Genomic DNA, 72,089 nt, shown 5'->3' on the forward strand with positions numbered 1-72,089 from the left:
GGTATGGTTTTATGGGGTACCACTTGCATCAAACTAACGTTATGCTCCATATATCCTCTGGCATGCTTGCAGGGACCCCTGACCAAACAAGAGCTCTAATAAAGTACAGGAGTGAAAACGAGCTGAAGTTCGAGCGGTCGAAAAGTGCCGTCAAACCTCTTTGGGAGTGAGGAAAAGTTTATATATTTTATTTTTTAGAGGATACCCATTAGCTGACAGCACTGCTGGCATCTAGTGGCCATTATTCTTGGTTGATTTCGCTTGACCACGTTGTTGGTTTTATTAGCTTGTCTATATAGGCCTACCATAAAAATGTTTATCATTTTGTCTAATACAGAAAACTCCTCGAAGAATTGGGGCTGGGCGGACAGCTCACATCCCAGCAGGCTGGCAAAAAATGGGAAAACCTCAAAAAGAAATACAGGGTAGGTAATGATATTTGTGTGTGTGTGTGTGTGTGTGTGTGTGTGTGTGTGTTCCCTATACATGTATGCTATTACACCTTTATAAAGTAAAGAAATAGTTAAAGTAACTACAATCACAATGTATTTCTTAAATACAGATACATTTATTTTAAATAAAAAATAAAATAAAACACTGGGCATGAAAACACCCTGGGTTTAAAATATTGTGAGGTTGCTTATTACAAAGCATTTTCACAACTTATTTTCTCTGGAAATTGTCTGTCTGTCTTTCAGGACATCAGAACTCCCAAAACGGGATCAGGGACAGATGGGGGCGAGGACACGGCGGCAACATGGCAATTTTACGGAGACATGCACGAGGTGCTTGGAGGCAGGCCCTATGTAGATCCACCCTTGGTGGTTGCCTCATTTTCACCCGTGGTAATTTTCTGATTAATTGAAAATGGTGGACCCTGTTGTAAACAAGTCTAATGCAGAGGTTGTGTAAAAGCAGAACATACTGTAATTCCTTTCCTTTTTAATACTTTCTTTCAGGAGATGGAAGAGCCCTCGGCATCCAGCACGTCCGATGCCTCAGCCACAACCCCTACCCCTGAAATGCCCCCCCCAAATACACCTGGTCCTGCTCACACATCACACATCCACAAGAAGCAGAAGACCAGCAGTGGCACTGGTACTGCCATAGTGGAGTTCCTGAGGCAGGAGAGTGCAAAGGAACAAAAGAGATTCGAGGAGAGTGAGGAGAAGACAGACCATTATTTGGGCCTATTTGAAAAAATGTTGGATAAGCTGTGAGCAAATGTGATGTGAATCACATCACATTTGCTCACAGCTTATCCAACATCATATGATGTGATGTATGTTTTATTTTGTTTTGTTATTTTGTTGTTTGCTGCTATTTGTTTACAAATTTAACTCAGGGCGTTTTTTCTTTATTTATTATAAGGTCTATTTTTTTAATACTGTACTTATGTACATGTTTTTTTTTAAATACTGTACAATGTACATGTTTTTTTTTAATACTGTACAATGTACATGTTTTTTTTTAATACTGTACAATGTACATGTTTTTTTTTAATACTGTACAATGTACATGTTTTTTTTTAAATACTGTACAATGTACATTTTTTTTAAATACTGTACAATGTACATGTTTTTTTTTAAATACTGTACAATGTACAATGTACATTGGGATGGGTTCCCGCCCAGAATGGGTTAATAACTTAATATATTCATTAAATGAATGTTTAAGAAACCAATTCTTGTGATTGTATAGTTACTTTAACTATTTATTTACTTTATACACTACCTGCCTTTATCCAACCTTTCTTGTACCTGCAAGTTAATTCAAACATATTTATTCCTGTTTTCAAAGGTGGTATACCTGTGTCTCTTGAACTGGAAACGCACACAACACATTCATGTTTCCTGTTCAAATGTGATGCTGATGCTGAACCAATCAAACAAAGCCATGGGAAAATGGAACAGGAAACAAACTTCTGGGACTACAGTAATGTACAGATCAGTGTATAGTTCCTAGAGAAGTTGTTGTCCAAGCATTGTTATTGATATTCATCAGGCCTCCTGTGCGATTGAAAAAAAATACTTTAGTCACTTTAGCCAAGCATGTCAGTTTATTTTTCAATTTCAATTTCCCATTAAAACACCTTGGGATAAAGTAGTAATAAACAAAAAAGGCCTCATTGGTAATGGAATAATCTAAATAATATATTATTTGGCTTTGGCTTTATTAAACTGAAATAATAAATGTGGTGACTGACCGAAAACATAATAATAATTATATATATTATATTATATATATATTATATTATATATATATATTATATATATACATATTATATATATTATATATATATTATATTATATATATATTATATTATATATATATTATATATATTATATTATATATATATATTATAATAAAATATAATGTATTAGACACCGTCTGCATGGGCTGTAACCAGAGCGGCTAGCCTGTCTCTTATGTCGTTCCCTGAGGTTTCACCATTGGCCAGGCCCTCAGGGGGAGCACGGGGTTCCAGAAGGTCTGCAGCCACATCGTCGTCTGGCTCCAGTGTGTCTCCATTGTCCATACAGACATTGTGCAGAAAGGCACAGGTGGCAATGACCATGGGTGAGAAGGTGGGCTTCACCTCCAGGGCCTTGAAAAGTGTCGACCTCCATCTGGTCTTCATCATTCCGAAAGCCCTTTCAATTATCCCACGCCCCCTTCGATGACAGGTGTTACATTTTCTGGCTGCGATAGCATCAATTGGTTCTCTGTAGGGTGTGATGAGACAGACAGGTGTTTGCAAACAGGGGTAGCCTCCATCACCTATAAGGATGTAGCCGGGGGGGGGGGGGTACTGTCTGGCCCTGAAAAACGTGCTGTTCTTCAAGATCCGGGTGTCATGAACTGCCCCCGGATAACCCACAAAGATGTCCAAGAACCTCCCCTCCGAATCACAAATGGCCTGCATGGTGATTGAATAAAAGTTCTTGTAATTGAGGTAGTCCAGGTGGTGCGTCTTGGGGGGTTTGATCCTCACATGGCTGCCGTCTATCGCACCAACTACATTATTGAAAGCAGGGGTTTTGGATAAGTGGGCAAATCCTTGGCCAACAGCATGGAGCTCATCTGCCTGAGGGAACCGGATGGCGAGGCTCTGGTGGCGACAAATGTGCTTGGCCACTCTGTGGATAATCCGATGACAGGTGGAGATGGGGATGCTGAATGTGTTACACACACACCGGTATGAGAGACCATGACCCAGCCAGTAGATGTAAACCAGGACTTCCATTTGATGACCCCAGCCATGGTCCTGGTCTCTCTGCAGTAGCCTCATGACAGCATTCATTGACCTTCTGGTGAGACGGAAGTCAGCTCTCAGCTCCCTCTCAACATCAAACCATACACGCAGGACAGGCACAGTGGTGTTTAACTGGCAGTAAACTGCACGTCGACCTCTCTGAAATTGAAAAAAAGCTTGTTTAGTTTGTCATTTATATGTTGTAGGCTACCAGGTGTAATGATAATACATTTAATACGGTTAAAACAGCATACTAACAATAAATAACAGAATAAACAGCAAAAAAATACTAATCTTATAACAAAAGCAGAAACCACTTTCAGAAGTGATTTGAAAGAATACACTGATTCTGCTTGCTAGCCTCAGCTACACAGGTAGAAGACAGGGGTGTAACATCAGGTTGAATATCTCTGAGCAAAAATAAATTGCCTACAGCAAAGGATTCCCACCTCCCCCAACCTAATAAAGGCAATAATGTGTAGGATAGCATTACTCAGTTCAGTTCAGTTTTAGTTTATTTTGGTCATAGAATGAACATTAAATGCATTAATTCCATTTGATCATAACTTTGCACTATAAAGAGTCGACAAATGGTTTATGTTAAGCCAGTTGCTTGTTTTGCCTATACTTTTTACACCAAGCAGACTTGAAAGGAAATAAATAATAATATATGCATCTAACACACACACACACACACACACACACACACACACACACACACACACACACACACACACACACACACACACACACACACACACACACAGGGGGGGGGGGGGCAGTAAACAAACGGGAAAACAAACAAACACACAATCAACGTGCGTATTTCACAAATGGCTATCAACGTTACATCAACCAACAGGTTACTAGTTAAACAAATACAAATCAATCGTTGGTTAACGTTAGTTCGAAACTGTAACGTTCTAAGTTACAACATTGCCAAGCTCGAGGGCTTATGAGCTTATTATTACATTGCTAGTGCTACGGGTCTACATACCTCTAACTGCGCCACCAATACTCCCACATTTCGGATGAACCTTCGTCTTCTTGCTCCCGCTTGTTTCTCCGCCCTCAGCCGCCAAAAAATAGTCATTGCCCACGCCAAGGACACAATAATAGCCGGAGAAGGCATTATACCTGTTGCGCTTGTTGCTAAATTTAACTTGCACTGTCTCACTCTCAGTGTCTGTCTGAGAATCACTCTTGTACAGTAGGTGACGGTATGCACTTTTATGTTGGTGCGATCCGCCATAAAACGCAGAGAAGAAGAAGAAACCGGTTGCTAAGTTACCCAATAAACACTGAAACGGGATGTTTACGTCCAAGGGTTTCCGTCGCACAATTGCGTCGCACAGCGATGACGTAGCAATCTATAAGGGACATTCTAATTCCTAGGGGGATGATTCATCTCCCTACCCCTTGACACTCATTATGTAGGGACAAGGGGAAGGGGCAAGGGCTGAGGGGTAGGGTTAAAAAAGGAATTGGGAAAGGGCCTAAGAGTCGACTCTGCCACTACACTGCTTCTTCCGTAAAGAAGCAAACATACATAATCAACTAACCTGTATTCCGTTAGTGAATAGTTTGAACGTTAATTACCTCTTCAACAAGACATTTCTTGACATGGAGGGTCAGGAACTGCAACGGCATAGACTGCCCACATGTCCTGCAGCTGGCCTTTGGCATCCTCACAAACTCCGGTGAGTCATGGGGAAGTGGGCTGCAATTATGGATGTGAATTATCAATTAACCGGTTAGTTAAGTGACGTTAGAAATCTGAGAATCTTAATTTCAATCAATGTCTGAACAAGGTAATAAAGTCCTTAACAAATATTTATTTGACCATTTGAGATACAGTGGCATGTTTGGATAAAGAAAATATGAAATATGCACTCTCAGTGTCTTGTCTGTCACATCACATGCAAGAGCAGTTTATGTGGCTACCAAGGTGGTGTTAAATTGAAGAATTTCTTAACGGAAATTAATCGATTAACTATCAACATCCCTACCTGCAATCCAGTTCATCCTGAATTGGGACAATGTAGAGGGTGTGTCGGCCATTGTTGGTCACATTCTTCAGAAAACTGCCAGTATAGCCCACATCCTCTCCAATCACCTGGACAAGCTTCCTCTGCCCATGACCACCTAAATACAAAAAATAAATATCACTGGTATTTATTTTGAGAAATGTATAAAACATTTGGTAGCAGGCATAGAACTACCATCATTAAATTATTTAAAATAATTGACACTTAAAGCACCTTTGTATTACAGAAGAAACACTGATATAACTACAGACTGAATTAATCGTAACATAAGTTACGATTGGTTGTAAGAAATACATGCATTAATATATTCAATGCAGTACAAGTCCAGTAGGATTACCTGTCGCCTTGTGGCAAAGCCATGCTCCATTCAGCTGTGCCAATTTGGAGAACTGAAACTCCAGTAGAGCAACAATCTAAAACAGGTTTAACATTAAAAACAGTGTTTAGGGTCATCCACAGTTCCACACAGAATGACAACTATAAATATAACGCAATGATCAGAGCAGCAACAATGAAAACACAACGCCATGTAAAGGTTGATAGATTTTGATTACTGCACATCATGGTTACCTCATCGTGGGTCGCATCCTCTGGTAATGTCACAGTTCTTTTCCCCAACCCTGACTCCAGGAGCTTAATTTCCTCCGAAGGATTTGGAGTGCGTTCAGCAGGGCCAGGGAGCATGAAAAACTGGAGCCTCAAGTGTCTTTTAACCACTGCAGGAACCATCTTGGAAAGCGCAGCACCTGGGCGCTTTTTAGCTCGGACACCTCCCTGCCTCAAATATACAAAAGAACTGTACAAAGGGAAAGCAGTGTAATCAATATTAAAATCCCAATAAGCTTTATTTTGAGTGTGTAAATAGGTGTAGAGGGAAAAAAGACCAAGTATTGGGGGTTTCAGTGGTGATACAATAATAGTGTAGGGCCTTGCTTAATCTCTCAACTATAAAAGAAAATCGTCAAGAGAGTGGTGCAACAGCACCCCCTATTGGTACTCTAAACAGAGGGACATAGCAGAAGCTCTTAGACACCAATGCTACACATTGCAGCAGTAGAGAATAGATAACAGTTTTAATGTTCAAAAGACATAATTTACCAAGTCAGCAGAGTAATGATTCACATAAAGAATAGACTCATATTTTACATATATTACAGCTATAATTATTTGCAGTAATATGTGGGGCAGGCAGCAAATACCTTTGCAGTGACTGACCAACAGTTGGCAGTGTTGGTGCAGTGTGCCTACTGCTGCCATAGGTGACGGTGGTGGCAGTCACAGCTGGGGCAGAGGGGCCTGGCCGGCCGGCACTGGCGGTCACAGCGGGTGCAGTGTGCCTACTGGGGCTGACATATGGTGGGGGGCCAGGTTGTCCTCGTCCCCTTCCCGAGTAGTAGCGCAGGAAATCCATGTCATTTAATTCCTCCTGCAAGAACAATTGTTGATGAGCATCTAACATGAATAGAACACAACAATGTCTGTTCCATAGCTCTAATTTTTATTTTATAGAATACATTGAATGAAAACTTGACTAACAGTTTGCAAAAAAAAAAGCACAGATACAGATATAAAAAAGTATCCTTCTGTGTGTGCGCGCACGCAATGAATGGGGTCTGAAACCAGAAAATGGCCGCCACTGCCATGCTAGTGAAGACAACTATCAGCTGTGATTACAGACCATGATGAATACAAAGGCTTTGAAACGAGCAGCTAATGTTTTGTCAAAGTTTATCCAATCTAGTGTCTGTAGTGAAATTACTGTAAATGTAAAACCCATTTATCGCATAGAGGCTTTACACCGAAACTGGTGACTTGTGAATTCTGTGACCCTCCTTGGCTGAGAACCGTCGCAGAGTTAAAGTAAACTAATATAGTTAAATTTCGAAGACAGGCACCGAGTAAATAGCTTTAGTTATTGGTTGGTGTACACAATATGGACATTGGCATTCACTAGTTCAGTTTGTTTGGAGACAATGTGCAGGCATGCTCCAGCAATGTGTTGTGTTATGCTCTAGTTTGCATTATACAGCGGGTATATACACTATATAGACTGAACGCATACATAAAAAAGTGATAAGAACATGATATTGCTCACCTCTGTCCTCCCAGCCATGTTGTTGTTTGAGAATAACTGTAGCAGGAACGCGGCGGTAAACTGCTAACAATAACAAACAAGCTGCAATGAAGAAGACGCGCCGAATCATCCCGCCGAATTATTGAGTTCCCCGCGCAGTTCTTCCGCGCATGCCAAATTTATGACGCGCGTGTGGCTGCCATTGGCTGAGCAGTCTGTCAATCAGTCATTGGCCGAATGGTCCCACCTCTATTTACATGATGTCACATCCTAATTCAGTTCAAACTGTAATAATGGTTAAATCACTGCTGTGAAAAAATCTCTATCTTTTCAAATGAGGGTCCACATTGACAAGCAAGTTTGGCAACCTATGCTATACAGTGTTTAGCATGGAACATAAATAATTCATTCAGGTCTACATATATGCAGCTTATAATGTGACAGTGGTCAGATGGTTTACTTCTCTGCATGCTTTGGGAATTAGAAGTTTTGGCATTGTGACTGTACAGACCCTGCATTCTGACAAACTTGTCTTTACTGTATATAGAAAAGCTTTTAATTTGCAGGTGTGACGGACTATATGTGAAATTGTGATCGTTTCTGTGTGGTAATAAACAATTTGCAACATATTGCTACTTATTTGACCAAAATGTGTAAAGAGAAAAAAGCATTTTTTTTGTTGTTAAGGTTAAGTTTGTTAAGGACAAGTTACTCAGGATAAGGTTGAGTTGAACATTTAACAGACAGTAAAAACATTTGTGTAATAAAGAAAGTAATGTGACTGAAAGACACTGCTAAATCGGACTGCTGCACATCGACCTTCACCTGCTCAAGTTCCAGGACCAAAAGACCATGAGGCAGTGTCCAGTTCAAGGAAGAAGAACAGCCATACACGTCATTAATCATCTATACAGATTTTACAATCAAATTCACTAAAGCAAAGTATATAGCACACCTGGTTTTCAAAATGTTTTGTTATTAAAGTAAACTTTTTAGTTAAGGACCAATAATAACATTGAAATGAAATCCAATAGCCTATTCCCTGGAATCTGCAAGTAAATATGTGCCCATTGTATCTTATTTCAAAGGGATTCACCTCTTAAAACATGTAATTTGGTTATGCTAGTGTACCCACCGACTTTGATCCATTTGAACACTGAATGGATTTATTGAACACTATTAAACAGCACGAGGTGCAGTCAATTTTTTTTAATATATATATATTTTCCATAAAGAAAGGTGCAGTCATATAGGCTAAAATGATGCAGTCACATTTGATTAAAAAATCCTTGGGATTTCTGCCCATTGTGGTCCACCAGTGATTAGTTTGGATCCCATGCTTTTATCAAAGGATTTTATTTAAAGATTTTTACATTTTTATCGTTTATAAGAATAAATAAAAAGACCAGTGAACGTACACAATAAGCAGCATTAACATGGTGTATTGGTTGCTAGCAATAGCATACTTAATTTAAGGCAATGTCCAAATAGTAAAGTATAAAAAACGGATAACATTATCAAGAATGAAAGATAGTAAAACAGTATTAATGTTAAATGTAACGTTCGAAATCAAACTATGTTGGCTTGTCACAGTCTGGAGAAATGCACTGCCTTTCTCCGCAAACGCAAACCAGGAAATCAAAACGGACATAACTCCGCCCCCTTCTGGTCTTCAGATACAAAGCAGAAAGTTACAGATACGGGTAGGACAGGAAAACAGAGGGAAGGAGAGTGCCAAAAGTCACGTGTTGACCGAAATGCTGTGACAGATCTGAACCTCTGAAACACTGTGGGTGAAACACTGAAACATATTTGTTTCAGAGATTTGAAAGGCCATTTTGGCCTATAAAAACATATTTTAAAGATTCAGAAAGTGTTTCAGTGATTCAAATATTTTTTTCAGGCTTTTGGAGCCTTTAGTTTAAGTTAGGAGTTTACAGTGGAAAACAAAGGGAAAACAGTGCCAAAAGGTAAATTCTGAAGCTATGCATGTGACAAACTTGATACTCTGAAAATGCCTGGGCGAAACACTGTAAAATGTTTTTCAGAGATTTGAAAATCCCTTTCGGCCTATCAAATTTTATTTCAGAGATTCAAATACTTTTTTAGAGATTCAAAACGAAAATTCAGTCTTGAAAAAAGAGTTTCAGACATGCAAATATTTTTTTCAAGCTTTTGAACCCTTTATTTTAAGTTTGAACTTTACAAGGTTTCAAACGTGGAAACAAAGGGAAAACAGTGCCAAAAAGTAAATTCTGAAGCTGTGCATGTGACAAACTTGATACTCTGAAAATGCCTGGGCGAAACCCTGTAACATATTTCTTCAGAGATTCAAAACGAATTTTCAGCCTTTCAAAAATACTTTCAGAGATTCAGAACGGATTTTTAGTGTTGCAAAACTATTTTCAGAGATTCAGAACTTGAATTTTAAGTTTGGACTTTACAAGGTTTCAAAGGTGGAAACAAAGGGAAAACAGTGCCAAAAAGTAAATTCTGAAGCTGTGCATGTGACAAACTTGATACTCTGAAAATGCCTGGGCGAAACCCTGTAACATATTTTTTCAGAGATTCAAAACGAATTTTCAGCCTTTCAAAAATACTTTCAGAGATTCAGAACGGATTTTTAGTGTTGCAAAACTATTTTCAGAGATTCAGAACAGATTTTTAGTGTTGCAAAACTATTTTCAGAGATACAGAACTTGGATTCAGATTCAAACTTTATGGCACTGATTTAATTCCATATGCCTGCACTCCCAGCAAGCTGTGTGTGTGTGTGTGTGTGTGTGTGTGTGTGCGCGTGTGCGTGTGTGTGTGTGTGTGTGTGTGTGTGTCACGCCTGTGACCTTTGTACGGCATTGAGGCCCTTTAAGGCTATAATCGACAGGGAATAACCAATTTTCCTAAAACAAAGGGGGCTCGATTAAGCAGTTCCAATAATATTACTAATCTAATTACAGTATTATGATCTGGGGGCGTGTGGTATGTCATATTGCAATTTTGGGCATGTTAAGAAGCGCTTTTGACACCCCGTGGAGTGCGCAAAACGGCCTTGAATTAGTCATGGGTGTGTTTAGGGCGTTTTCTCCTTCCAGCCAATTATGCCATTCCCTTTAAAAGTCAGCTGATCACCTGCGGTCTGTGCAATGCTATTATGATGGCGGACATGGAAGACATCCCAAACCGGCGGAGGGCTCTTCGATTCTCCGCCGAAGAAGTTTGCGTGCTCGTGCATGAGGTCAAACAACGTCAGGAGGCCATTTACGGGACTCCTTCCCTGCCTCCCCGCCTCGACCACATAAAGCAGGCGTGGGCTGAGGTGCAGGCGGCCGTCTGTTCGTCCTCCGGAGTCACCCGCAGTGTGGCACAAATAAAAAAAAGGTTTGCCGATCTCCGGAGGACGAGCAAACAGAAGGTATGTTGAGTACTTGAGTTGAATATTGACATTGACCAGAATGGCTTGGGGATTAATAGAGGTGGCTCTCCATGGCCTATTGCCTTATATTGAAATTGACAATAGATTATTCAATCCAAAGGTCGCCGCAAACCGACGGCAGCAGTCGGCCACGGGAGGAGGAACAGCTACGTTGGAGGTCCTCACACCAGCCGAGGACCTCGCCGCCTCTACCCTATGCACCGAAAGCATAGAGGGGTTCGGTGGGGTTGAGGTCGGCGGGGTATCTGGTAATTACATTTCCTTCCAATTCCACTTATTATTTGGGGTGGAACCGTGGAGAGCATTCTCCCAAATTAACACCACCTGGTTTATGATGGCCGAGTGTATAGGCGCATGCATGCCACGCAATAAAAATTTAAAAAGAATTGGTCAAGATAATAACCACATGGACTGCAATGTTTGTCAGCTTCAACAAGCTTGCAGCCAACTACCTGTCTAAATTCACGTGTAGTAAATTCTACACGTATATACGGTGGAAATGGCTATAGATATATTTTGAAATTAAATAATATCAAACGGGTTATTGGCTATAAGTCCAAAAAGAGTGGAAGGCATCAGTTTCTTTCGGGGTTTTTTAACAATTGGATTTCAGAAGATTCATGTGTTTTTTTCTTCGTGTGGTTATCTTATCCCAATTCCTTATTTTTTCGTTGGATTTCGCTGCCTTCAGTTTTAATTTGCATGGCCTATACACCAGGTGGTGTAATGTGGGAGAATACACATCTCGGTAACATAGCATGGCTAATAAATAGTATAATAATGGCCAATCTCACAATGAGAAATCACATGTGGATCCTATGCATAGCCTATAGCTAACAACATTTACCCATTGGAAAGGAATGAGACACCATCACACAAATCTCCAAACTTAAATGTATTGCAACGAATGCAGTCAAACAATGCAGCTAATTTCATTATTCAATATTAATTCCACAGATGGCTCCTCGGCCGCCTCCAACGTAGCTGCTGTATCCGACCAGGAGGAGGAGGAGGTTGGCGGGTCGGAGTCTGAGCCAGCAGCGGGGGAAGAGCGAGAGGAGGAGGAGGTGGATCCGGGGGAAGGACCGTCGGGGAGTGTGCCTACGACCGAGGCAGCGAGTCGTCACAGGCGGGGACCCCGTCAAGCTCTGTCCAGGGACGAGGATCTCCCGTTCCTGGACATGCAGCAGGCGGGGTTCCAAATGATTGAGAACACCCTGGGACGGCTCGCTGCCTCACATGAGCGGGCCACCGAAGCGCTCGTGCGCAGCGCTAATGCCATGGAGCGCTGCGCTGTAACGTGGTAGCGGCTCGCTCATGCGGCATCGTTAAGGCACCCTCCTCCGACGGCCCAAGCCCCTCCACCTCCTCCCGCACCTCCAGCTACACCATCTGCACCACCACCAGCACCACCGGCATCGGAACCTCGCTCTTCCCCCAGCAGCAACACCAGAGCGGCCCGTCGCCGTTATTCTCCGACTCCTGGTCCTTCCCGTGGCCGAGGTCCATGCCTGCGTGGGCCGAGGCGGAAAAAATGATTAATGTTGACCTCATGCACGAGCACCCTTTTCTTTTTTCATGTTTATATTATTTAAATTATTTATTTTTATACGTTTACAGCTAAAGCTGTCATTATTATTTGAAATAAATATTTCTAAATACAAGCTTACCCGTTTTCTGTGCGAGTGAAACTCAAGTTCAAATGTGTTCAAGGAAAGAACAGGTCATGGTTTAAGTTCAACTGCAGACAGGAAGACAAGGGAGACGTTAATTGTCGCGTTTATTCCGGGTGGTGGGCTCATTATAATATTAAGTGCCGACCCAGCTTATATATGTAACTACATGTTGTGTTGTATATGTATAGATGTTAGTGTTACTAAGGAAGTTCACTGCCTATAGATATACTCTGTGTTATATAAGAACAGAAATCCTCTTATCAACCAATTACAGTATCTCAGGGATGTAGATATTAATACAGTAAATTGGGGGGTAAAATGTGTTGTACTACCTACTGCTAGAAGGAATGTTTTGGACGCATACTAGTGGGACACAAGTCAATAAGTGATGACAATTGCATGAGGAAGGAAGTGTCAGATGTCGAAGAGGCGTGCTCTCACAGAGACAAGGCAAATACGCGTGACCCGTTTTATTCATTCGTAAGCAATGTGACAAAGCAGGATCATGGCGTTTGCGTGAGTCTTTATAATGTGTTAATAAGTACGGTAAATACTCTGTCATAGTGATACGCTTGTGCAGTCGTTAGATCTGTGAATTAATAGTATGTGTTTGTGTTTCTTTTGTGTGTTTCAGTTTATTACCTAATGCTACTAACGCGACTGAAGTCGCGACCTCTGAATCTTGTGCTATTGATTGAAGAACATTTAGTTGTGGAAGCTATTTGAACTATATCTAAACACGGGCCAGACAAAGCAAATAGGGCTTTTACTGTACACAAGTTTAGTAGAAGTATGTTTGTACGTGTGTGAGTGTGTTATGAGTTATTAGTAATAAAATGGCCGGAAAATAAGTGAATGTTTGAGAGCCTTATTACAACTTGGAGGAAGTGTGTGTTTGAGTAATATAACGGTGTGTGTTTAAATCACAATTACTATCCTGTTTGTTACACCCCCATGCGGAGGGTTGAATCAATAGTTGAACAAAGTTATGAAACAGCAAAGTTTAATTATATCCGTACATTAATAGTCTGGCAAAATGGAACAGCTTTCTGTGCATTTATTTTATTTCAGAATAAACACACCTCCGCATGTGAGTTGCAATTGCAATTGCAAATCGAGAGAAGGGTCTCGGAGCTGTTTCCCGGCGAGGGCCTTGATTGTACGAAAAAAGTGTGCATGATTTCAGCAAATGTCCACAGTAGGCCTACTTCAAACTACAAAGTGTTTCCAAACTTAAATGTCACTCTTATTCCCGAAATCACTTTTAATCTATTCCAAAAAAATGTTGCCAAATATAAAAACGAAAAATTACAAAATGAGTGAATAAAAAGTGCAATAAAGACCTGAAATGCTTGTTGAAGTTCCTCGATCAGCTCCTCTGCTCTGCAGGAATGAGTGTAGGCCTAAAGGGCCATATACGCACGGAATGCGTGCCAGTATGTGGAGGCTACATACTGTGAGCTGGCGTCTCCCGTCTGAAATAAATAAAAATTACGATAGGCTAAGAAAAATAATTATTAATAATAATAAGTTTGTAGTTTGCTTACCAGGCAACTAACGGCGACCGCGTCGCAACAGATCATCTGCCACCTGGTCCCTCGCTGCCTTTGCGTTTGCCCGCTGCACTATATTCTCAACCCCATCATTTGGAGCTGGTACATGCAGCTCTGCTTGCTCTCTCCGGTAATGTTCCAACCACCTCTCCTCATCAAAGCCTTCTAGCACCAGTCTATGACGCAGGCATATGTTGTGCAACACACAGCATACGGCAAAGAAAGATGCTACTTTCTGAGGGGTGTATTGCAAGACCCCACCTGACCTGTCCAAGCAGCCGAATCGGTTTTTGAGCACGCCAAATGTTCGCTCGATTACCACACGTGCCCGTGAGTGTTTTCTATTAAAAGAAAACTCACGCACCGTTGTTGGCCCCTGATATGGCACCATCAGCCAGGTTTTTTGAGGATAACCATTGTCGCCTAACAACCACCCGTCAGGAGGGGGGTCCCTCCCGAAGATTGTAGGTATGACAGAGTTATCCATGATGTAGGTGTCATGGCTTGATCCAGGAAATTTTGCACATACACTTGTGATGTTTTGAAGTGCATCGCAAACTACCTGGACATTGATGGAATGGGTTCCCTTACGGTTCACATAGGCTACACTGTTCACATCCGGAGCCCGAATCTGGATGTGCGTGCAATCTATGGCACCCAGAACTCCAGGGAACCCATACTTGTCCAGGAATTCCTGTTTCACCCTATGTTGGCTTTCAGGTGTTGTGGGAAACGTGATGAACTCACGGGCGTGTCGGAGGAGGCTTTTAGTGACCGCATGTATAGCCAGACTTACGGAAGGTTGTGACATTCCTCCAAGTGAGCTGAGGTGACTTTGGAATGAACCACCAGCATAGAAATATAGTGCAACACTGACTTTAACAGCAACTGGCAAAGCAAAGGGACTGGTGACATCGGGCTCGATGTCGTTGCTGACCAAATGGCAAATGTTGGTTACTGCCTGACGGGAGAGGCGCAGCTCAGCTCTGCATTGCGTCTCTGTGAGATAATAACAATATAGGCCTATTATTATTTTTATAATATATATATATATATATATATACACACACACACACACACACACACACACACACGTGCGCACACACAGCCTTCATGAAGTTGGATTACCAAATAACAAAGAAGAAAAAAGAAGAAGAAGGCTATGGCCTTATACCTGTCAATCCTAAATAATTCCTTTGTTGTCTGTAGACTCTCTCAGAACGGCGGCGGCGTCTCTCATACTCTCTGCCGAGTATATACTCCATTGTTCTCTCTCAGGCTGGACATGTGAGAGTGGTGGTATTTATACTGTGACCGTGATTGACTGACGTCAGGACGTGGAGTAGCGTGTGTGTTCATGTGTTCCCAAACTTCCCATGCACGTGCATTTGTGTACCAACTGCGCGCTCGTGTGAAATCAAACATTGCTCTTTGCGTTTATGAGGTGGTCAGACCCACGTCTAATCGTTATGCGCTGAGTGTTTTCAGGTCAAGGGGCTTAATAGCAAATTGCGCAAAGCGAAAATAATTAACATATGGACACTCCCACAATGCTAAAATATTCAGGAACGCGGTATGCCATAATGTGTGTGCGTTCAACACGGGCCGAGTGCGTTCAACACGGGCCGATATGCCTTTCATAATACGAATGTGCGCAGAGCGAGGCCAATTTATGTATCACCACCTGGTAAAACGCACCTTCAAAATCTAGGCCAGGGTGTCTATCCATGTCTGAAGCACGAGGAATCCAATGGAATTGGTTTCAACTCTCTACGAAACTTCTAAATATTTTAGATCTTTTTTTAGACACGTTTTTTGGACCCCACAAACAAATATATATATATATTTCTCCAAAAAATACTTAGTCTGACTCACTTTTTCACGCTGGATTTAATGGAATTGGTCCTGTTGAAAAAAAAGTTTTGTTATTTGTCTAGCCTCTCTAAGGCCTCTAAGTCAAAAACCATTGGATATTAGGGGCGCATCTTTTAGTATGTTATATAGCTTGTCAGGACGAACAATCTGATATGTGTTTCTCCACGCACGGTCATGTGGTTACCGTGTGGTTCAGAAAATTAGGGTTACACTTCGTGCCTTACATCCACGAGTAGGTATCGATGAGACGAACACACCAATATGTATCTCCCCACTCACGGACGTGTGGTTCTCAAAATTAGGGTTAGCATTTCACCATTCAGTAAGGTCACACACACACACACACACACACAGAGAGAGAGACAGAGAGAGAGAGACTCATGGGTCACCATGATCTGTGGTCACCGTCTTGACCCTTTTGTGTGGTTAGGGCTTTAGATCGCCATATATGGAGCTGACCTGTTATGACATTCCATGTGTTGATCCACCCCCACCTGACCTTCCTGTTCTCACATTCCATATGTTGATTTGACCTCATCAACCCCTGTACACTCAAGACACACTCCATATATGGCCAGTACAGAATTCATTCCATGTTGATCTGACCCCCCATTCCAAAGAGCCAGCACTCACTCGTCCAGCAGTCTGCTTTCACCCAGGCGGATGCGTGCTTCTCGCCCTCAGGGTGTCGTAGGCCTAAAAAGCTTTATAATCACTGTTATAATGAATCAGTGTGATTATCAGTCACTATAAGTGCCCATTGGGCATGCATATGATGCATTAAAATGTAGTACAACTATGGCATTCATAATACACTTAACAATACTGTGTGCACACCCCATTTACCATTCAACAGCTGAAGTCAGTGAAGTGTCATCTTAAATGACAAATTAAATAAATTAAATAGCTGGGTAAAGCAATATTGAAGGTTTGGATGGTGGGGGCATGTCATTGAGAGTTTGGGGAATGCATTCCACAGGCTTGGTGCAGCAAATATGTGACATGACCATAAGAAAACACCTCTGTGTTTCTTCCATATACAGTAACAGCCATAACAGATTTTACATTTTAGTTGGCCATAACCGTTTAGTTAGAAACCATGTCATCTGGACGGGTCCTTGAACTGCTACTGGGAGTTGGAATAACGTTAGCTCTGATCCATAGTGTTAGAAGGAGGAAAGTAGGCTTTCAACATCTTTTTTGTGTTAAAAACGAGGGGCTGCATATACTCTAAGAAGGGCTGCACAGCCTGCACTTCCGCGGGTGTGAGGGGAAAGGATCAAATTAAGTACCATAGAACTCCTCCTGTGTCCTAACTACGCTATGGACTAGGGCTACTGTTGACGCTAGCTTCCAGGCTAGACTTGGTGCAACATTTTCGCATCGAGCCGATACTGGAGGCTTGACGAGGTGCGGTGATATGCATATTCTTTATTGAATAATTGCACACAACTGTGCTGTAATCAACGCTATCATCGGATAGCCTTTTAAATCCTATTTCCAATCCCACGGGGACAAGCAAAGTGATCTCAGCGTCCGTCTGAAACTCGTCCAGTGACAACGTTCCGCATTTTAATAGTGCGATTAAAATGCGTTCATTTTTTTAACGCGATAATGTTTCTGTAGTTAATTAATCTCAATTAACACGTTAAAGTCCCGGCCCTATAGTTTATGGTTGTGGGGCTGCAAGGTTATTGGAAAGCTCCAATTGCATATTATTTGACCAGGTCCCTCACACCAGAAACACAAAAAGTCTTGGTTGAATATGCAATAGAAGAGCTTCAACTACTCAACGTTTGAGTATAGTCGCCAATACCCAGTACAAATTCTTATATCTAAGAAGTATCTAAGATTTTTAATGATTACCTACCAATAGCTCAATTATAATGGTTTCAGTGCATCCCTAGTAAAGACTTGCGGAGGAACTTTTTGTCACCCTAAAAAAATCCGTGCGTGCATATTAATGATCCGCCCGTTATCCAACCGCATTAATTAATTGATCCAAATTATGAATCCGCAACCACCCGAAATCCGCATCTTTCAAATTATTATTATTATTTTATGGTATTCCCCGTTAGTGTTTTATTAGTCGTGCGATTGCAGAGATGCCGCTGCGTTGATTTAGCCTACGGATTTGTATTTTGTCCATTCGTCTTTTTTTCTTTGGTGCTGCGCAGAGCTGCGGAGGCCGCTCTGGGCTGGCCTGCTCTAACACAACATGACTTTCTCTGCAGGATGATTCTATAAGCGCAGCTCTAGAAGACTCATTTCACTATATGAATTTAATAATTTTGCTTAGAACACAGTAGACTAGACTTATTATAGACTACTACAGCTATGAACTGTAACAGCACAGCAGCCTACAACTGAACGAGTGGGCGATCCTGTCATTACGAATTAATGAATAAAATATGTAAGCCTTGAGGATTTATCACACATAATCAAGAAGACATTTATATGGGATATTTAGCTACATGAGATTATTATACAAAGTACTCTGTACTCTGGTTTTGGTTTTAAATAAACACATGTTTATTTATTCAAAATAGACGTAGGCCAAGCCTATATAAAAACAGATTGAACACGTGTCTCACAGAAAATACGATGGGCCTAATAGGCCAACGATTGGCCTATTCTATTGGCACTCAGCAGCAACGAAATGTGCAATCAGTCACAGCAACTTCCCAGCGCAAGCGGACAATTGAACAAACTCCAGTTGCCATTCTGGCCAACATTAACAAAATAATAAACAAATTTGAGAATATAAAGTGCCAACTTTAGCAGCAACGAAATGTGCAATCAGTCACAGCAACTTCCCAGCGCAAAGTGTGCACAATTGAACAAACTCCAGTAGCCATTCTGGCCAACATTAACAAAATAATAAACAAAATGTAGCATATATATCAGAACACCACCGATACAAACCTCTACCCCCTCAATGTCACCTATAATAACCTATGTAGATTCATACTGAGATGCCCATATAGAACTCACCATTGCTCCATGTACGAGTCTTTAAACTGGCTATCACCTAAATCAAGAAGACACTCACATTGGCTACAATTTATTTTTAAATGTATGTTCTTTCCTTATCCACAGTACCTAAAACAATTTCTTGTCCCATACACACCACACTATAATTTAAGACACACGGACCATCCCTAATTTACAGTCCCCACAAGGATAAAAAAGGAAAGTGGGCGCCGTGCCTTCAAATGTAAAGCTCCATCTGATTGGAATGACCTACCAAGTCCACTCAGATCAATCACTTCCCTCAACGTATTTAAGGAATCAATTTTCATACACCTTCTAACGCCGTGCTCATGCTTCTAAATGAACGTACTCTTCTTGGCAGTTGCCCTTGTTTTCCATAAATATAACATACCGACCGATCTGTATGTACCTTCATGTGTTCCCTGCAGGCTTTTACACTTATCCAACATTTCCACTACTTCTGCGATAGGTTCTGGTGCATTCTTGTCAGAGAATGTATGCCTCAACACCGTGTTAAGTATGTGGGCAGAGCACGGGAGCCATGTGTAATTTTTAAGTGCAGCTTTAATGTTAGGGCCAGAGTCGCTGACAAAAACAACTCTGTTAGCTGGAATGTCATACGCAGTCAACTCAGTGATTATTTGCTACCGGACATGCTTGGCTGTTTTCTTTTTATTAGCATCGAACTCAACTGTAGTCAAAATCCGACTCTCGAGGCACCACTCCCCACGGTCGTTCTCACCCACGTAGTGACATATGTAAGACATGTGTATGCCCTCTGGTTGAACTCGTCTGTCCACATACTGTATCTGTGGTCACTGCAAGCCCTCCATCTCCCATCGCTTTCTGGATGACTTCAGCGAGTTTGTCTTTGCCGCGTGCAGCCTGTAGTTTAGCCCTGTCACTGACAGTTGTGGGGTGGGGTAATATTGCACTTGCGTCAACAGTACCATATTTAGCTCCGACGTTGACAAGCGATTGGGCCAGCTGCAAGAATCTTGAGCCGATTACCGTTTCAAATGGTCGAATGTCGAGACAATAAAGGCTCCACTTTGCTGTCACGACGAACATAGGACTTCAGGGTAGACTGTGGTTGTGCTGCAGGCTTATTGGCACACTGATGATGAACCATGTTAGACGTGCCCGTCTTGTGACTATCATGCACATAGAAGATCTCACAACTGTTGCACACGACATATCCAGTGCTCGAGTCATCATCAGCAACTACACTGAACTTCTCCCACGCTGCACTTTTACTCCCCACCTTCTTTTTTGTTTTAAATTTTTAAGTTTCTCTCGCACTTGGGCAAGTTTTGCTGTCTTGTTTGCCTCCATTGTTTTGAAAGAAATGACCCGCTCCCAGCGCACTGCACACGTGTGAGTCTAGGAGGAGGTGACTAATTTGTGCCAGATGAAAAATCACGTTCAACTTCAAATCAATGTATAACAATAAAACACTCGCAGAGACACAGTCACAGACACAAACACACATATTTTATTTTATGGATGTTTTATGAATTGTATGGATATTATATGGATATTCTATGGATATATTAAGATAACATTAGATGTCATCCATTTATTTCACCCGCAGTTTATCCAATTTTAATTAATAATATATTCCATTGACCCTAAACCGACCCTAAACTGTGGTTAACCGTGGCATCCGCGGCTAAATACGCCATCCGCTTGTCTCTAATCCCTAGAGTCTCTATGACATGGACAAGTTTGTGAGATGCTCAGCTGTTCTCTTGTTTATCTGATTCTCTACCATCTTCTGCATCACGTTCAGATGCTCTGTCCTCCTGTCTGCATCACGATCATAAGATTGTTTGTATCGAGTTCATAAGATGCTCTGTCCTGTAAGATGTTCTGTCCTGTCTTTCCTGTTGCATCGAGTTCTGAGATGCCGTACTCTTCTGCATAAAGTTCATAAAATGTATGAAACTTATAAATGTATTATTCATATGACACTATCTTTCTTCAATGTGTTTGCTGTAAATGTGTCTGTTCCAATTATCGTGTTCAGATTGGCTCTTTTTAAACCTTTCATAATGTACATAGCAAAAACTATAACTGTATTCACATGCAATTCTAGGTGTGTAGGGCCATGGAGGGGTCTTTGCCAGCAAGGGCCAATGATGAGGAGATGGTGATGCTGGCCCAGTATAAAAACAAGGGGGTCACCTACAAGGCTCTGTATGAGTCCACTGACAAGGAGTGTCGATCGTAAGTTTGAGGACCACCTTCAAATAAGACTTAATGCTCTATTGTGTTTTTATCCTCTGTGATGTTGTGCCTGCGCGCGCGTACACACACACACACACACACACACACACACACACGCACACACACACACTTACTTGCTTCTTGCTTATGGCAGTCCATCGTAGTCGATGATGACTTCATATCTCCCGGGGGTAAGGGGGGGGTTTCAGCGCCTGGCGCGCTCATGCGCCCACATGTGGCGGTTGAGACCAATAGCTGATCCGCACACTTTTCCACACGTGGGGCAGGGGTGTGTTGAGCCTGGGTGGATAGTCCCTGCAGCGCGCTCATGCCGCTGCCTGCGCTTCTCTGCGCGTCTCAGGGATGTCTTCTCCTCCCAGCGGGAGACACCTAAGTTGCAGGAGGAGCGCCAAGCGTCCCGGTCTTCTGCTATCCTTTCCAGGTTTGAGGGTGGAATGTTGCAGCTCTTTAGTAGCATCTTTATGTGGTCCTTGTAGCGCTTCTGTTGGCCTCCTGCAGACCTCTGGCCGGATTGAAGCTGACTGTAAAGGACCTGTCGAGGAAGACGAGCTGCAGGCATGCGTATCACATGGCCTAACCAGCGGAGCTGTCTGTGTGACAGAAACACCTCCATGCTGGATGAGTTGGTGCGCTCATATATTTCTGCGTAGGTCATGTGGTGCTCCCATGTGATACCCAGGATCCTTCGCAGACAGCGGATGTGGAAAGCCTCCAGAGATCTTATATGCCGTCTGTATGGTGTCCAGGCTTCAGAGCCATACAGTAGTGTGGACACACATACTGCCTGGTACACTGCTGCCTTGGTTGAGGCCTTCAGGTTCTTGTTGGTGAAGACCCGTGATCTTAGGCGACCAAACGCGGTGGAGGCTAAATTGATGCGCGATTGAATGTCTGCGTCAACGTTGCAACTGTCTGAGAGGATACTGCCACGGTACTTGAAGTGTGGTACCGTTTCCAGAGGGGTATTAATATCAGTAGGGATAACAGAAAGGTAAGTTTGGTAATCCATCTGGTTAGTCATCTGTAGCTGCACAGCTTTTACTCCTCTGGGAAATTGATGTGGCTGATTTAATGTGGCTGATTCCACCATGTCATTTAGTCATCTCTTCATTCTAGCTTTCGTGCTCTAATAATGAATGCACTATTATGGGCTATGATGCTTGGACTGTTGCATTTCTGCCTACTAAAGTATGCAATCAAACTGTGGCAGTGGATCCCAAACACTGGGTCGGAACCCATTTGTGTGCTGGGGGCACACTCTCATGGGTTCCTTTATATAATTTATATATTACAATGATTTTTATCACAGTAATTTTATGAATAAATAAAAAAAGATCAAAGACACTCCCTAAATTACAAATCAAATGTTTAAGAATGAGTGAAAATAGCTGATGTACAAGTTTCGCGCCGCATCGTGAGCTTGCAGATCTGCTGTTTTCACTAGTTTGGGTCCTGGGCAAACACAATGTTTCTCTTTTGGGTCACGGGCTAAAGTTTTTGGAAACCACTGACTTAGAGTAGTTCCCTGCACTGTACTACATGTAGCTGTGTTGCATTTGTCTAAGAGGCACCGTCTTTATAGCACATCCAACCAAAACTAATAGTAAATTGTTTTCACCCTCATTCACCACTCATATCACTCTCTGTCCCCATGCTGGGCCATTTCTCATTTCACTAACATAGTACCTAGAGGCTAAATGCAAATCAACACATTGTTACGGTGTAATAAGGTATAACATGCTTTCTTGCTGTGCTCATGGAGATTGAGCTCCACATTAAAGAGTGTCTGAGTGTGTCAGTGAGTGACTGAGTCTGTCCTTTAAAGAAGCCAGGGCATCCTCATCTGCCACTCCTCGGGGGCCAGGAGAGCCTGTTCCTGATTCCGCTGTTCCCTCTGGCGCAGAGGTAAGAGTAGTACTACATTTATTTTTCACTGTGCAACGCTTTATGTTGTTTAGAGTAGTTCCTCCATGGTTGTTTTCAAACACAGTCTGTTCTTCCAAGAGTTCTCTCCCGAACGTAAAACTCCCTCCAAAGCAAAGTAGATGAACGAAACTTAATCCATCCCCGTAGCGAACGTAATCCAGTTGAAGGTAGGCTACTCCAAAAGAAGAGGAAGAACAAAACCTCGGATCCTCGCGGGATGTCAAAATAAATAAATAAAAGCAGAACAATCTCACCAGTTGCTGAAGAAGGTCTCGAGCCTCCTCGAACCGTGAGCGCAATCGTTTGTGTAGCTATAGCTTTGTTTAACGAGGTATTAAAGAGAAAACGTATACAGGTCCCTCGTAGACTCCCTGTTTGTTTGTCTCTCCCGGTCAGGTCTCTCCTGGTTTACCTGTCAGGCCGGTAACCGACGCCTACTTTATGGGCGTCAATCCAACTCCAGACCTATGTCACTCAAATGATATCAAATCATAAACATAGTCTTTAAAACCCCCCAAATAATAACAAAATCACAACATAGACAGCACAGAATATATAGGATAGCATTGCCTTGAATATGTTTTGTACTTGAACAGGTTCTGGTCATGCGAGCTGAAGTGCGCCGCCTGCAAGGCGCAACTCTGCTCCGCTGGGCTGTACCAGACTGTCTGGAGGGTCTTGGACACGAACGGCTGGTACTCCTTGGGCACGGAGTACCTTGAGTGCCCTGCCTCCCTGCATGCACACGGTTCCCTGCGTGGCATGAGACGAAGGCCAGGGTCACCTCCATCTTCGGGGAGAAACTGAAGATGGACTCCACCAAGAAGGCAAGATTTCGTTATAACAGCACTTATTATCACTCACGTTAAGCCTGACACCCTAGCAAAAATAGCAAATCTACAAGCTCAAAATCCGTTGTGTTGAGAGCTTGTAGATCGGCAGTGAGCCACCACGGTCAACAAAGCATGTGTTGACTTATTCTGTGTAATGGAAGTTGACGTCACAGGCCAGTCCTTTTTTAATGTCTGTTTTGTTATATTTTTCTTTTTAGATGACAAAGAAACCTGCGGGCGCTGCTGCAGACACGACTGCCTGGCTGACCAACGTGGGCAATGAGCATGGGCAGGTGCTCATGTCAGTGCTCACGGAGAAGGAGGGTGAGGGTCTCCAGCCAATGGCAGCCGGTCTGATGCGGTGGTACAGAGGCACACTGCAAATAACAGGCTGATTAAATTAAGAAAAAAAAGAATCAATTCTAGCCTTATTGTCTCATATCAAGCAAATAAATCTGCCAATGGGGTAAGCATTTCTTCCTTGCTTAGAATTCTTAAAACTAGCAACAAAGTTCTACCCCCTGAAACAGCATATCGAGTCTCAAAACTAGACAAAAATGCCTGTTTCTAAAGCTAGGGTTAGCTTAATATAAGCAATGAAGACTATGTTATTTAGGAAAGACGTTCTCTTAATAGGATTTTTTTCCTTAATCCAAAAAGAATAATAAGCCCCAAAAATCTTATAGTAAGAAGCAATTTCTTAAAATAGCACAATGAAAAGTCTTAAATGAAGACACCAGAAGCACTTTTCCAGCATTTATTTTATGCAAACCCTGGGTCATGGGGGGGGGGGGGGGGAGACACTTCACAGCTGGGATAGAGCTCAATAGCGGTTATCGAGTATACACCAACCTCTACATAGCTTGGTAAGCCAAAGATAACCAACACACCAACCTCTACATCAGGGTTCCCCAATAGGCGGCCCGCGGGCCATTTGCGGCCCACAGAGCGCCCCCTTGTGGCCCATGAAAGAATTTCAAAAAAAAAAAAATGTTTTTTTTTTAAAAGTGTCCCAGATATAAATGGCATTAAATGGGGGTCAGTAGCCTATGCATGTCAAACTGGGCATCCTTTTCAAATGGGGTCTTGCCCTGAAAATGAATTTTCAGGGCAAGACCTCGACCTCGCGCGTGCAGACTCGGCCCCCAGCCTGGTACGCTAGTCAAAATATGGCCCTTGAGGAAAATTAATTGGGGAACCCTGCTCTACATAGCTCTTGGTAAGCCAAAGATAACTAACACACCAACCTCTACATAGCTTGGTAAGCCAAAGATAACCAACACACCAACCTCTACATAGCTTGGTAAGCCAAAGATAACCAACACACCAACCTCTACATAGCTTGGTAAGCCAAAGATAACTAACACACCAACCTCTACATAGCTTGGTAAGCCAAAGATAACCAACACACCAACCTCTATAGCTTGGTAAGCCAAAGATAACCAACACACCAACCTCTACATAGCTTGGTAAGCCAAAGATAACCAACACACCAACCTCTACATAGCTTGGTAAGCCAAAGATAACCAACACACCAACATCTACATAGCTTGGTAGGCCAAAGATAACCAACACCTTAGAGTATATATGAATAGAGAAGACATCCGAGTTCTCCTTCCATCCACTTGCATTAAGTTGCTCAAAAGCGCATGAGGCGATTTCACTCCTCCTTCCGGGTAGGAACAGATTGCATTCTGGGATGGATTGGCCCCAAACACATGTGAACGCGCTGCCGTTGACTATCATTGCACGCGTTCACGTGCGTTCCAGGTGCGTTCACGTATGAAACAGCGTTCACGTGTCATCGTGAACGTGCACAATGATCGTCAACGGCAGCGCGTTCATGTGTTTGGGGCCAGGCTGCAATACCTTCATTCGGCCACTATGTCCATTTCGCCTCAGGGTTTCCTCTGGGTGCCTTCTCTATTCATATATACTCTAAGATTAGGGAATTCCTGTCTCACACGGATCACCACACAGGATAGGAGGACAACTCTCACTGCATTGCCCACGTAACTCCAACACCAACAGACAAAGTTGCTGTATCCCAGGTGCCTGTAATGTAACCGCTCGACCTGTATTTGGAGAGGAATGTTTTTACTTTTAGTGATTCATAATATACTAGTAATACATTTCAATTACCTACTATGATACAAAATGAGTTTGTTTATTATGATTATACTCCAAACATGTATTATGTTGACAGTACAGCATTCAGGTCATGCGGGTGACCTGCTATAGTCAAGTCATGGATCTGCAACCTTTTTGACACGTTTTTATTTCCTGATAGTGTTCATGTATCAACATGAAGTGACATCACATTCAATGCCGTATTGTACTGTATGTAATATTTCCAACTGATTTTGATTGTCTAAAGGCAATACATGACCTTTGTGTTTCATTTATTTTGATCATTTATACATATTTTCTTTCACTTCAGGGTGTATGATATTTAGAATCAAAGCACTAACCCACATATCTCCCAGACAGAAGCCAGGGTGTACTTTGGTTATAAATGTGAGTGGACTAAATGTCTAAACGTTTTGTACAGTATAGCGTTTTTGTATATAAAAACTCTTATCACACTTATGCTGTTCTTATCTCCCGAGGGCTGAGTCATTCCCCCTTTAAACATTGACGTGTGTGTGTGTGTGTGTGTGTGTGTGTGTGTGCGTGTGCGTGCGCGTGCGCGTGTGTGTTTGCGTGCACGCATGTTGTGTGTGTGTGTGTGTGTCAGGTCAAAGTACCACATGGATGTATACGTTCGTCATAATGTACACCACCTCCAGTATGATTATTATTTACACATTAGTAACACCAGTACTCAACATTCATGTATAAAATATAAAAGTCTGAAATACAATAAAAAAATAGTAAAAACCACAAATTGTATATTAATGAAATCAACTATAACTGAAATAAAATTAAAAAAATACAAATAAATAAATAAATGGGTAAATAAAAATGAAAGGGGGGGGGGGGGGCAATGACTACGTAGAAAATACTACGGTTGGTATATATATATATATTTTTAATATATTTTGTATCCCACGATTTTGTAACCCATTTTTCACCCCTGTGTCAATCATCTAATGTGATCCTGGGCTCTACACACCCTCCGCCAACCTGGGGAGAGCAACGGACTTGAACTCATGCTTCCTTCATGCTTGAGTGTCCAAGTTGCTCCTTTACACCTGACAGGGGGGAGTTTCCCTGGTTGGACGTAGCACGTGGAAGGAACACGTTATTCCAACCAGTTCCTTTCCCCTCCATCAGGCAGTTTAGAGACCAGGATTACTGCATGTTTTTGTGAGGGTACCTACCCTAGGGGACACGGGGAGAACATGCAAACTCCACACAGAAAGGCCCTTTCGCCAACCCCGCCTTCGGGTATGGGCACTGATGACGCGGAGGAGGAAACACGCCGCCAGCGCCCACAGCTCCCCGAGCGGGAATCGAAACCAGGACCTTCTAGCTGTGAGGCGACAGCACTACCAACTGTGCCACCGTGCCCCTAAACTGGTATATTTCTGAGTGGAGCCCCTGATTGTATATTTAAGTTCTTCGAGTTTGAGATGTGACGTCACACCTCCAGTATGACAGAACTACAAGTGTGTAGATTCACAGTCAGCTGAAGCGTCTGGACTCCAGTATGACGGTATTAGTCACACCTCCAGTATGACAGAACTCTAAGTGTGTAGATTCACAGTCAGCTGAAGCGTCTGGACTCCAGTATGACGGTATTAGTCACACCTCCAGTATGACAGAACTCTAAGTGTGTAGATTCACAGTCAACTGAAGCGTCTGGACTCTATTTTGTTTTGTCACGTCGGATCCATTAAAGCATAAAGATTATTGCAGGGTAAGTGATTTTAAACCATTCACTGTAGCAATAATCTCTCTAGTCTGGTGTTAAAGGGATAGGGATAGAGAGGGATTTATTTATATTGCTTCGGAGTCACCTGCATGCATTGTGCAGTGACATGCGTGCATGTGCGTGCATGTTGGTGCAAAGCTGTCCGTGCGCGTCCTATGTTATACAGGGTGAACAAGTTAGTATGTTAATGAGTATCTATGTGTTGGTCCTGAGACAAAGGGAAAATGGGGCTATAGGCAGTAATCTGCCCAACAACAGTATAACAGGCCTTTATTCCCATATGTAGACATTTATGCCTCGTATCATACACATAAGACATCATGTATATAAAATCCCCTATAGTTCCCAGATTGACAGCCACCATATATGCCGGAGACACTGTTACTCTTACCCATGGAGTGCTGAGTGACATGCCTATTGTATCATGAAAACGCATGCCATGAGTTTGTGAATGTAACTGTAGTGGCAGACCGTATCAAACTAACTTTTCGCCACTCGGCTGGTCACATGGAAACCGTTTGTGTTTCAAATAACCAACTGTCCAGACTTCAAACTGTTGTTGGGTGTGTTTCCCATTCATTGCACCTGCCCTTATCAACGTGCAGATTGCTATACAACACCCTCCTCCACCCCTCTTATCACAATGTGATAAGAATGAAGGATAAGATATGACTTACTCTCTCTCTCCTTGGGCTGTCTCTGTCTCTCTCTCTCTCTCTCTAGTTCTATCCATCCCTCTGTCTGTCTCTCTCCCTCTGTCCCTGATTTTGATTGATTGATTGATTGATTGATTGATTGATGGACCCTTACAGGACTAACTCTGAGAGGGTACAAATGGAGCCAAATGGACCCTTACAAGAAATTGAGAGTGAAATTAAAACGTTTGAGAACCACCAATATTGTAATTGTGTATACAGTAGCAGACGTATAATATAATATATAATATAACCAGCTCTGACAGTGTGATAAAATTTGAAAAAAAAAAACGCTTCCAAATACGATGGAACCGATTCCGGTTCTTCAATCTCGGAACCGGGTCTGAAAAAGAACCGGTTTCCGGGACCCTCCTGTTGAAGACCCATGGTGGTTTGACATTTTTCGACCGCGGTCGAGATCATAGATTTCACAATGCCACGGCAGACAGCCCGGTCCTTCATTGCCATCCCCAGTTCCTGCTGATTCCTGTTGATTTCGTCGACTTAGGTCACATTCATACCAGAGAGCTTTGCTGCGATTAAAACGAATTCTGCTGCGCATTTTCAGAAAGTGCACTTCGTTTGGCAGGTGTGAAGGCTCATTCGAATCCTAATGCGTATCAAAGAACCGCATTATACTCCGAGCAAAAACGGGGGTTTCGCTTCGCTTCCAATCGCACTAGATTACGATTTGGTGCAGGTGTGAATGCAATCCGCAGTAAATAAAGAAAATGAAGCAAACAATGTGGCGGGTGAGGAGCTGAACACAGTTGGAGACGGAGAAGGCATATTTTACGCAGCGCAAAGATGTCCCGTTACCGTGGATAGTAGACGTGGTCGAATGAGGAGACTGAAGCCCTGATCGAAATGAGGACGATCGAGTACATTAATCAATTGCTTAAGAAAACACATACTGCAGTGCAGTGTAATAGTATTATAGCCTACAGAATACTCTGTCTGTCTGTCTGTGCGTGCCGTAAACATGGAGTGCTGTCACTGTGTGGGGACTAGTGGGGACTGGAACTTTCATCTCAATAAACGTGTCTGTTATATCAGTGCGCTCAGCACTGTGCCTGCATGCCCATCAGTGCGCTCAGCACTATGCCTGCATGCCCAAAAGAACAGTGTGTGGCTGCGTGCGTATAGTGAGAGAGAGAGAGAGAGAGAGAGAGAGAGAGAGAGGGGTCCAGTCCCAGACGGCACGACACATGCACGTTATGAGTATAATTTTATCACCATAGATTTCACTGTGTTGTAGGCTAGGTTTATGAATGGAACACATTGATAAAGGTCCCCCCTGCTGCGTTTCCAATTGCTGCTACGGATGACAGTGTGAAGGCAAACCGCAGCAAATTAAATATGCAAGAATCCCAAAATCTCCGCCCATACGCATGAGTCTACCGAAGTATTAGGTGAGAATGTGACCTAAAACTAAGACGAAAAATGTTCGTCGACTACCTTTTTTCTCTGACAAAAACTAAATGGAAACTACATGAAAACTAAGCCATGATGACTAAAACTCAGTCTAAATATATTGACGATTTTGTCAACAAATAAAAACTAGACTAAAATGTTAGGAAGGGACTAGTGGAAAAGAGATCCAATATAAGTCATTTTACACTTGGTTGCATGCTGAAAATGGCAGATCTACAAGATCGGCTATTATCAGCAAGTGTAAAAACAGTCATTATGACGGCATCAAGGCCCGCCAAAACACATCTTAGTCGACTAAATCACCTGTACATTTAGTCGACTAAAATCTAATGATATTTAGTCGACTAAAACTACACTAACACTAAAACATTTCGGGTGACTAAAATGTGACTAAAACGAAATAAAAGCCATTCAAGAGACTATGACTAATACTAAAATAGAAATTTGCTGCCAAAAACAACACTGCTACTGATGCATGTGTCCCTAGCGATGACAGAAGAAGGGAAGATATAACCTCATGATCAGCTCTGTAGCAGTGGCCGACAAACTGTGTTCTTCTGGATCGGACTATAGTGAAGAAACACAGGGAAGGTTGCCGTATATTAGAGAAATCGATGGGTGGCTCTTCCAAGAGAGAGATTGACATCATCGGAGTGACATAAGATGGGTTTGTCTAAGGCTCTCCTTCTTCTGCTCCCCCAGACAGAACATGGTGAAATACAAAGTGACAGTGTCCACTGCTGGCACCACTATGGCGTTCACCACCAACACTGTTTTCATCAAGCTGGTGGGAAGGGAGGGTGAGAGCAAACGCACCAAGCTCACTAGCATCATTGGAGCAGTCATTGGAGCTGTCGACTTCTTCCAAGGCACTGTAAGTCTGACGTCTGTCTGAATTAAAGGGGGGGGGAGGGGGGGGAGTAGTTCAGCCATTTTTGATAAATCTATCTATAAATAAATGCACTCTGTCTCTCCGTACGAATGTCTGTACGTGTGTACGGCTGTAATGCACGCAACTCGAGAACCGTTCGACCCTCCACCCCACAGACTTTACATTCGGCACACGCCGTTCCACACCCCCACAGGGAGTGTAGTGCCCGGTGTCGAGTCGGTCGGACCCACGGTTGTCCAGAACCGCCACAAAAGGCCTCTGCCCAGGCTCTGGACAGGGCCCCTGCCCAGGGTCCATATATGAGCTGGCCTTTTCTGACATCACAACACTCCATATTTGGCGATGCCTGACATATAGGAATAAAAGGACACAGAGAGACAGATACAGAAATCTCCATATATGGGCATAAGAGGGACACAGACAGATGGGTGGAACGTGTACTCTGACACGGGTACAACGGGTATCGCATAGCCGGGTGGGGCATGGATCTCCAACTTCCATCGTTACCGACTCAGCCGGTCAAGTATTTCTCAATCCACCTTCTCAGTGGATTGTCCCGTAAGCCTTGGTGAGCTGGTGCTGATAGAGCTGGAGAAGAAGGCCCTCCTCATGTCGGTCGACTGGTTCCCCACTAAGATTGAAATCGAGTCTCCAGAAGGAGACATTTACCACTTCCCCATCTACCGCTTGATCGCCAATGGACAGACACACCTGTTCAAAGAGGCGAAAGGTTAGTGGGGGTTTACTTACTTACTTACTTAGGCTACTTACTTACTTAGTTAAGACGTCTGGAATTCAAAATGTACTTCAAAACTTCAATGTATGTAAAAAAAATATATAGATTTTGAAAATAGTTGATCTTTGTTATTTTGTAATAATAACCCAAATCTACAACTGGTAACTAGTAACTAAAGTTTTCAAATACATGTATTGGAGTCGAAGTACAATATTTGACTCTGAGATGTAGTGCACTAGAAGTACAAGTATTGGAAATACACTTTCCACCACTGCCTCTAAATTCCATTTGGAATATAGGCCATTGAGGAGTCATTTCCACCCTCGCCTGCATGGGCCATCCACTCCAGCTGTTTCCGCGTCAGTCCCTTTTGTTTAACATCTGGCTCCGTGCTCCTCCTCCTCCGTGTGGCAGCGGTGGCCGAACGGATTGAGGAGCGGTCTTGATACCGGAAGGTCGCCAGTTCGAATCAGCGGTCTGACACGTTAAAAATGACCACCGCTGAAGTGCCCTTGGACAAGGCATTGAACCACTACCATGAAATGTTCTATGAAATAAGCAGGGCCTGGCTGTAAACAAGTATCTGATGCTTAGTCCAGTTACCCTGGGTAAACATAGTACCTTTCCTTTCCTTTTCCTCCAGGTGTTTTTTTGGGTCTCTCTCTGCTCCGTTTTGCCTTGTGGGTTCTGATCCGTTAGTACTGGGGTTCAAATAAAGTCCAATAAAAGGCTGTAGACGTAAACTCAATGGGACCTTAAGAAATGGCATCTTTAATGATTACAAAATGGGACCACGTGATACAGTATGAATAGACAGCAAACGAATAAAAGCAGATACGACCTGTTATTTTGCGAGTCCATCGATTCGCTCCATATCAGTCCGTTGGCCGGGCGGGGCCGCCCCTTGAAGCGCATGGCCAGCGCTGTCGTTGCCTGTCCTGGAGACTGGAGAGCTCTGAACGTGTCTTTACTTTTTCAGACACTATATATAAATCGTTCTGTCTCTCTGTGACCTTGATAAGCACAAAGTAATGGTTGTTGCTCCCAACGCGGTACACCAAAGGTCTACTTTTTACCATCAGTGCCATGTTAGTGCCTGTTTGGATATTGCCGTGTAGCTTTTTCGTAATGTGTGCCCAACCCAGCTCCATTTTCTCCTCATCAGCTGTACCTCTACTGGTTCTTGTTTGGTGCGTGGGGGCTGTAAAAATGATTTGGCTTCAACGTGAACTGTCTTGTCACGGGTGTATTCCTGACGAAGACCCGCAAGGGTCGAAACGTTCTACCAAATAAAAATTGCCTGGGTGCAGAGAAACAGTGTGCGGTCATCCCTTCCTTTTCATGTTTGCTCCCACCACCACCCCAGCACCACCGGTGAGCTCTGTTATTTCTGTTCCCCAGGATACGTTTAAAAAAAACTTTATTTGGGAGTGATGGATAATTTAGCCTCTTATGTAGGCCTACAATAATGAGTCAGACTGACTAAGGGCTTTAGAAGCTGTTAGTGACACCCTACCAGGGGTGTCAAACTGGTGAGCGGCCCGCCTGCCTTTTTTTTTTTGTATTAGCTCAAATTTAGGCTAATAAGTAAGGCTGCATGATATATCGAACATGTACCTTCATCAAAGTGGAGAATATAAGTATAAATCAAGTTGAGCAAAGACACTCTTCTCTGCCCCTCTCTCACAGACACAGTTAACGATCGCTTGTTAAGTGCCTGCCAGACAGACAATCAGATGAAATGAAGGCAGGTGTAGAGTAGAGTGTAGACTAGTGAACTGAACATGTTCTCTTTATATCAAGTACTTCATACCAGCCCCTTATGAAACTACTTCTCCCCAAATCCAAATGGATTTCATTTTCCATCCTGAATGGCAGTAACTAGCATACAATGAGAACTGAGAAGATCTCCACAAAGGTTTACTCATCAAAACTGATTATAAAACTGTAACCATCAAAGCATGCACAATATATAATGGTTATGTGACCATGGCATGTGCATAATATAAAATCTAATAATATAAAAGTTTTATCTGATATTGATTAATATGGGGGGTGGGTTCAATTAATCGAGTATTAATCGGCAGAGCTGTCGACTATTGTCAACATATTCTCCAATTTCCACTGAGATTATGGGGTGAATGAATGTGGCCAGACCCATCTTCTCTTTCTGTCATAGTGACACTGGCTACGTTTACATGAGCAGTTAAATCCCCTTTTCATTCCGAATAGAAGTTCAATCCTATTAAACGTTGTTATGTAAACACCTACAAAAACTTACATCCGAATGAAAACGCTCGATGCGATCTAAAAACCATTCCGATGTCACTGGCCGGATTACTCCGATGTTCAATGCGATTGAAAGAAAATTGGACTCATGTATACACTGCTTCGGATGTAAATTAATTCTGGTCTTTCTGAGCATGCTCATTTCCATTGCGCTCCAACTCCAAGGCGCTCATAAGCCTCATATCCAAGGCGCGCCGAGGAGTTTGCACATAGAGCGCGTTATTTCGTGCATTTTGTGTGTGTGTGTGTGTGTGTGTGCGTGTGTGTGTGTGTGTGTTCAACGGTCTCTCTCTCACACTCTCTCTCTCTCTCTCTCTCTCTCTCTCTCTCAAAAATAACGAGCGACCCGATACAATAATAATCAGTGTGTTGCGTGCCCTGGCCGTGCTGTAGATAATAAAGTAGGCTACACATAAAAACGAGATGATCACCTTCCCAGCGGAGAAGGGGAGCCGCAGCAGGTGGGGAAAAAAAGACGGTAAACATAGTATGTCCGTCCTTATCCAAGCAGCAGCCTCAAAACTACTGCGGAATGAAATGATGGGATTTCAAAGTGTCGTCTTTCGTCTGAAAGTCACAATGAATGAACTGCCTATATTTTATGTTTCCAACAGATGGCGTAGTTTCACGTGAATTAACATGTATCATGTCTTCTATCACTTCTCCATATAAACACTCATTCGGAATGACCATTTCCCATGTAAACTCGTGGCAAAAAACATTACATCGGATGTATTTTATTCGGAAGTATTTATTCGGAATGATCACCCTTCATGTAAACGTAGCCATTGTCCTGCATCAGATCATGTCCAAATCAGGTTCTCCAATCTAGCCTCTTCAGTTTTTTGAAGATTTTTTGAGTGGTGCAACCACTCCCTTACGGAGCTATGTGTGTGGCTGGCTGGGTCTGAGCACTATGTGTGTGGCTTGCTGGCTGGCTGGGTCTGAGCACTATGTGTGTGGCTGGCTGGCTGGGTCTGAGCACTATGTGTGTGGGTTACTGGCTGGCTGGCTGGGTCTGAGCATACATACATACATACATACATACATACATACTGTACATACATACATACATACATACAAACGCTTGCCTTTTTTTAAACCCTACCCATTTTAACCAAATACATACATACATACATACATACAATACAATACAATACAATATATGAAGGTATTGCGGGCAGGGATTTTTACCAAAAAGCCCCCCCTTTTAAAATACATACACACATACATACCTACATACATACATTTCAGAAGTTTTAGCAGTTTTTAAGGACCCACTTTTAGGCCAGTGCACCAGAGCAAACTCTTGCCTTTTTTTAAACCCTACCCATTTTAACCAAATACATACATACATAGATAGATAGATAGATAGATAGATAGATAGATAGATAGATAGATAGATAGATAGATAGATAGATAGATAGATAGATAGATAGATAGATAGATAGATAGATAGATATCCAATCCAATCCACTTTATTTATATAGCACGTTTTAAAACTCAGAGTTTACAAAGTGCTGTAGGCCTACAGGAGAAACTAGAAAAAGTGCCCTTCTGGGCACAGGTCTCCACCAGGATGAGCAGATGTGAAGAATTCCAGGCAAAGGTTTTTCCTTGGCCTGGCATACAAAGTTATCCACAGATCCGTGCAGTTAGAGATGAAAACAGTTTTCGGCCAGTTATAGCGCCACCTTGAGGCTGAGTTGAAATTGTTCATGTGGCATTTCGTCCTCGGCCTAGTGGGAATGTGGGTGCACAATTTCATGGAAATCACGCGATGTGTTCATGATTTGCAGCATTTTGTTTGAAACTGAGCACTCCTGTGAACTTTGGAAGCCAATCTTAACCAATCAGGATGGAGTCTGAGAAATCTGAAAGACTGGTTTCGTTGAATGGCTCTAGAGAGACTGTGTACCAATTTGCGTGATGTTTGGACGAAATCTGTAGGTGTACTGTGCAAAAACTTGTTTTGCACAAAGCGGCCTCCTGGTGGCGCTATAACAGGCCGTTCTGGAAAGTTTGGGGCAGAGGTTCATCGTTGGCATCCAGGGAGGGTGTGTGCAAAATTTGGCATCGACCGGGTTAACGGTGGCCGAGATTAGCTGCTCACGGACACACGGACGGACACACGGACGGACGGACGGACGGACGGACGGACGGAGTGCAAAACATACTCTCCCCCCATGCCTTCGGCCTGGTGGAGACAAAAACTAGAAAAAGTGCCCTTCTGGGCACAGGTCTCCACCAGGATGAGCAGATGTGAAGAATTCCAGGCAAAGGTTTTTCCTTGGCCTCTAGGGAGTTGGCATACAAAGTTATCCACAGATCTGTGCAGTTAGAGATGAAAACAGTTTTCGGCCAGTTATAGCGCCACCTTGAGGCTGAGTTGAAATTGTTCATGTGGCATTTCGTCCTCGGCCTAGTGGGAATGTGGGTGCACAATTTCACGGAAATCACGCGATGTGTTCATGATCTTTGGAAGCCAATCTTAACCAATCAGGATGGAGTCTGAGAAATCTGAAAGACTGGTTTCGTTGAATGGCTCTAGAGAGACTGTGTACCAATTTGCGTGATGTTTGGACGAAATCTGTAGGTGTACTGTGCAAAAACTTGTTTTGCACAAAGCGGCCTCCTGGTGGCGCTATAACAGGCCGTTCTGGAAAGTTTGGGGCAGAGGTTCATCGTTGGCATCCAGGGAGTGTGTGTGCAAAATTTGGCATCGACCGGGTTAACGGTGGCCGAGATTAGCTGCTCACGGACACACGGACGGACACACGGACGGACGGACACACGGACGGACGGACAGACACACACACGGACGGACGGACGGACGGACGGACGGACGGACGGAGTGCAAAACATACTCTCCCCCCATGCCTTCGGCCTGGTGGAGACAAAAATAAAATAAAAACAAGTGCACTAAAGCTACCACACAGAAAAACAACAGCGACAAAACAAAGTACAAACAGTGACAACAACTGAGACACATTACAGAAAACAACAGAAAAACAACAGCATCACAGTGAGACAAAACATATACAAGGACCAAAGGAACTCCAGCAGGGTTAAAAAGCCAAGGTAAAGAGGTGGGTCTTTAGGCGGGATTTAAAGGTCTCGATGGAGGGGGCCAATTTGACGTGGGAGAGTGCGTTCCATAGTTTAGGGGCTACAACAGAAAAGGCTCGGTCGCCTCTGAACTTTAAGCGGGTCTTCTTTGTGACCCTGAGGTTTAGCTGGCCCTCAGACCGCAGTGATCTAGAAGGAGTATAAACCTCAATAAGGTCAGACAAATAAAGAGGAGCCAGACCATTTATAGATTTAAAGACAAATAAAATAATTTTAAAATCCACTCTGAAGCGGACAGGGAGCCAATGAAGGGAGGCCAAGACACGTGTGATATGCTCACGTCTGCGAGTACCTGTGAGTAGACGAGCGGCTGAGTTTTGGACTAGCTGGAGTCGAGCAAGATAGATAGATAGATAGATAGATAGATAGATAGATAGATAGATAGATAGATAGATAGATAGATAGATAGATATTATAGCAGTGACTGACTGAGACGTCGAGCGTGCGTCCGCAACTGGTTGAGTTCGACACTCTAGACTTTATATGACTAGAGTCATATAAACTCTCTGAGAACGACCTGGGGTGTCATTCCTTGTGAGGTGAAACACAGGTTAAATATGGTTTTCTTACTTTTCTCTGTTGGCCAAGAGACAGTTAGTGGCCATAAACATCCCTCAGTTGTGTTTCTTACTGTTTGTGATCATTGACCTGGCCCGAAAATGTGTTAAATTACCCAATCCATTTGTTAGCTGTGGTCTTAAGCTCCAGGCCACAGCTAAAACGACATAACATAGGTAGATCTTAATCAGGAGGTAAAAGTAACATATATTAAACATACATTTCTATAGGTAGGCTAGTAGGCCTACTTTAATTATTAACGGACCATTTCATAAGTTTCAGTTTAAATATAAATACATTGACAAGTTCTTCTTTAATTTTCTGTTACTTAGTTCCATATTTCGTTTGTTTAAGATGGAACTATAAAGATATTTGAATCTAGAACATTGAATAGTTACTTTCATTTTCTTTGCCTATACCCTATTTTGAATTAGTCTTAAAGCAAGATTCAGTTAACATGCACCTTATTTCTTAATTATTATTGTATTGTAAACTGAGTACCTTTTTATCAATAAAACTTTGATACAACATAAGACTGGAAAAAACTCTCCGCCTGGATTCCTTGCAAGCAAGACAGAACCGTTGATTCAGATATGACAGATACCCCCTGCAGGTCTAAATGGGTTGAGGTTCTAAACCTACATATTATCAACACTGAATATCAGATTTTAATCTCTTCTTATCTTTTTTTTAATTTTTCTTTCAGCTTTGAGACACTTTGAGGATGAACATCCTTTGTCCAAATTATGCAGAGAAAAAGAACTGGAGAAGAGAGCAAAGGACTATCCGTGAGTCTGATCTGTAGCATACTAGTTCTATCAACGTTGGGTCTGCGTCGGAATGCCACTCTGTTCCCGTGCAGCAGGTGCTCCGAGGGTTTGATTAGGCCTCGGTCTGTTATAGAGCGGAGTGGTCATTATCAACAAATAACAGACCACCGAATGCTGCGATTGACCAATCAGAATCAAGCATTCAACCAAGCCATGTAATAAAAAGACATATCAGACATTTTTTTTCCCAGCAGTTGTGGGGAAAAGTACTCAAATGTTAAGTAAGAGTATCAATAGGCCTACTGCAATGTATGCAATGCTATACTCCCTTACAAGTAAAAGTCCGGAATTCAAAATGTACTTGGTTAAAAGTACGAAAGTATTGGCATCAAAATGTACTTGAAGTAACAAAAGTAGTCATTGTGCAGAATGTCTCATTTCAAGTTTTCAAATGTATAACAATCTTTTGAAAATTGCAGATCTACAAGCTCACAATGCGACGCATTCTAAGCTTGTAGATCGGTTATTTTCAAGTGGCTGAAATGTTTAAAGGACTGAAGTGGTTAATGTATGTTTTGAAATAATAATAAAAATCTACAACTAGTAACTAAAGTGTTAAAATAAATGTATTGGAGTAAAGTAAAAGTAGAAGTAAAAGTGCTGGAAATTGGAAGTACTAGTAGAGTCCACATTATCTCAAAATTGAACTGAAGTAGCACTTAATTAAATCTACATAGTTACTTTCCATCACTGTCAAATATGGGTCCATATGGCCTGGCTACACACGTCAAACTCAAACTGGGGTGTCCTGGAAATTAAGAACAGGACACAGGAAAAAAATGGTTTGTCTGCATGGTGTACGTCTCTAAATGTTTTGATGAATTGAACATGGTGTTGTAAACAAGTGTAATGCTTAATTGGGTCGTCCACTCACAGTTAACAGTCTTTGTATTGAGTTTGTGCTTGAAATGTACTGTAATTCTGCAAACTGTTAATAAATATTTCAATCAATCAATCACATTACCCAAGTTCAAAATACTACACACTAAACCCAAGCGTTTAGGTTATAAACAGTATTAAACACTTATTTGTAACACTTTTTAAACGTGTCACAGTGTTTGGATTATAAACAGAAGAACATGTTTAATCGCCTGTAACACTTTTTAAACACATAAACGTGTTTAGTTTTTACAATCAAAGTCAGTCATAGGTGTTTAGAATTTGAACACTAGGGGGTCGATTATGCAAGTGGAACAATATTACATATAATATTACAGTTTTAAGAGGTGGGGGCGTGTGGAATGTCATAATAGCAATTATGGGCATGGTAAGAAGCGCTTTCGACACCCCGTGGAGTGCGCAAAACGGCCTTGAATTAGTCATGGGAGTGTTTAAGGAGTGTTTGAGACGTACCCAATCAACATGTCCGTACTATTCTCTTTACCAGTCAGCTGATGTCACATACGGAATGCGCCCTTTCGGGATCGTGGTATTACATTTCTTCAGGCTGGCACCATAGAAGACATGACATGCCTTTGTCACATTTGGGTTAATTATTCCTATTGCACTGCATGCTATCACCTTTATGCCTCAAAAGAACAGACCCACCTATACCTTTCAGATCGGAATGGAACTGCGAGTAGATAGCAGCATATTGGCAAATTGGCAATCCATGCGTAATGTTCCCAGAATCGTCTAACCCCCGAACATGCAAGTTCGTTTGATATTGTTTAATTCGATAACGATAGAACCATGTACCATACAGCGAATGAAAGCAAGATTCCTAAGGAATATGGAGATTTTTACATTTAATAAAACTGTTGAGAAATGAGAGAACCATGTGTGTTTATAGGCTAATATCAACGTTTTTTTATGAAAGACAAAAGGGCTGTGAACTTAATTGGAAGAGCTCAATCACCATCCCGACACGGAAGAAATATAGCCTAGTGCATGCATGTATATGCACTGTTGCACTTGCACACAGTAGCCTACACACGCTCTTTATTTGTTTCTATTGAAAAACACCAGTAAAATAACGTTTATTATATTTTATTTCATTCAAGTCACGACGAAGGAATGAGTTGAATGCGTGCTGCGTAATGCTGTGGCCCCGATGGTATGGTCTTCGCTGATTTCGCTCGTAGCATTTTATTGAAGAAGACTTGAATCGGGTGTGATACAGCGTATGAAAGCAAACTTCCCAAGGATTATGGAGATGTTTTTATTTTTTTGAAAGGTTGAGAAATGTAAGAATTATGGCCGTTTCTAATCTCAACATTTTACCAAAGAAAGCCTCTCTTTGACGCAGCAGAGAGCTCTGTTGCCATGTCCCATAGAAACAACTAAATAGGTATATAAAAATAATCCCAAAAGAAGCGCATATAACAGGGGTCTGTAACCTATTTTAAATGAAGTGCCATGTTTTTATTTTCTAGATAGTGAGTCTGCCATATCCAGATTAATTTTAATGACACCACATTAAAATAAAAAAACATATTTTGATTGTCCACAAATATAAAGTTCTTCCTTCTTTTTAAATATTTTCTTGCACATTGTTATAATTATATATCCCCCTGCAGTCAGAGTTCATAGTTTTAATGAATGAATGTGATGCATTGTGAGCTGGTAGATCTGCTATTTTCAAAAGTAATCTTGGAAAAAAGTGACAATTGTGGAATATTTTTGAAACATTGTATTGAAACATTTTAAAACACAAATCTGTCATGGGGGTCACTGGCCCAAAATATTTTTGGATTAGCCGTCCTTAGTTGGGCAAATGCATTCCTCTGGGGGTCCTTGACATGGGAATGTGCTGTGTGAGGATCACTGGTTTAAACAACATTAGGAGAAAAGCCCAAATAATCACTTTAGAAACAAGAAAAGCAACCAAACTACCAATATTTACAAGCAACTTTACAGAAAAAGAAGCCGCTTATAATAAACAGACATGGCAACACTCTAGCAGCCTCCCAGAGCCGCTCAAGTGTACAATCAAACAGTGCTTTTTGCGTTTATGAGGTGGTCAGACCCACGTCTAATCGTTATGCGCTGAGTTTTTTAGGTCAAGGGGCTTAATAGCAAATTGCGCAAAGCGAAAATAATTAACATATGGACACTCCCACAATGCTAAAATATTCAGGAACGCCGTATGCCATAATGTGTGTGCGTTCAACACGGGCCGAGTGCGTTCAACACGGGCCGATATGCCTTTCATAATACGAATGTGCACAGAGCGAGGGCAATTTATGTATTACCCCATTGTAAAACGCATCTTCAAAATCTGGGCCTAGGTGTTCTCGTGAGGTGAACTCGTGTTCTACTGTATTTTATGACCATTAATAAACATTTGGCATTTTATTATTACACACTGGCGTTTATGTTTTAAACGTGTCACATGTTCCAGGGATTTACAGTGTAAGTTGGTTTGGTCACATTACCCAAGTTCAAAATACTAAGTGAAGTTGGTTTGCCGGTTTGGTCATTACCCAAGTTCTTCCAAGCCAATTGACTGCTTTCTATTCTTCCTCCATAGGTGGGATATAGCTGAAGAAGGCATTCCTCACTGCATGAAGGCTGGTAATCCTCTGGACCTGCCGTACGAAGTCCGTTTCACCGTCACCAAGAGCACAGAGTTTCTCTTCACATTATCTACAGGGTGAACCAGTTACTATTGTATGAGGGGCCATGAGGCCATTGTTAAAGGATAATTCCATACTAAAAGGCTTTCTTACCTTTCTTTGTAGTTGTTACGTCCCCACCAAAGAGGTCCAGGTGCTATTTTGTGCAAAAGCTCCTTATTGGCTATTTCCCCTACCATAAGCCCTAAATGAATTGCATTGAATTGAATGGGAATTGAATGGGGCTATGGGGTGTTGTGCTAATTCGCTTATTTCCATCGCTCAAAATTATAATTTCTTTGTATATATACTCTCTTCATAATGTAAATAATATCCCAAGCGGCACACTTTACTACTTCTTTCGATGGAAAAACCTGGACCTCTTTGGTGGGGACGTAACAACTACAAAGAAAGGTAAGAAAGATAAGAAATCATTCTAGCATGGAATTCTCCTTTAATGCTGCATTGCAATAATAATTTGATGTGAATATTTTTTAATGTTAACCCATTCCGTGCTATCCTCGAGATATCTTGTGGAAAGTTATTAATTCCATCTGAGCCATCCACGAGATACACAAGATTTGATTACAAATTATTTTAAACATTTTACCCTTTTTTTTGGGCCTCCATTACTTACATGCATGTGCACACGCACAGACAGGGTTATTAGTGGTATTTATGCTCAGAATGGCATACAATGCCCTGTTTACTAACTCCATGCCACATGACGCCTGTCCCGTATAAGATTAATCCCAGCCGCGCTAATCATGCTGCTGCTCTGGGGGGGGCGATAGAATGTCCGTTCCCATGGTCTACACTACAGATCCAGACTACATCACTTCCGGCTCGGGCAGAAGTGACCCTTTATCTCTGCTTATTTAGCAGAGAGGATTTCACCATGATCTTGCCTATGGCTGGGCAGTAATGTTTAAAGGGATATTTCACTTTGTACTTTTTGTACTGTATGGGGTCATTTTAAAATCTAAATGTAATGGCTAATGGTGCATTTTTTTATCCAAAGCACACCCATTGTAACTTCAAACTCCATTTTAATCATGTTCATCAAAAATACCCTCATCTGGAAACTATTAAATTCTCTCTATATATACATATTTTAATTTCATTCAAACTGTAAAAAAATAAATCCAGCTTACTATGGACACGTATGCTTGTACTTCAAGCATACACTTTGTAGATGATGTTTTATAGTTTGCTTTTTAATATTTAACTTTTAAAACCTAAGTGATAAAACTTTGAAACCTCCCAATTCCTCCATACTTTCACACAGAAACTCGATTCACAATACATAAATACAAATCCACGTTACTGGTGGAAATGCACACAAGAGATTTTTACTTTGAAATGAATTGTAATTTTTGAGGTACCAGTATTTAATTCAATATGCTAATTGACAGTCCTCTCCTCTATGTTAAACTGTCTTGTGTTCGTCTCACTGATTCACTCCCCAGTCTGGTAGAGCTGAACCTGAAATGTCTGGCAAACTCCAAGGACACGTGGAAGACCATTAACGACTTTGCTATGTCAAAAGCACTGACATTTCAGGTTGGAAATTCCAGTGGTTCTCAAAGTGTGGTCTATTAACCGTCTGGCCGCCAGGATTAATTAATCTATCTATCGCGCATTGCCAAGGTTTTATCGTTCGCAAACCCTTATTTTGAAGAGCCAAACCGGATGTTACAATGACAAAATGCTGTGTGTGTGGAGCTTCAGGGCTCTATACTAGTATATAGTATAGTATAGTATATATACTATAGTACTGTAATATATAGTATATATTCTATTGTGTGTGTGGTCTGTGGTGCTTCAGGGCTCTATACTAATAGTGTCTTTTCTGTTTTATAGTTCTCTGAAAATAGCAGATCGACAAGAGCTTGAATTGCCCATCTGCTATGTTAATTATTATTATTATTAATAATTATTATTATTATCTGCTATGTTCTGCGAAAGCTTTCCTTACAATAGATATTCTATAGAGCAACACCACTTTAACCCTATACACGCATCAGCTATTTGAAAATAGATCATCTATTCTATAGTCAATCAGCTATCAGAAAATTTGAAACAAAATGTGAAAGATTCTGAATATCTTTGAAACATTTTAACAGCACTCATTTTGTTTGGGGGTCCCCTGAAATGGGGTCGGCGACTCGCCGACCAAATACAGGGGGTCCTTGACATGAAAAAGGTTGAGCACCACTGACATAGAAACATAGGTTTTTAAGAAAACTGTTTTTTTTGTTGTTTAGAAGCCTTTTTTGTAATCGACCTCAGTCCAAAATGGGGTTCTGGCTATTCAGGGTCTGGTGACGTACACTGTCCGGCGGGGTAGGACTCGTTTGAAAATCTACTGCCAATCAGCGCCGTTTCAACTCGGTGACGTCAAAACAAAAGCGCTGGACACTGCAGTAACTTGTGACCGTGTCTATCTGGCTATTAACACATTGATTGCTAACTTTTGAAATTCTACTCAGGATTGCTTCTGCTAAGCGATTAACATTGGACTTTTTAACTTTTTAGGGGCCCACAGCGAGGGGCCTCTTATAGCACATCGCACATTGCATAAATCAAAAGGAAGCCAAACTAGTCCACTTCAATTTAAAAAAAAAAATATGATTCTACCATCTTCCATTCTGGAGATATTGACCTTTTTCTAAAACCTGCTTTTCACTGCACGCTGCTCTTTTGAAAAAACAGCAGAGATATGGAAGGTTGAAGTTGACAGACATTGACAGACAGATATAAAAATGAACACAAATAATATCATATACATACTACACACTGAATGAAAGCCCTGAATGTCTACTTTTAGGAGGAAAACAAATACACATGGTCCCATGTATAGTTTGTCAGTAATTGGCTGTTGAATGCAGCTTGCGCCCACCAGAGAGGATTTCAGAAAATGCATGGACCTGAAGAACCATTATTCACAAAATAAGGCCTATAGCGACATGTACATACTATATACCGTATGAAACAGAAGACTCTCTGCTTTCATAAGAAAAATACTTCTACTGTAATAATAATAAAAATCACACCCCTGTGAAGTGAGCAGTGCAATGTTGCACAACATTGCACTGCTCACTTCACATGGGTGTGATTTTTATTATTATTACAGTAGAAGTATTTTTCTTATGAAAGCAGAGAGTCTTCTGTTTCATACGGTATATAGTATGTACATGTCGCTATAGGCCTTATTTTGTGAATAATGGTTCTTCAGGTCCATGCATTTTCTGAAATCCTCAGAGTATTTTAGACAAGACAAGGAACTGACAACTAAATATTCACAAAATAAGGCCTATACATACTATATACCGTATGAAACAGAAGACTCTCTGCTTTCATAAGAAAAATACTTCTACTGTAATAATAATGAAAATCACACCCCTGTGAAGTGAGCAGTGCAATGTTGCACTGCTCACTTCACAACATTGCACTGCTCACTTCACATGGGTGTGATTTTTATTATTATTACAGTATTAGTTTTTTTCTTATGAAAGCAGAGAGTCTTCTGTTTCATACGGTATATAGTATGTACATGTCGCTATATGCCTTATTTTGTGAATAATAGTTATATAGGTCCATGCTTTCTCTAATCAGACCAGTGTGTGTCCAGTGGAAACCTCGTATGAATCTGATCTCAGGTCAGAATGGGCTAAAGTTCTCTCTGAAAAAGAGAATTTTATAAATGAAATGGATTCAATAGTCTAGTATTGACAAACAGTATATGGGATATGTGTATTTTATTTGTTTTCCTCCTAAAATTAGACATTTAGGGCTTTCATTCAGTGTGTAGTATGTATATGATAATTTATTTATGTTTATATCTGCCTGTCATGATAACGTCATGATGATGATGATTCTATGCACATATGTGATCATTGTCTCAGTAAACAAAATCAACAGATCGTTTGATAGCATAACAGTGACCTGAGAGGTTGACATGTCTGGACATGAACCACAGGAGCGACTCAACTCGCAGTGGGGGGGGGGGGGTTCCACGACATGTCTGGACATGAACCACAGGAGCGATAAGCGTAGCCCGGCTGGCTGTGATTTCGACAAAATGACAGACAACACGATGGCTTCCGCAGCTTAGGATTGTATTAGTTATCCATTACAAACGGGTCGATTACGTCCCAGACGCCTTATCACTGCAATTGGCTGGCGAAGGCGCTATGGCGATTATGGTGATCAACTGCCGAGAATCTTTTTTCCGAGAATGAGAGTAGCATTGCAAACTGCAAAACGATCGATCGCAACTCGCAGTGTGGGGGGGGGGTTCCACGGTGTGATATCTGCTAGCCTAGTATACTGCTTCTTTGTCCAAACATGGCTGACGCGACGGCGAAAAAAAGACAGTTGGTCAGATGTATACTGCTTCTCCTATGGCGGTCCTTCGAGAATACGTCATTCGTTTCGCGTGTCTGTGTGCGTGAAATGGCGATCGACCGTTGGAGATTATTCTTGGTTTATATACGGGTTTATATTTCCGAGAATGAGGCGGCAGACCGGTGAGTTGTCGTTGGAAAGAATTAGAGAGGGCTGTGTCGAGTGGATCTGTGTGAATGAGTGGGGGGGGGGGGGAAGAAACTGTAATGCGATGGAGAGATGCCTCGGGAGAAACCATGTAGAAACAGGAGGGGAAGGGTAATCGAGTGTATTCACAAATTTCACACACACTAGAAAATGGGTAGCTCCATTTTAGATCCCCTGATCTGCGTTGGTCTATGCCGTGTGCAGGACGGCGATGCCGCCTCCCCAGTACGTCGTAATGGATACGGCATGCCTGGAATGTGGTTAGACCAGGCCTCTTTTCAGGAGGTGGGGGGCTTTAAACTCCCGGATCTCATGAGCGGATCTTTCTGGAGATGATCGGTGTTACATTATGTGTTGTCCGGGCGTCAGAGAAGTTGATGTACAGTATACAGTAAAAACACCAATAAAACGCTTTAGAGCGTGATGCGCAGACGGCGCTCGAGATTAATAAAACGCTTTAGAGCGTTTTGCGCAATCGATGAGTTAATGCGCCACCTCACATAATGTGTATGTGTATGTGTGTGTGTGTGTGTGTGTGTGTGTGTGTGTGTGTGTGTGTGTGTGTGTATGTCTGCGTGTGTGTATGGTTGTAATGCACGTAACTCGAGAATCCTTCGCCCCACCGTCAAATTCAACACACGCGTTCCACACCCCCACAGGGAGTGCAGTGCCCGGTATCGAGTCGGTCGGAACCACGGTTCTCCAGAACCACCACAAAGGGCTCTGGTCAGGCTCTGCCAGTGGGCCTAATGAGCCCAGGTCCCCTCACCTCTGCCTCAGCCAATTGATTGCCATGGCAACCCCACAACTGCCAATTGATTACTTAACCAGTCCACTTGTGCAGTCTTCAGGCACAGGCAGACAGACAGATACAGAGATCTCCATATACAGTATGGGCACAAATACAGAGATCTCCATATACAGTATGGGCACAAAAGGGACACAGACTAAAATGGGTGCTATGACAAGTTGACAACGGGCATTATTAGGTTTCCAAGTTGCATCGTTCTCAAGCTTGGCCGACGGGCACGTACAGGTCTAGTTAAGTATAATCTTAGATGTGCTGTCATGGACATTTTCTGTCCTGGAAATCTACATTTGCGCACGGGCATTGACCATTAGCTTAATATGCAAGGGCGTCTCAAAGCCCTTTTTTCACTTTGTAGTTTGTACACTATTAGTGTTGTTGTTGTGAAACTATGACCGTGGGTTGCCTGGTTCGACAGAAACAAGCAACTCATGGGTCAGTGTTTCTGGCTTGCCAAAACAAGCAACTGGGTCAGCATTTTTACATAGAAACAAGCTACGAAAACAAGGCCAAGCCCTTTGCACATAATATAGTGTCTATTTGAAAATGACAGATCAACAACCTCACGACGTGCCGGCACGCACTTGCCTGCACGTACAGTATGTGTAGCATACTAGTATGTGAGTGGCTTCACATACAGGGATGTGTCATATAGTCATATAGGGATATCCCTTTGGGTGGTTAAGATGTTTGCTTTCCACTCGGGAGACCCGCGGGTACGAATTTCCAGGCATTACATGTGTTACTGTGGCTATTGTTAACCAACGGGTATGGACTAGTAAGAACTCATTTTAAATTCTGCCAATCTCTCTATTTTTGCCCCCTCAGCTCCTGATTCCTCACACCCGCTTCACTCTGCAGATCAACAACCTGGCCCGAGGATTCCTGATTTCTAAGAAGGGATTTTTCAATAATGTAGGAAACGCTGATTAACAGCTTTCAATCTCTTTCACTCTTAAGTTTGACTGCCGAACTCGACTTTCCCGTACTATTGATAAAGACCTCTTTCCCTGCTTTTGGTTTATTTGTTTTATTGGCCAATTTTGATAACTTTTAAGACATACAAGGTTTTATGTTTGGATCACATGACCGGAACAAAACCACTAACTGGGTTTTCGCCGCATGCTCTGCTGCGACGGCACGATCTCTTGACACTGATCATCCTCAGTATCGACTCTTTAACCTCATGCCATCTGGACAAAGCCATTGAAAAAGGTCCGTTTTAGTAGGAGTTTTGTTAAACAAACTGCCGTGCCCATAGGATGGTTCTGTATACTGTGGGATCCTCATGTTTCTGTATGGTCTTGGTGTTATGTGTTGTTTTTTATGTGGGTGTTTGAACAGACTGTGAAGACGAATATCCTTTGGGACAATAGAGATCTTTTTAAATTATTATTATTATTATCAACAATGTAAAACTTAATTTTAGTTTTTCTCCAAACACAGTTCGAGAACCACTGATATACGTAGAAACAAGGATTTAGAAGACAGTATTTTTGTAGAGTCGGCCTGCAGGTCTTAATGGGTTAAACCCTACAATACTTTGCTGACATGGGTCCCGTACTTGGTCCCATCCTTTTCCCCCCTCCTATCTCTACATAAAATCCTATTAGCTGAAAACAGCCTACATACTGTATCTACAAGCATGTTTGCAGCCCCATCTACAGCCTATTGTGGTAAATAGTCGTCGCGGAAGGTCACCGGCCACCGGTTAAATGAGTCAGTCGGAGCAGGAGTTGTAAAGTTGTAACATTGAATATATTTATTACTTGAGTATAAAAAAGAGGGGGAGGGGAAAAATGGGAACAGGATAACACAGGTTGAGTACAGAACAGGATGATCACCAGTACTGAATTGTCCCTTTGTTCCAAAAGGCAATATATACCATCATAATACATTGAGTCTATCACACGCACGAGCCCATGCCATAAGTTTGGGAAGAGAGCCAATGGTAAAGCAGCACCTAATGCCATGATGTCATCTCTAAACTTTCGAGAAGTTTCTTGACCAATTACGGCCCTCCAAGAATTGTATATGTGCTTATCACTGTGTGTGTAAGCGTGCGTTCTATAAACATTAGGGATGGGTGGTGTGCGTGTAGGCGCGTGCTTGTTCGGTCATATACACTCTGACCATTTAGGGCAGAAAACAGCTGGACTGGCTTGCATTACATTTCTGCACATTCTGTTCTAGTCTCCATCTCAGACCTCTCATTCCAAATAACCAAACAATTATCAACACTTTGTAAATAGGTGTAAGTCTGAGAACTTGTGATGTGTGTGGATGTAAATATATGTGGATATTTGGGTGTCTGTCCAAAATGTGTGTGCGTGCGTGAGTATGTGTGTGTGTGTGTGAGTATGTGTTTGAATGTGTGTGTGTGTGAGTATGTGTTTGAATGTGTGTGTGTGTGTGCGTGTGTGTTTGAATGTGTGTGTGTGTGAGTATGTGTTTGAATGTGTGTGTGTGTGTGTGTGTGTGTGCATGTGTGAGTATGTGTGTGTGTGTGAGTATGTGTTTGAATGTGTGTGTGTGTGTGTGCTTGAATGATCTCATCGGTCGGTGTGCTCTATATGGACCCATTCTCGTTGAAAATCGACCCCTGATGGATAACCCCTGTTTCCTGTCTTGGGGCCTCTTACATTTCTGCCCAACAGTATTCATCCTTAAACCTCCATATCAAGACCTAGGCTGTGCTGTATGTAACAGCAAGACAATACCCCTTATATCTGGACGTGAAATGCATGACAGAACACAACATTGTAAGTGTGTGTGTGTGTGCGTGTGTGTGTGTGTGTGTGTGTGTGTGTGTGTGTGTGTGTGTGTGTGTGTGTGTGTGTGTGTGTGTGTGTATACCGTACAAATTACACTACACTATCAAGTTGCACCATTTAGATCTACCATGAAGTTGTTGGGAAGTTGTCTTTTACTAAATGCTCTGTATTTTTGCTGAATGCTTTCCTATTTCTCCATGTGATTCTCTTCCAGTATGCAGCTTCAGGTGGAAAGGCTATGAAGCTCTCTGTGTCCTCCTGATGACATCAAGGAGCGTGGCATGGACTCTGTACCAGGATACTACTACAGGGACGATGCACTCCAACTGTGGGCCATCATTTACAGGTATATAGGGATATCTGATGATTCTGCTTTACTAATGGCACATTATCGCATACATATCAAGCCACTCTGTTCCCAAACTTTTTCATGTCAAGGACCCCCAAATTGACACTAATTTAGCTCGCGGACCCCCATTTGAAGAGATATGCCATGCAGGGACATTCTCAACCCGTTTAATTTCAAGGACCCCCAGTTACTTTTATTACATTATGAGCTGCTATGTGTCCGTTAATAATGTTACACATTATTACATTATTACTATATTATAGTACTATTATTATAGAAAAATATGTTATTACATTATGCGCTCACTTTCTTATATGAGCTGAGTATCACATTATGAGTTTCTATTACAATTATAGAAAAATCTGTTATTACATTATGCGCTCACTTTCTTATATGAGCTGAATATCACATTATGAGTTTCTATTACATTTAAATGATTACATTATGAGTTTTTATTACATTTAAATGGTTACATTATGAGCCAAGCCGTAATTGCATTATGAGTTGCTACACATGCATTAGTCTATGGACCCCCATTGAATGGCATTTATATCTCTGGGACCCCCAATTTATATTGTAAAATGAATGTTAATGTTAATCTGAGAGCTAAACTATAATTTAGCTGGGGACCCCCTGGAACTCCCTTAAGGACCCCTGGGGGTCCCTGGACCCCACTTTGGGAAACACGTGTTCTATAGAGTGTTTGACAGGAGTCTCCATGTCTCTGTTTAGTAAACACAAAATGCATTCTCAACTACATTTTATTTTTTATAGCACATTTGATTTAACATGACCAGGTTACAAAGAAAACACTGAGCAAACAATGCTCACACACATTAGCAGACAAGTACAAACAAGCAAACATTTGCCCCAGTGAGTTAAAAACAAAAGGCGACCTCAGCTGACACTGAAGGCCAACGGAAATAAGTAGGTCTTTGGCAACTATTAAAAAGTAACTATCGACAACTGGGCAGCTCTGATGTGTACGGGCAAATTATTCCAGAGCCTGCATGGGGCCTACCGTATATATCAGTGTTTTGTGTTGTGTAAGGCTTCGTACACACATAAAGAACAACTGTTCTGTGCTCTGCCTGTGTTTCATGGCCGCCCGATGCCTTTCCAATGCTTTGATTGCCCCCCTCTACCCCAATCTAACACAAATGTTTGGTCAGGCTTCGTACACACATAAAGAACAAATGTTCTGTGCTTCTATTGGAAAAGCATTGAGGCGGCCATGAAACACAGGCAAAGCACAGAACAGTTGTTCTTTATGTGTGTACGAAGCCTCAAACCACGGGACTTCCATTGGAAAAGCATTGGGGCGGCCATGAAACACGGACAGCACAGAGCATGTTCGTCTGATATGTGTGTACAGGGTCTTTTAGTCAAAGATATTAAAAGACTGATGCTGAGGTCATCGTGCTGTGCTGTGCTGCGCTGTCTGTGCAGGTTTGTTGAGGGAATCCTCGGCTACTACTACCACACTGATGCTGAGGTCCAAAAAGACAGTGAGCTGCAGAAGTGGATCAAGGACATATTTTTCCACAGGTTCCTTGCCGAAGCAAGCACAGGTACGCTTAGGGGCTGAGCACGCAAAGCATTGTCTGAGCTGAACACCCGTCTGCCATGCATTGCCGTGGTTAAGACGCGGTGCAGCGCTCCTCTATCCCAGCACCAGAGCATATTGCACTTCAACACTCTCGTGCTTTTTGTCCATATAGGAGTGCCTCAAAGTCTAAGCTCAGTGGGTGAGTTGGTAAAGTTTGTCACCATGGTGATATTCACTGGCTCCGCTCAACACTCTGCCGCCAACTCTGGACAGGTGTGTCTTATTAGATTCCCCTGTCATAGAACCACTGACTGACTGACACATACATGATGAATGGTAGAGGTAGAGCAGGTCGTCCAATGATCCATGGGTCGGCGGTTCGAATCCCGGCTCCTCCTGTCTACATGTCGAAGTGTCCTTGGGCAAGACACTGAACCCCAAATTGCTCCCGATGTGCTGGTTGGTACCTTGCATGGCTTCTGCCGCAATCGGTGTATGAATGGGTGAATGTAATGCACAATCTATGTAAAGCGCCTTGGATAAAGGCGCTATATAAATGTACCGTATACGTATACATACATACATACATACATACATACATACCTGTGTAGTATTATCTTAATCTATTTCTATTCTTGTAGTTTGACTATGGTGGTTGGATGCCCAACACTCCCATCACGTTGCGATGTCCTCCTCCCACCACCAAGGGGAGCTCAAGTCAGAGCAGCATGTTAGAAGCCCTTCCTGACGTCGCCGCCATGGCCAACGGCCTGTCCACCATGTGGCTGCTCAGCAAACAGTCCTCTGACTTCGTAAGTGTCCCTTCCTCTATTAAAGGCCACAGTATAGAGCGCCACAGTCCCGCCCCCTTTCAGAACGACAAGTGGCCCAGGAAATGATTCTCCATTCATTTACTCCATAGGCTTTTCAAAAAGTATTTATATAAAGACGGTTACGCCGCGGACAAAGCCAACTCGGATCGTAACAAATCATGACAACAAACACAATATTTTGGGCCGATCAAATAATTAGAAAGAAGAATTGGCGACAACACTATTTGTTTTGTTTTTCTTCTTATAATAATAATAATAATACAACTTTATTTGTATAGCACCTTTCATGACATGAAATGCAGCTCAAAGTGCTTTACAGAACAATGGAGAATAAAAGAAAAGCAAGGCAACGACATTAAAAAACAAGCAGTAATGCAGTACAGTGAGGACATGAAAAAATAAAAAATAAAAGATCAATTAAAGGCAATGTTGTAGAAGTGGGTCTTGAGCTGAGCTTTAAAATTGTCTACAGAGGCTGCCTGCCGACGGCCCGTAGAAGCAAAAAGCTGCTTCCCCGTATTTTTTTGTTGCCATTTTTTTGGGCAAAGCGAGCAGGCCGGCGGTGGAAGACCTTATGAATGATTTGATCGGTAGACGAGGGCTGTGCTCTCAATGAGCCAAACAGTGTAATTACCTACAACAGAGAGCCAACTACCGGCTCTCTGTTACATGTATCTGGTCTCGCCTAGCCAGACAACTATTCCACAATCTCTGAATGCTACACCTCCCGAAATCTGAGTAAGGAAGCTGCCATTTCAGTTCACGGAAATATATTTAACATTTAACATTTTAATTCCATTTCTGCTAAGCAACAAGCTATATACGCTTATTTTATTTCTATTTATATTAATAGGATAAATTTGCGCGACTCTAAAGACGAAACGGAAGTGGGGAGGAGGCTCCACTTCCGCTTTATCGCTGACTCACGATAGAGATTCCGTTGCTCCAGACTGTATGACGGAAGCATTTGTACATAAAAAATAGGAGCCAAAATTATCAGGCCAATAATGCAAGGATAGTGAACATGAAATGACACAATGCAAGGGAACACTCTCAGACTCGGTAAATAATAATAATAAAACTTTGTTTATATGTGACCAGTGCCAACAAAACATGCCTCATGTCGCCTTTTCCATTTTTCAGATTTTTACAGATTATTAAAGTACAGAATGTAAGCTTTCATATGATGTATCATTCAATGAAATTGGACAATAATTGAAGGAGATATAACCATTTTAAAATGACTGGGGCCTTTCACCCAAAGCTGAGAAAAGCCCTTTTCAATATTCACAACATTTTATCACCTTAGAGCTGGACAGAAGTGGGTGTGACAATGGGAGGGACAAGAGACAATAGGACGTTTTAGCTGTCAACAGTGCAACACTAGAAACACTGACAAGTTTAAGCCAGTAGAACAAACAATGTAATTTGTAAGGTGCCCCAATAAACCCTTTTGAAAGTACTAAGTATTAAATACTAAGTATAAGTATTCAAGTATTAAATATTAAGTTAAGTGTTCAATTTAACTTATACACTACCTGGTTGTAAATAGCTGCAGTACACCATTTTATGCAGGTCTACTTTAAGCAATCAAAGTCAGACAATTGACCCAGTATTTTAAATAAATAAAATCGACGCATCAGGCTATGATGTTGTGCGCTTGTAGATTTGCTATTTTAATAAACAGATCTGTCCACATGCAGTCACAATGCCTGGTGTCTATTTAGTGTGCAAGGCTTACATCCGGTCTAAAGCCCACCCACTGTCTGCGCTGATTTATATACACAATACATACACGATCCGTATCCTCCCCTCACCGGATGTTGAATTAACAGTACTAACGGCCGTATTTGAAAAGACGTATCCAATCTTTTACACAATAAACCGATTTCCGACATTTCCTTTTCACTTGATACCGTTTCGTAGAGAGGGCCTACACAAACGTTCTATATACCAAATGAAAGCCTGCATTTCATAGTTTACATAGTATATAACCTTTTTTTAAATGAGCAAGAAATGAGCGAGTTGTGATTAAAAGAAAAGACGTGTGATCTCTTTGCTCTTTAACACACACACAGACGGCTAGCTAACTAGGCTAGCTAGCTTCTAGCCTGTTGTTTGTTGGTGAAAGACTCCAAGCTGGGAAGTGTATTTCAGCGAGTAGCTATACGTGGTTTTGTTTATTTTCTGTAAAGTCTAACCCAAATGCATCTCCATACTACTATAGCATGTGTTCTGTTCTGTGTTTACAAACACAAGCACGCTAATGGGCGGTGATCAGAGCGTGAAACCTGAGGACAAAGAGATTCCAGGACCAATTGTAAACAACATGCAAATCTCGGAACTGCGCTCTTCTGCCCCAGAAACTTGTTAAAAAACAAGCCCACTTTGACGTATAAATGTATACATTTCATTTGCCCAAATGAACAATCTGTTTGAATGAAAACCTTCTTCAACATTCAAACTGTATAAATATGAAAAAAAAAGAAAATCACATAAAAAAAAAAAACGAGTTTATTTATTGATTTAAGGCATGTTCATTCTGGCGACATGAGGCATGTTTTGTTGGCACTGGTCACATATAGCACCTTTCAAATTGCATTACAAAGTGCTTTACAACAACAACAAACATAAAATATACAGCAAAGACATTTCAATAAAAAAGCAGGAAAATATATATACTAAAATGTTAGATTTGGCAGTGAAGGCTAATCTATAAAAGTGGGTTTTTAAAAGTGATTTAAAAGAGGACACTGATTCAGCACGCTTGAAGTCCTTTGGACTTTAGCCGGCAAATTTGAGGGTTGAGAAAGTCTTTGGATGAGGATCTCAGGGAGCGGGTTGGGACATAGGGGGAGATTAGATCGGTGATGTAGGGTGGAGTGAGACCGGACCTGGCTTTGAATATGGTGAGAAGGAGTTGAAAATTGATTCTGAAGGAGATTGGGAGCCAGTGCAGAATACCTCAGGGACCAACAGCGATCCCCCGATGTTTTTGGCCGTGCAACCCCTGTTAACTCCTGACCTAGCTGACACCACCCCCAACGCTAAGTCTCGTCATATTTGGCCGAACATTATACATTTTTAATATGATAGCTGCATGTCTCTCAGTGTCACTGCACTGAGAGACATGCAGCTGCTGTATACTCCCACAGCTGCTCTATATTAGGGCATTCACTTCTAGTCATTTTTACTAGTTGACTAGTTGCCTATAGTTTACTAGTCGACTAGTTGTTTAACTACCTATTATGTAAAAAAGAAAAACTGTGTACATTGGTTACTATAACTATAATCTACCTGATATTGAGGCCTACAAAATCTGGGGGAAAAATACAGTTTTTTCTTCTTATCAAATAGTCAACTAGTACCAACAAGGTCGACTAGTGTATTTACTAGTGGACTAGTACCAACAAGGTTGACTAGTGTATTTACTAGTGGACTAGTACCAACAAGGTCGACTAGTGTATTTACTAGTGGACTAGTACCAACAAGGTCGACTAGTGTATTTACTAGTGGACTAGTACCAACAAGGTCGAATAGTGTATTTACTAGTGGACTAGTACCAACAAGGTCGACTAGTGTATTTACTAGTCGACGAGTACCAACAAGGTTGACTAGTGTATTTACTAGTGGACTAGTACCAACAAGGTCGACTAGTGTATTTACTAGTCGACTAGTACCAACAAGGTCGACTAGTGTATTTACTAGTGGACTAGTACCAACAAGGTCGACTAGTGTATTTACTAGTGGACTAGTACCAACAAGGTCGACTAGTGTATTTACTAGTGGACTAGTACCAACAAGGTCGACTAGTGTATTTACTAGTGGACTAGTACCAACAAGGTCGACTAGTGTATTTACTAGACGACTAGTACAAACAAGGTCGACTAGTGTATTTACTAGTGGACTAGTACCAACAAGGTCGACTAGTGTATTTACTAGTGGACTAGTACCAACAAGGTCGACTAGTGTATTTACTAGTGGACTAGTACCAACAAGGTCGACTAGTGTATTTACTAGTGGACTAGTACCAACAAGGTCGACTAGTGTATTTACTAGTGGACTAGTACCAACAAGGTCGACTAGTGTATTTACTAGTGGACTAGTACCAACAAGGTCGACTAGTGTATTTACTAGTGGACTAGTACCAACAAGGTCGACTAGTGTGTTTACTAGTGGACTAGTACCAACAAGGTCGACTAGTGTATTTACTAGTGGACTAGTACCAACAAGGTCGACTAGTGCATTTACTAGTGGACTAGTACCAACAAGGTCGACTAGTGTATTTACTAGTCGACTAGTACAAACAAGGTCGACTAGTGGATTTACTTAATGCCCTACTCTATACATCTCCTTACAACAGTGTATTACCAGATTTTGCGTTTGTGCTAAATAACACCATTACCCTTTCATGTCACGCACCAATTAGAGGGCGTTCACACACCACAAGGCGTGGACAGTTTGCGAACCCCTGATCTACAGAAAGCATGAATTAAGGCTCAAATCTTCATTTAGGCCACTGGGTTCTAACTTCTAACATGTTACGATTATGTATCCACAGTGCTTCTCTGCAAAGCAATTCATTTATTATGTCACCCCCCCTGTGGTGAGGTTGGGATTTATTTTTAGACAGACTGCAATTGTGTTCATATGTATACCTATAGTATTATAATTATGTTTCTATTTTCTCAGCATCCTCTTGGCCATTACAAAGAAGAGCATTTCCGTGAGGACATTCCATGCAAGTTCATCCTCGATTTCAAAGCAGAGCTTGCAGAGTTCGGTGCAGCTGTCAACGCCAGAAACCGGACTCTGGAAGTCCCGTACACATACATGGACCCACAGCTGGTGGAGAATAGTGTTGCCGTTTGACACCAGTGTGTTTGACTTTATTCTCAGGAAGTCGGTTCACTATTGAATAACTCACTGACAACTTGAGGTTATAATAGTTTGGGATATTTCATTATAGTTTAGTTTCAGTTCGTTTTGACTTTTTCGTTTCTTCTAATTCTAGATTGTATTAGTTTTTAAAGTGGGTTTGCTAGTTTTATTTTTGTAACAAAGCTTATATTAGATTTGTTTAGTTTGTATTGGTTGTAGTGTTAGTTTTAGTAGGCCTATTGTGTATTAAAAACTGTCCCTGGCTGTCCTCCGTGTCACTCATGTATAAATAAAAAATATATTTGTCAAAAACCTTCTGCAGGACATTATGCTTCATGTGAACATACTCAAGATTAAAACATTTCATTCCTCATTTTTTTCAGAATTTTCAACCAAACACAGCAAAACTCATATGGTGCGACTGTTTCTCAAACAAAGTAGGAAAAACTAAGGAACTAAAATATTCCATAAATATAATATAGTCCAAGCATAATGTTTTCAGTAATTTCTGATCAAAAAGATTTTGTCCCCCAAACCAAAATCATATTGTGTGACACCATTTTGGGAAATTTCAACAGGCAATTGTTTGGACACCCATTGGGATAGAGAGGTACTTCTTCAGTAAAGGGCAGTCCATACTCTCTCCGACCACCAAACTTTTCGTCGGAAAGCTCCGGTACAACTACAACATGACGTCACTCGCAACTTCTGAAAGCTGCACTCCCAGATGTTGTGACTCTCCGAACTCTACTTCGGAGAAAAAGTTAAAGTCTGATCTTTCCGACGAAAAGTTCGGTGGTCGGAGAGAGTATGGACTGCCCTTAAGGCTGTTCATGAAATACGATCTTGTTGGAACAATGACCAATGCGACTCTTCCAAGTGTCTGTGGGTGGGACTGTGACACCTTTTTCATTAAAAAAGCTAATTCAGTCATTGCCATGTTACTCAATGTTAAAGCAATTTTCCTTTTGCTGTTTTTCCTGAGTAATTGTTTAATCAATATGTAAAGTTCAGTACTCACTAATAAGTAGGTTAAAACACAGTTTGCTTTGAAAAATGAAGATATGATCATACGGTGTGGCACTAAATCATTTGGTGTGACGTTCCAAATAGAAAAATCATACCTTTATTAATGATGAAACCATTAATGTTTATGGATTACATAGCAAATAGTATAAGGAAGAGTCATAAATATTTGTGTAATTTTAGAGAAAGTTTATTTTTCTATGCAGTTGACACTTGACAGCTAACCTAGTGGGGGGAGTGGTTAGTGAATGGGGGGGGAGTGTTTATGCAAGTATCTATGGGTCACACCCATTCCAGGCCTCAGAGATGCTAAATACTTTGAAATCTTAGAATGGCAAATTCAGTACCTTGGTGTTTACAGTTCAACAAGTTTCAAATGGTCATATCTTCTTCATTTCCCCCCCAATTTCAATGAGCAATACATCATATGAAAGGTTACAGTGTGCAGTTTCATAATATGTAACTGAAAAATTACCATGGCCCCCTTGTATATTAAATCACTGGCACTGGTCACATATCTAAAAACAAAATATGTTTCCATAAAGATGAGAGTGAGTAGAACAAAAGTAAATCATTTTTATTCCTGTTATTTAAAGGTTTTTAAAAAACACTTTTTTGGGGTGTCACGTCACTGACGCATATTCAGTTACTGTTGGTAAGGAGAAAAACGCACGCATGCACACACACACACGCACGCACGCACGCACGCGCACACGCGCATACACACACACACACACACACACACACACACACACACACACACACTATAGGGCATTAAGCAACTAGACTAGTAAATCCACTAATCGACCTTGTTGGTCCTAGTTGACAGCAGCAACTGCCTGTCATAATTTCACCCCCTCCCAGTCCCTATCTAAGTATTGGACGGTATTAGGATGTTGATATTCATTCATCATTTTGTATTCATCCTTAGCTAAGGCCCCCAAATCCTTAGAAATAATTTGAGTGTCTATTTATTTTTATTTTTACTTTTTTTTAAAACCTCCTATTTGCAACCCATTTTTTCAACCAGTGTCAATCTAATGTAATACTAATCCTGGGTGCTACACTTCCTCTGCCAACCTGGGGGAGGGCAGCATACTGACCTCATGCTTTCTTCTATGCATGAGGAGTCCAAGCTGCTTCTTTATACCCGACAGGGGAGAGTTTCCCTGGCCGGATGTAGCGTGTGGAAGGAACACATTCTTCCGACCAGTTCCTTTCCCCTCCATCAGGCGCCCCGGCTGGCTAGGCGGAGGTTTAGAGACCAGGATTACTGCATGTTTTCTGTGAGGGTACCTACCTTAGGGAACACAAACTCCAGTCCACACAGAAAGGCCCTTTCGCCAACCCTGAGTTACAATATTATATTGCTGAGCCATTGTAATAGCATTAACCAGCTCAGTGGCCTTGTGGTTAGAGTGTCCGCCCTGAAACTGGGAGGTCGGGATTCGATCCCCGGCCGGGTCATACCAAAGACAGTAAAAATGGGACCCAATGCCTCCCTGCTGTGTGACAAATCCTACGACTTTGACTTTGACTCTGATTTTAACTTAGATTGATGTATCCTTAATGTGTGTTATTCCTTGCATTCTATTTTGGTACAATATCCACGTATCTAACGAACTGTGTGGAGAGTAATTCATGTTTCATGTTAAACATTGACGTGTGTGTGTGTGTGTGTGTGTGTGTGTGTGTGTGTGTGTGTGTGTGTGTGTGTGTGTGTGCGTGCGTGCGTGCGTGTGTGCGTGCGTGTGTGTGTGCGTGCGTGTGTGTGTCAGGTCAAAGTATCACATGGTGTTGTCATAATGTACACCACCTCCAGTATGACAGTACTGTGAAGCAGCGACGGCTCCAGACATTAATGCATGGGGGAGCTATGGGGGGGCTGTTTTTATTTAGCATGGGCTACAGGATTTTGGCAAAAGCTATGAATAATATATCAGAGATTAAAATAGGGTGCATTTTGCATCCCAAAACGCAGTTTATAGTTAAGGGACGCAATGAAACAGCAACCTCTGCATCCACGGGACGCACTACTGTACTGTTTTTTATTCTAGTTTATTTTGCTAGCTTTTGTTATAATAATAATTTATTCTTCTGTTTTCTACATGAATATAACCACATTATAACCATATAAAATGGGAATTAAATGCTGCAATTTGTAAAAAATGGCAAAATATGACTCCTAACGTCGTTGAAGTGGGACTCATAAAATACCTCTCCATTTCTTCTTTTCTTTTCAATTAGTCTTTTTCCTTGGTGCAGTTCAGCAGAGAGGTTTTCTTCAGTAATGCCTCAATGTTTAGCCATTGGCCAGAGGGACTCTTTATCCATGAATGTTTTGTGTTTGGGGTCGAGGGCTGTTGCTCCTTTCAGAATGTCACTGCTTTGTGAAGAAAAACGTGTTTTTAATTCACTCAGCAATTGGTCGATTGGGTCAATATCAAATTGCGGGAGTTTTGAAGTCCGAGGGATGTAACTTGTATGTAATGTTAGTAAAATAAAAAAACGAATGCTATTTATGATCATTATGATCATGTCTTTACAAATACCATAATTATTTATTGTTTGATTAATTTATCATTAATTAATACAAAAGTGGCTGGATATCACTCAAATGTCAACTAAGTTACTGTCCGAATGTAATAACAACCATCTTCTAATTAGTTAAACAGCAATAAATTGAGCTTAATCAAAAAAAATTGATCATTTTATTTTTATACGGCTAAGATAATCATGGCATATCTAATGTTTTTGGCAATATATCAACTATTATATGGAAAATAACACATTTTATCCGTGTCCGAGAAGTCACTGTCAACTAAGTTACCCATTACAAAAACACCTCTCAAGGGGGTGTGTCATTTCCAAATCACATGACCTGCTCCATATTATGTCATTAACTACTGATGAACAGACTGGCATGGCTCCAATGTATGTTCTTTCTCCTCTTTCTTCAATATTTAACATGAAGTAGTGTGTGAGTCATGTGTGGATTTATCGCATGTCAACAGTGTTACTACAATATTGTTAGATTTTTATCTCCCGCGGTCAGCACCTCTTTACTACTGGTGTGCTCTCCAACCTCCTTGTTTGTTTGACTACAATATTGTTATAAATAACTTTCAATTTCAACTTTTCTCAAACGTGGATCTAATATTTAGAAGAATCTTTCTGTAAAAATGCCATGTGGTGTTTGGTGATAGGCAGCCATGTTGATTTTAGACCAGAAAACAGCAAATATGTCAACTATGTTACTGTCAACTATGTTGCCCTTGTATTGGTAACTTAGTGGACTAAGAGTTGACACTCATGACATGTTCTTATATTTTTCAGCAGTTAATTTACTATTCTAACTGTACAGTAAATAAAAACACTGTTTTAAATATTAAATAAATAATATTATAAAAGACAAACATATTTTTTTCAGGAAAATGTCACAATTATCACCTGCAGAGAAGCAGCGTTGGTAATTTGTGCCTGACGAGATGCCGACCCTGCAAAAAGGGAGGCATACCCAGGATGCAGACATGCCTCTATAGTAGAGTGTGCCCTCAGACCCTCTGGGGGCTGTATTCCTCTCTATGGCTCCATAATCCATTGTGAAAGTCTTACCTTTGATATGGGTTTTCACTTGACCTGAGAACCCCATGCCACAAATAACTTATCACCCTTTCTGAAGGGAGCTGTTCTGTCTGTTCAATGCCCTAACCGGGCAGATTCAGCCTCCTGTCCTCCACCGAGGAGAACGGAGGCGGATGGAACGCTACTATGTCGACTGGAGCACTCACAGAGGGGAAATGATTAGGCACGAAAACCAGGTTCGGCCTAATAGACACCCTGAGTTCCCACTAAATCTCTTGCAGCTCGGGCTGACCAAGAGTGCATGCATGTCACTAACACGCTTTGCAGTTGTCAGGGCAACCAATAGAGCAGAAGAAACTTCAGGTCCACCTTCTCCAGCGGCTCAAAGGAATGATGTGATAGGGCATCCAGTACCAGAGTCAGATCCCAGGACGGGACCAGAGAAACCGCACAGGCACGCTTGACGCCTCTCTTGAACTGTCGAACCAGCAGGTGTTCTCCCACCGTCTTGCTTCATGCCGACGTGGTATGCCGAAATGGCTGCCAAGTTGACCTTAACGGAGGCCTTCCAGGCCTCTATCCAGGATCTCCTGCAGGAAGGTCAGAATGTGCACCACCGAGGCCTGGAACTCCCGTTCCAGGCCTTGAACCAACGTTCAAACATGTTCCAAGTGATGCTGTACCGTTGTCTATGGGTATCACAGACATGGAAGAGTGGGCACTGGGCAGCAATGATTCGTTTTGTAGAGTTTTAACTTGTAAAAAAATTAGAAATATTAGGCCTGAGATGTCCAAGTGTGTTCTGATCATGACCTATAATTTATCTTAATTAATATCATTTACAAAATACTTTCACTTATTGGGGGGGTGAGGGGGGGTAAAATGCAAATTTTACATCAAGGTGTCATATAAATAGGTGCCCACTCTTCCTGTCCTATCTGTAGGCTACTTGTGTAGAATCTAGATGTGTCTTGTACTGTCTTTTTGAAGACATCACTGCAGGCACAATTATCCAAAGTAACTGTACAAAAAAATGCATAAATAAACACGGACATAAATAAATAGAACAAAGTTTAAACGTTGTACAACGTAAATGTAATGAAGGCCATTTCGAATGTAATGAAAACAATACCTTGCTCGCTGGCTGCACTTAAACCAAAAGGGAGGAAGAAATCTGATTTGTTGAAACGGTTTCTAGCCGTGGATCAGACCAGCACTGTTTAGCTAGGGTGCATTTTGAAATAGCGCACTGAGCCCACTGTGCAATCAATGCAAACTAATAGGCGAGTGCGCTCCGGTGCGGTAATTCCGAACGTGCCCTAATCAAAACAAAGAATTCAGCCGCTCTGTTTTCCCAAAGCACCAGCAAACTCGGTTGCTAGGCTAGCTAGTTTCTTGGCACATTTGTGGTCGTAGTGACTACATCTGTCATTAAAAAAAAATATTTTTTCAGCGATTTTCTTATAACTGCAATATTATAATACAATGATAACTGCAATATTACACTTGAGGGTGTTGTTTTAACGTGATTATTGCCACTTCAGTGTTGCTTGCGTTCCTTACCGCACTGTTGTGGCAATAATCGTGGCAATAATCATGTTAAACAACACCCTCTCGTGTAATATTGCTTAAATTAACTGGAACAAAATATCAAACATATGAAGACACGTAACATAAATATAAACACACGTAGAATAGCAAACATTCAAATTGCAAAGTACCTTATTCTGTCCCGCCGAACGCTCCGTCAGTGTGAACTGTGAAGTGAGTGTGGCTCTTATCTCAACGAAAAACAACACAGGGCACTAATAATAAATACATGGGGAACCCAAAGTATAAATATAACACATTACAAACTGTTATGGCAGTGACAGTCTGTTTGACAGACAAGTCTAATAGTCTATAGTAGTCAAGTCATTATGATTGTGATCATCCGGAGAGTTTTAGCCAACTAAAGAGTCAGTGGTTTATTTTTTCACACAAATCAGAAGTCAAGGTGTTGCCAGATCTACAGCGAAAGGAATCTGATAAGATATACACCATGTATATCTACATCATGGTTGCTGTGTTAAGTTTAAAGGGGGTAGTTTGTGTCATATATTCATAAATTATTATTCATATCTTCATATCTTCATATATTATTATATTATTATTATTATTATATATGTCATATCTTTGCGTGCATAGTTTTGCAGGACCTGGCAACCCTGTGACGTTACGTTGGTGTGTTCAATGTGATCTAGTACGAGAGTGACGACACTAGCGTTGACCAATTAAGCTTCCTTGGTGTTGATTCCCAATGTAACAATGGAATGGAATGCTCAATATATTTCAATGGGTTAGTTCCAATGTTTGGAACTAGATCAAAGCGCTGCACCCTCTTCTTCTACAGCTCTGGGTGTGTTCAGAGCTAATAACCCTGCAGACTCAAATCACACTGTCGCGTAATCCACCAACGGCTGATTCGGTCTGGTTTATTAGCCCGGCTGGTTCAGAGCCTTTATTACGTCTGGTTCAGAATCAGACTAGTTCCCAGCTAATTCCGTTGCAGGTGGTGGATCAACGAGACTATAGTATAGTATAGTATAGTATAGTATAGTATAGTATAGTTACAGTATAGTACAAACCGAAACCGTCATAGTATAGTATAGTATAGTATAGTTACAGTATAGTATACAAACCGAAACCGTCATGTCTCCATTTAAGTTTGCAATTTTTTATTTCCCAAGTAAATGCGTTAGTGTTGAAAGCACGGACATTATAAGACCACCGCACAAACAAAAGGCAATAAAACAAATCACCGAAAGACCAGACCTTGAAGCAGACCGTGGCTGGATTGAGGTAGTTTTCAAAGAGAACAGGTCCAACGCAGATGATGCCTGCCAAGATTATTCTTTTGGGAGGTAAGTCGTGGTTCATAATTCACTGTGTATTTGTAATATGTGTGACGTCGGGTGTTGTTTCTCATAACCAAAATATCAGCGCTAAAAAATAAATTGGGCTTTGTTCTTGTTTTAACAATGATACCAATGAAAGCTCTGTTTCGTTCTGGTCAAACGGATCGAGTCAAGGTGCTGATATTGTGCTAGTTGTTTTATTGGAAAGACTCAAATTGGCGAAAATTAAAAAGTTTGAGAACCACTAACCGATCCGTCGGTCGCACCGATGTATCGGTCATTTTCGGGTAATTTTGCGACATCGGACATCGGTGTTTATTTAATCCGATGTCCCGATGTTTATACAGGAGGGGGGAAATTATTTAATGTTTACTACAGTCCATCCTGCAAATATCACTGTCTCGGTCCTGCACCGCTGTACTAGAGAAGTATATCACCTTTTCGGTTCTGCACCGCTTAGTGGAAAAGTCTATCACTCTGTCGGGTGCCCCCCACACACACACACACACACACACACGACACACCTCTACAGTACTACAGAGAGACGGAGAGAGAGGGGGGAGAGAGGGTTTTTGCCCAGCAAAACTATAATCCTTGTGTGAGTGTCCTTGTTCCAAATTGATTGGAAGTCATGTGCATATTGGTTGCCAGCAGGCACGTGGCAGCAGCCGCTAAGACGGTGAGCCTGTACATTTCACATAAAACTTGACCGCATAGGCAATCAAGACCATTAATTAATGACAGTTGTGAGGCTGTGAGCCTGTGTGTAACTGTTGTGTGTGGGGCTGGCTAATCCTTCCTTATAGTGAGGGACTACAGGGAGCAGGAACAACTATTATATTTTAAATCATATATATATATATAAGGATGAGTGGAGGAAAAAAACATCCCCCAGTGCTTGCCCGTTCCATTGATAAAAACATTGGACGTTCGCCTGACGCCCAGTGTTCAAAGAACGATCGTTCACGAAAACCCACCAATAAGCCCTTCAGACTTGGATGGTCAGAGCGGCGCGATTACATACAAAGGCAATGCAAAGACGAGAATTGCGCAAACGGGCGCAGCGCGACCTGCCGCAGTACAAACTGGACGAACCGAGGCGAATATATATTCAGGTCTGAAAATTAACTAATCTTTCTCAGCTGTACAATTTCACTGGAGCGCAGCACGCATATCTGACTAACTGCATGATGATCACTTATTGTTTGATTAAACATATTGTTGTGGACTTACTTTGACTACACTTCATGTGATGTTGGAGGCGAGTGGGTGCAATAATGCCACAACAAGGATTTCCAGGCAGTCAGGAACTTTACTAGTAGAACGGCAGGTAACACAGTTCACAGGACGGCACGGCAATAATAACAACTCTCAACAGGCTGCGAAATCACAGGCTACACTACACTACAGCAGTACACTGTACCTGTAGCTCACGCATATACACTGTAAACACACTGTAAACAGTCTTTGTGGCTGTCAGTCCTTAGTCCCTGGCACAGACGGAGGATTATTCACTCGACGACCATACACTCTGGGATCCGGAAGACAACTCAATACTCGCGGGCTGAACTGAACACAACACATAACTCTCTTAGCTGAGATCCAATCAGAACACATTACACTCAGTAAGGACACACCCAATAGGTTGTGGGCAATATAGTAGCAGGGCATAAGTTGGCAATGGTTCCCGCGTTACACCACCCCCCCTCTAGAGTGCTGAGTCCCTTCAGCACCTTCATCTCAAATTAATCAACACAAAGCATTTCACACAACACAATAAACAGCAGGCATGCAATAATGTTGAACTTTCACTTAAACAAACTGTCCAATTCCTTCATTAGGCAATCTAAATTAACTTCTTGTCATTTACTGAAACTCAAAATGTCCCTATTCAAAACCAAAACTCAATAATTGTGCATGAAACATTTAGTTAGACGTCTGTGTCTCAGATCAATGTCTCAGTTCAATCCGAGCTATCCTTGTGGGCAAGCCTGTTGACTGGCCTACCCTTTTTGGTCACCTGACCGACCTCTGTCCGACCTCTGTCCGGACTGCAGGCTCGATGAAGTATGTGGTGGGTGTAAGCTGGACACAGTCTCTGGTAAATGCAGGTGTGGCAGGTTTTCTGGTGGGCGCAGGATGAGCACAGTATGGGGGTCAGGAGGTAGATTCTCAGGTGGACGCTGGTTGAGTAGGCTCTCAGGTGGACGCAGGCTGTGTAGGCTCTCTGGTGGATGCAGGCTGTGTAGGCTCTCAGGTGGACGCAGGCTGTGTAGGCTCTCTGGTGGACGCAGGCTGTGTAGACTCTCTGGTGGACGCAGGCTGTGTAGACTCTCTGGTGGACGCAGGCTGTGTAGGCTCTCTGGTGGACGCAGGCTGAGTAGGCTCTCTGGTGGACGCAGGCTGTGTAGGCTCTCTGGTGGACGCAGGCTGTGTAGACTCTCTGGTGGACGCAGGCTGTGTAGACTCTCTGGTGGACGCAGGCTGTGTAGACTCTCTGGTGGACGCAGGCTGTGTAGGCTCTCTGGTGGACGCAGGCGGAGTAGGCTCTCTGGTGGATGCAGGCTGTGTAGACTCTCTGGTGGACGCAGGCTGTGTAGGCTCTCTGGTGGACGCAGGCTGTGTAGACTCTCTGGTGGACGCAGGCTGTGTAGACTCTCTGGTGGACGCAGGCTGTGTAGGCTCTCTGGTGGACGCAGGCTGAGTAGGCTCTCTGGTGGACGCAGGCTGTGTAGGCTCTCTGGTGGACGCAGGCTGAGTAGGCTCTCTGGTGGACGCAGGCTGAGTAGGCTCTCTGGTGGATGCAGGCTGTGTAGACTCTCTGGTGGACGCAGGCTGTGTAGGCTCTCTGGTGGACGCAGGCTGTGTAGACTCTCTGGTGGACGCAGGCTGTGTAGGCTCTCTGGTGGACGCAGGCTGTGTAGACTCTCTGGTGGACGCAGGCTGTGTAGACTCTCTGGTGGACGCAGGCTGTGTAGACTCTCTGGTGGACGCAGGCTGTGTAGGCTCTCTGGTGGACGCAGGCTGAGTAGGCTCTCTGGTGGACGCAGGCTGAGTAGGCTCTCTGGTGGACGCAGGCTGAGTAGGCTCTCTGGTGGACGCAGGCTGTGTAGGCTCTCTGGTGGACGCAGGCTGTGTAGGCTCTCTGGTGGACGCAGGCTGAGTAGACTCTCTGGTGGACGCTGGCTGTGTAGACTCTCTGGTGGACGCAGGCTGTGTAGGCTCTCTGGTGGACGCAGGCTGAGTAGACTCTCTGGTGGACGCAGGCTGTGTAGGCTCTCTGGTGGACGCAGGCTGTGTAGGCTCTCTGGTGGACGCAGGCTGAGTAGACTCTCTGGTGGACGCAGGCTGAGTAGACTCTCTGGTGGACGCAGGCTGTGTAGACTCTCTGGTGGACGCAGGCTGAGTAGGCTCTCTGGTGGACGCTGGTTGAGTAGAGAAGGAAGATCAGGAGGAGGTTTCTTTGGAAGCTTGGGAGGCAGTTTAAAGACTTGAATGGGCATCTCTTTATCTTTGTCCACAAGGCCATGGCCTGAGTGTACACTGTCGGTCAGGTCAGCTGGCTCCAGTGGGAAGGTTGGAGGGTTCAGGAGAAGCACTTTGGAGACTATTTTGCTCCCCACTGAATTCCCAGTGATGTAGCTTGACACTGGCTCACCCCCAATGAACATCTCTCCTCCCTCTTGTAAGGCTCCATCAGCTGCCAGTATGAAGTCGGATCCGGTCTCACACTTAGCAATGACTGGTGAGGGGTTGGTGTCGTTTTCCTCTTGCGGAGGCATCACAGACCTGCTTGCATCGTTAATCAGGCCCGGTCCATCGAAACTTCCATGTTGCTGTTCAACTTTTGAGGTGTGGCTTGGAAGGGCTACATCAGCAGCAGGCCGCTCCACAGCCGTGGCCGTTGTGAATTGCAGCTGTCCTACCTGGTGATGACGAACAGTAGAAGGTGGGACAGACTGACTGTAACGCCGTGTGAGCTGGTCAGTGAGAAGGACGTAGTCTTCTCTTACATGCTCTGGCAGAGAGTAGACGAAGCACATTTCAGACTCGGAGGCACTCAGTTGCTCATAGAGCTCGTCCAGCTTCTCTGCGTAGCTCCACCCATGCTCCCAAGCCGTTCTCTCTAAGGACATAAGGATTTCGTTCCAGACATCAGCAGAAGAACAAGAGGGAGTAGAGGCTGGTGCTCCCTGGTCTTGACTAATGTCTGCCTGGTCTAGACCCTGTGGTTGAGGCCCTTGCAGAGTTATGGCTGCATCCTCCAGCCTCTCTAGGACTCGCAACAAACGTTCATCTTGCTGCTGCATCTGTTGCTGCATCTGTTGCATTAAGATGCCCAACCAAGCTGGTGGCTGCTCCTGATCAGCACCTGCAGCACCTGCTTTCTCCTCACCTCTCTGATGCTGTGACATGATCTCCTCTTTATTATTGTTTTCTCAACTTTTTCCAACTTTTTTTTATTTATTTTATTATTATTACTTCACCTATCCAGGCAGAGATTGGCGGCGATTACGTTCGGCGGTTCGCTGTTGTGCTTGGTCTCTTGCTGGGGGAAGTGGGGACCAGTGGCTTGTAGATCAGCTTGTTTTGACCAGACTGGTCTGCAGTCACGTGACCCGGTAACCGCGACGTCCCTCTCCACAGCATTGACAGCAGGGCAGCTGTAGGCTAGCAGCATTAGCATACAGGGTACAACAGTCCTTTCTGTAGGCACTTGAATGACTTGATCAAACTTTATCCCGCTGATGACACCATTTGTTGTGGACTTACTTTGACTACACTTCATGTGATGTTGGAGGCGAGTGGGTGCAATAATGCCACAACAAGGATTTCCAGGCAGTCAGGAACTTTACTAGTAGAACGGCAGGTAACACAGTTCACAGGACGGCACGGCAATAATAACAACAGGCTGCGAAATCACAGGCTACACTACACTACAGCAGTACACTGTACCTGTAGCTCACGCATATACACTGTAAACACACTGTAAACAGTCTTTGTGGCTGTCAGTCCTTAGTCCCTGGCACAGACGGAGGATTATTCACTCGACGACCATACACTCTGGGATCCGGAAGACAACTCAATACTCGGGGGCTGAACTGAACACAACACATAACTCTCTTAGCTGAGATCCAATCAGAACACATTACACTCAGTAAGGACACACCCAATAGGTTGTGGGCAATATAGTAGCAGGGCATAAGTTGGCAATGGTTCCCGCGTTACAATATAATGTGCCACGAAAAACAGCTTCCAAAGCTTGTTATGTTTGCATCGAGGAGGTAGCCTGTGTCCATACATGATTATCGGCCAACAAAATACATTAATCTCCCTCCCAGTGAGTGAAGAGCGCTGATGACTGATTTATTCTTCGTCGTACAAAGTGTGTGCTGAAAATAGCTGATCTACAAGCTCACAACGCGTCACGTCCGCGATACGTTGTGATCTTGTAGATCAGCTATTTTCAGCATGTGGAGATATGCAGGCTCTGAGAACATTCAGAAACTTTTACCTTCACGATAAAAGTATGCAGCTTTCACAAGTTGGCCCATGAAGACAAGGAAAAGGATTAAGAATTCGTTGGCATTTCACATTGCAAAAGATTTTTTCCAAAATGTAAAAATATTATAATAAGGAATTAATTTGGATAATGGTAATGGTATATTGTACAAATTGTCACTTTATTAATCCCAAAGGTTTGGACTGCATTTAATTTTCAACACAAAACCTTAAACTGACTATGTGTGTGGAATATAAATATTTGCTTTATTGACTGAGTGACTTTGTGTTGGGTTCAAATCATCTACAGTGTTTTGAAGTATAACCAACTGTTTTTTACACAGTGACCTTTGTAGGGGGTTTTATGATTCAAACCTATAATGGTGGAAACCACTACATAAATAAAAGGCATGATAAGAACATGTATTAATACCATGCTATACAAAGAAAACAATGGTGCTTTGTGGTGGCGCTACCAAATGAAAAGGTAGGTGGCACAGTGCTACCTGTGAAAAAGTTAGTCTGGAGCCCTGATCCTACATACAACTAAAAAAATTAAAAGAAAAAAGTGAGGGGTGCTAATATATTAAAGTCTAACTCATGTTGATTAGGTGATGTAATGGTGATTAAGGTGTCTATTGCTCAGACACTGACATTTTTTGTAGGACGGACATCTACACTAATAGCTGGATAATAGGAGGGCATATATAGGGGTGCATTTAATTTAGAAAAAAAAGCCTTATGTGCCAAAACATTTTATTTAAATGTATTCAATGTATTCTATTGTTAATTGAATTAAAAAAACGTATTTTGAAGTTTAGACGTTTTTAAAATGTATTTTTTATTATTGATTACGAAACATCGGTCCAAAACATCGGCATCGTATCGGCATCGGTGGTGTAGGTCTCTCCAAAATCGGCATCGGACCCAAAAATATGGCATCGGTCGGGCTCTAGTTAACACCTGCGAAGGAAGTAATCAAGGGGCCTTTCTTGTTGGTATTATAAGTGTGTTTTGTTCTTCCAGATAATTACAAAGACATGGTTGATAAAAAAAGCTGTTTGAAAAACAACAGGACATACGGCTCACCTGGAAAAGAAAACCCAAAGGTTTGTAGTTGTTTTTTGACCAAGGACCCCCCCCCCCCCCCCCCACACACACACACACACACACACACACGGAGTTACACCACTCACTTCACACGGGTGTGATTTATTTTGTTTTACACATCTCTGCTATTGTTACATAAACCCTCAATATGTAGTAAACATGACCTTTGGTTCTGTATTAGGTATGCTTTTTCCTTCCACTACAAAGTTTCTTTGGCAAAAATGGCTGATCTACAAGCTACTGCTGGCTGATCTACAAGTCAGAGCGGAATCGTAGACTGTAAAAAAAAATATGGACAAAGCG

General features: G+C 42.2%; 1 protein-coding gene across 1 annotated transcript; it reads left to right on the top strand.

The window, feature by feature from the left end:
• Positions 1–23,894: 23,894 nt before the first annotated feature.
• On the top strand, positions 23,895–57,657 carry LOC310875923 (hydroperoxide isomerase ALOXE3-like; the record flags this gene model as incomplete). The annotated part of the gene is made up of 14 exons (XM_083789357.1): positions 23,895–23,912; positions 24,137–24,297; positions 30,627–30,724; positions 31,364–31,546; positions 38,235–38,316; positions 41,831–41,953; positions 43,385–43,478; positions 48,109–48,195; positions 50,032–50,042; positions 50,299–50,400; positions 51,853–51,974; positions 52,125–52,225; positions 52,594–52,764; positions 57,478–57,657. The coding sequence occupies 14 exons, from the start codon at positions 23,895–23,897 to the stop codon at positions 57,655–57,657; spliced, it is 1,533 nt and encodes a 510-aa protein (XP_083645483.1).
• Positions 57,658–72,089: the final 14,432 nt, after the last annotated feature.

The sequence above is a fragment of the Protomyctophum parallelum genome (genome assembly GCF_964188405.1).
Source record: "Protomyctophum parallelum genome assembly, chromosome: 18".
In the NCBI taxonomy this organism is placed as follows: domain Eukaryota; kingdom Metazoa; phylum Chordata; class Actinopteri; order Myctophiformes; family Myctophidae; genus Protomyctophum; species Protomyctophum parallelum.